The sequence below is a fragment of the Lactuca serriola genome, chromosome 4, assembly GCF_051521515.1.
Source record: "Lactuca serriola cultivar US96UC23 chromosome 4, Lser_US96UC23_V15, whole genome shotgun sequence".
Classification (NCBI taxonomy): Eukaryota; Viridiplantae; Streptophyta; class Magnoliopsida; order Asterales; family Asteraceae; genus Lactuca; species Lactuca serriola.
In genome coordinates, this window is record NC_136411.1 from 139,038,686 (window position 1) to 139,110,774 (window position 72,089).

The following is a 72,089-nucleotide window of genomic DNA, read 5'->3' on the forward strand; positions in this document are numbered from 1 at the left end:
CAACAAGCAAAAAGTTTTTCTGATTATCATCAAAATGGATACCTACGATATCAATAACAAGGTCAGAGCAGTTATTGTTTCAATAATCAAGATTCTTCCACGATTTAGCTCTCAAACTCGATTCCAGGTTCTGCTCATGATTTTTTACTGAACCATAATGGTAATTAACCATTTTTTACTTGATGGTAAGATATAGTGATGTATTTATTATTTATTTTTTCTGTTATTTTGCAAATAAATAAGTCGCCATCATTTTAATAATACATATTATTTGTGCAAACAAAGTTCCGTATGTTTGGAACTGTCATTTTTTTTGTCGTTACTGTAAATTGTTTTTCGAAGATAACGTCAAAGTATTTCTTGATTATAAGAAACAACTTAATTTCATTTGTTTGTTTATTATATCATTCTACTATCAAAGTGCAATGTTGTAATAGACACATATAAGAGTACAATGCTCTAATAAACAAATAAATAAAAGTAGGTTACTATTCGTTCATTTATTTCTTTTTAATAGCATTCTACCTTCATTCTAGTCATCCTCTTATTTCCATCTCATTTTTGTTATTATTAATCAAACAACATGGTACAAGTGGTTGAATCGATGTCATCCACCGATTCACAACAATTTTTTTTTTTTTTTTTTTTTTTTTTTTTTTTTTTTTTTTTTTTTTACGTTGTGGAACGACAACGACTTATGTTGGAATGGCTAACAAGACAATAATTATATAAAAACTATAAGATTGTGTCACCTCATCCTTACATTTTGGATAAGAATTTATCAAAATTTTGAACTACATGATGATAATCGATAATACATAAGAAATTGTTTCATATTAGCAAAACATGTTTTTTGTCATTTTTATTATGAAAATTTGAATTTAAAAATGGTTAAGGACATAAAAAAAAATATAAATGGTGGTTAAAACCACCTTTAAATTTATATTATCATAACACCTTTCAATGTAAACTTATTATCTTTAATTTATTACTAATACATTTAATTTCTAAAGTATATGTTTTTTTATTTTTATAAGTTAAAATCTGTTTTCGTAATTTCACATATTATTTTATGTTTTCCGCATGAACTTACTTGTCTATATATATATATATATATATATATATATATATATATATATATATATATATATATATATATATGGAAGAGTTATATGGAAAATGAATGATTAGGACAACACATATTTGAACCAATGAAAACATGACAACACATCACTTCCACAATACATTACTTGTAAAGAAAGAAATGGACACGTGTCATTTGATTATTGGTTCCGGTAGATGTTGCCCTAGTTATTTGTTTTCCAAAGAACTCATTCCTATATATATATATATATATATATATATATATATATATATATATATATATATATAGGTAGGTAGGTTCAAATGTTTCTCACATCTATTGTGTGCTATAATGCACCAATAAGAAATTAGTGTTAATTATATGCATATTAAATGCTATAGATACTTATAACTCATTTTTATGGAAACTAATTAAATTCATCATTAATGTCAATAATAATATTATTTCAGAATGAATTCGTATATAGAAGAATAAAAGTGTATTCTAGCAAAATGAGAGTGTATTCTACTATCGTTCTTCATATTCCATTCAAGTTTATTTATTTCATGTGAGTTAGTACTGAAACAAAAAACGAACTCATATATAAAACCTAGATGCGAATTCGTTCTGAAAGAATAATACTGCTGACATTAATGACAGATTTAATTAGTTTCCATAAAAAGAGAATTATAATTATGGATATCATTTAATATACATACAATTATGGAAATCATTTAATATCTATATTTGTTTAATTATTTAATTTACTAAATTCCTATTGGTGCATTCTAGCACACAATAAATGTAAAAAAACAAAATAACCAAACCATATATATATATATATATATATATATATATATATATATATATATATATATATATAAAGAAGTGACCCATGGTTCACCATGGGCTCACTTACTAGTTAAAAATTAAAAATCATAATAAAACAAAGACTAACCATAAAAATTACCTAAAATTATATATATATATATATATATATATATATATATATATATATATATAAAAGCATAAAGGGGTTAGGAGTAGTATATTTTGTATTATTCTAAGTTTCGTCACAAAAGTTTCATCATTTTATCAGTTTTGGTCCCTCTTCTACTTTTTACCACATTAGTTTGTTGGGCTGACACTTTTGGTCCACCGACATCGATATTCTCTTCTACTAGCCACAAAGGGTTCACGAGTTTTCCGCTTTTGATCTCTGACATTTACCAAATGTGACACCTCAAGTTTTTGTCACATTAGTTTGTGGAGTTGCCGCTTTTGGTCCCTTCCCCCTCCCCCCAAACCCCACCTTATATATATATATATATATATATATATATATATATATATATATATATATACATAAAAATTAATTAAAACTAGGAAAAGCTCGTGCGTTGCATGTGTCAATCTTTTTTTTGTTTATCCTCAACTTTTATTGGGTGTACACGATTGGTGTGTTACTACTGACTTCAGAAACAACAACCGATTCTATACCAGTTGAATGTTTTGTATTATGATAGTTTTTATTTAGATGACAGTCAGATAAGAAGTTTGTTTGAAAAAGTGTTTATTAGTAAAAGGTAGTGGAATCCAATGAGGCGGTGAAATTTGTGTGACAAAATTGAGAAACAATAAATAAAGGGTACTAAAACTACCAGAACTAGAAAATTATTATGTGGATAAACTCTAAAGCTAAAAACATTCCTGTTCAAAGAGTCCACCCTCAAATTTTGCTGGATGTACACGATTTGTGTGTTACTACTGACTTCATAAAAAACAGTCGATTCTATACCGGTTGAATTTATTTTTGTTTTATAACAGTTTTCACAGTCAGATAAGAAGTTTGTTTAAAAAAAATATTTTTTAATAACGACGGTGGAATCCAATGAGGCGGTGAAAATTATGTACAAAATTGAGAAACAATAAAGAAAGGGTACTAAGACTACCAAAACTTGAAAATTATCATGTGGCTAAACTCTAAAGCCAAAAAATCCTCTTCAATGAGTCCATCTTCAACTTTTTCCAGGTGTACACGAGTGGTGTGTTACTACTGACATAAAAAACAACAGACGATTCTATAGCAGTTGAATTTTTGGTATTATAAAAGTTTTTATTTAGATGATAGTTAGATAAGAAGTTTGTTTAAAAAAGTATTTATTAGTAAAAGACAGTGGAATCCAATGAGGCGATGAAAATTATGTGGCAAAATTGAGAAACAATAAAGAAAGGGTACTAAGACTACCAAAACTTAGAAAATTATTATGCGGCTAAACTCTAAAGCCAAAAAACATGTATGTTCAAAGAGTCCATGCTCTTATATATATATATATATATATATATATATATATATATATATATATATATATATATATATATATATATATATATATATATATAACCCGTGTCACCATAGTTATAAAATTAATTAAACTTTAATAGTAAATATTTAAATTTATTAATCAATTATTTCGAATAAATTATTTTACATAAATTATTAAATGAATGATATTTTTTAGTTATATAAAATTATAATCGTTCATTTAAATAAATACATGAAGTTATATCATCTTATAATATATATTAATTTTATTTTATTTTGTATTCTAATGTTATTAATTTAATGTAATTAGAGTAAGAAATTTAAATTTGAAATTTGAAATGAAGAATCAATCATTAATTTAATTTAATGTAATTAGAATAGAAAATTTAAAATTTAAAATGAAGAATTAATAGGTTGACATATGAATGACAGATTACATATAATATTAATGAGAATTTCTAATATTGTGACATTTGTCAATATAAAAATAAACTTATTTATTTATTAGATTAGTAAGATAAGAAGATTGATATAATTTACTCTTATATTTAATATATTGCGGCCTCCAATTTTCTTCCCAAATAGGTGTATTAGTATAAAAACAAACAAATAGAATATAATAAATATATTAAAATGTGTAATTATTTGATTTGTATCTTTTTATTGGTTCATTATGTTTGTAAATTATCAATATATTAACTAATTAAAATTAAAATTAAGATTAAGAGATATGGATGATGTCATAAAGCCCCCTATCTACCATAACAACAAACAAACAGAATCTAATAAATATATTAAAATTTGCAATTATTTGATTTGTATCTTATGATTGGTTCATTATGTTTGTAAATTATCAATCTATTAACTAATTAAAATTAAAGTTAAGATTAAAATTGAGTGTTATCGATGGTGTCATAAAGGCCCCACGTGGCCACATCCGAGCCCCCCCCCCCCCCCAATATATTAAATTTATTTTATTTTTTATTCTAATGTTATTAATTTAATGTAATTAGAGTATGAAATTTAAAATTTGAAATTTGAAACGAAGAATCAATTATTAATTTAATTTAATGTAATTAGAGTGGAAAATTTAAAATCGAGAATTAACAGTTTAACATATGACATGATATATGACATGTAATATTAATGAGGATTTCTAATATTGTGACATTTGTCAATACAAAAATAAACTTATTTATTTATTAGAATACAAAGATAAGAATATTGATATAATTTACTCTTATATTTAATATATTGTGGCCTCCAATTTTCTTCCCAAATAGGTATATTACTATAACAACAAACAAATAGAATATAATAACTATATTAAAATTTGCAATTATTTGATTTGTATCTTTTGATTGGATCATTATGTTTGTAAATTATCAATATATTAACTAATTAAAATTAAAATTAAGATTAAGATTAAGATTAAGAGTTATGGATGATGTCATAAAGGCCCCTACCTACCATAACATAAACAATCAGAATATAATAAATATATTAAAATTTGCAATTATTGTATTTGTATTTTTTATCGGTTCATTATGTTTGTAAATTATCAATATATTTAATAATTAAGATTAAGATTAAGATTGAGAGTATGGATGATGTCATAAGGGTCCCTACTTACCGTAACAACAAACAAACAAAATATAATAAATATATTAAAATTTGTGATTATTTGATCTGTATCTTGGTTCATTATGTTTGTAAACTATAAATATATTAAGTAATTAAAATTAAAATTAAGATTAAGATTGATTGTTATCGATGGTGTCATGAAGGCCCCACATTGCCACATCTGATCCCCCCTCCCCCCCCACACCCCTGAAATAAATCATCTCAAGATATAGATTCTTGGGACATTGTAGTTGATTTATTTTATTAATTTGTTTGTCATATTATTATATACACCATCGATATAATCAATTGTTTTTATAATGGATAAATAAAAGCAAAGACTAAGTGCTAACACATGAATAATATATGTACTTCTTAATGAATAATATACTATTTTTAAATAACTAAACATCACAATATTTCTTTGCTAAATTTTTTCAATTTAAATTGCATGTTTATTCTTTGTTATTGTAATGTTGCTCATGGTCTTAAATCTTACCCCACCAACGCCTTTTATAACAATGTTTGTTTAGTTAGTGTTCACATAAATTTAAATTACACTCTACAAACATTGAGATCAAAGTCATTTTGACAATATTAGACTAAATTTAAGTTCAACTTTACAATGTTAGTTAACTCGAGTTTAATCCAATAGTTTAAAAACTCTATTGATTCAAATACAAATAACTCAAAACATTTGTTAAAACTATGATTGATAAAAAGGATAGACTAATTTGAAAATATTATTTGATTAGAGCATGATAAATCCAAATTGAAATTTATGCATCTACATGTTTGTGTTGGCCACATGGATTTTTATGATTAGGAGATTTATTTGGTCTAAATGCTAAGTGTATATGGTGATGAACTTCGACCCGATACAACTAATCATCAACCTATTAGACATCATGATTAAAAAAAATACACTTTACGATCAACATTGATTGTATGAAGCTACAATGTGGTGGTTTTTCATCTTCGGTGCCGTCATCTGCTCCTACTCCAACTTCACATTGTGTTCCCATTACGCTAGTGGTTGCCATGGAAACCGAACCCTGTAACGCTGCTTATTTTCTCTTAGCGGTCGTCGGAGAAGGACAAAGATGAAGTTCGAGGTCGTCGTTGTCAGAGTTGGTGACGATAACCCTAATCGGAGTTGGATCTGCAATGGTGGTGCTAAATCGAGTGATAAATCGTATCCTCCGACGGCGGTGCCCGATTGTCGCCATCACGTGGATTATGTGACCTAGATTTATGGTTGCTTATGTGGTAGGATGAGAAATGTAGTGGTGATATGTAGATTAGAGACGAAGATATTGATGGAGTCCAAGACAAATTTGCCACCGCTCATTAGTGTATTTAGATTATTTACAAGTTTGCCAACGTGCGTTTTTTAAGCTCATTAAATGATTGGATGAGAATGATTCCCCCATTCTCAATTTTTTTTCTCAATTGAACTCTCCTTATATATATATATATATATATATATATATATATATATATATATATATATACTAGTTTATAACCCGTGTAAACCACAGTTAAAAAATTAATTAAACTTTAATAGTGAGAACTCAAAATTATTAATTAATTATTTTAAATAAATTATTAGTTAAGAGATATTTTGTTAGTTATATAAAATTATAATCATTAATTTAAATAAATATATGAAATTATATCACCTTATAATTTGTATTAATTTTATTTTAATTTTTATTCTAGTGTTATTAAATTAATGTAATCATAATGAAAAATTTAAATTTTAAAATTTAAAATTTAAAATTAATAGGTTGACAAGTGGCATGCATTAATTAGGAGGCCTAATAGGATGACACATGACAAAAGAATAATAAAATGTGCATTAATTAGGATGCCTAATAGGATGATACATGTTAAAAGGAGATTAAAACTATTCTTTTATTAGAATAGGGATATATATATATATATATATATATATATATATATATATATATATATATATATATATATATATATATATATATATATATATATATATATACACACACAAAAACACCACCCATTATACGTCTATATGAGAAAAAAAACTGTTACATTATTTTTGTTTGCTTAGAAAAAACACAACTCATTATATGTTTATATACAAAAAAAACATTAATATTCTCTTTTTTATTCCTAAACAACTCATTTTATTTTACTTCAAAAATATTTCAAATTAAAAGTTTTCGAATTAGGATTTGATGGGCTAAAAATATAACCTGGCATATACAACGGTGAACATATTTGTTTTTACCCATAATAAAAATTTAGCTTCTACATATAATTCGTACCATACTCATTGAATACCAACTAGTTTTGTAGATATAAATTGATCATGGTGTATATTATTATGACTTTACACTAACCGAACTTCTTGGTATTGATTTACCAAGTATACTTGGTATAGTATTAATAACCAAAATTATATCAACTATAATTGGTATAATATTTGATATGTAAAAACAAATAGTTTTCATACCATGTTCACCCATATATATGTCAGGTCATATTAAGTAGCAAAAATCCTTTGGTGACCCATAATTTTTGGTTTTTTAAATGGTAAATATAATAAGTTGACATTTCTTAAAAAAAATAATATAAGGTTTTCTAAATATAAACATATAACAAATTATGTTTTCTTAAACAAAAAATGATATATATATATATATATATATATATATATATATATATATATATATATATATATAAGGTTAGGATTAAATATGAATTACAATTATTGTGTGAATGTATGACTATTTCTTGTCCATTTGATTTAAAAAAGGTATGAGTGTGATTTCAGGTTACATATGATTAACATAGGATAGCATGTACTATATAATTACACTTATTTAATTATTTAATTATAATTGTATTTTAGTATATTAATGTATATTTAAAAAGGAAAGATTACTAATTAATTGCATAATTTAATGAGCTTTTTATTAAATACTTAGTTATATTATTTTATAAAAGTAAACATGGATAATTATTATTTAAAAAAAACGTAAGTCCATAAAACTATTTTCATACATGAAATAAATTTCATTCTTTAAGAATTTCATTCTTTAAGAATGATTCATGAATATTGTATATCATATTTTTGAAGCAAATACAATATTCTTTTACGCAGCCAATGTAATAACATCAAATGAGAATTCTTGAGGAATATAAAATAACTTGGATACACACAAAATTAATCGTGGTAAAACAAAATATATTCTTAAAAAATATGTTTAGTTTTACAGAAAATTAATTAAACATACAGTGTGTAGTAAAAATAAATATATTCTTAAAGAATGTGTTTGGTTAGACACAAAATCAATTGAAGCTACTGATAAGTAGTGATAATAAATAAATTTTGTAAGAATCATCTAATCCACTACAATTAACCTCCAACATCGGAACTATAGTCGTGTATGATTAACCTCACAAATCAAAACGTTAATTCATATTATAATGATTTTTTTTTATTAAATCAACATTCATTCTTTAAAGAATCAACATTAATTGTAAACATAAAAAAACCTTGATTCCTCTAATTTTTTAAACAATCAACGTCAAAATCCATGGAGGTTGAAAATTTCTTTTCCCATTCTATAGTTGATTATCTCTTTTTTTATTTTTTAAATTGTTATGGTGAGATTGTTATATAAGAATGAATGCGATGAATATTTGGAAACAATTGTTCAAACGGTAATTTTATTAATTCCATATATATTGCTTAGTAATTAATGAAAAATAAATAAACTAATTATAAGATTCCATAATTACCCTAGACTATTGATTGAACCAAAATTGGTCATACACTCATACAATATATATTGGTTATATATGATCCTAACTCTCTCTATCTATATCTATCTATCTATCTATATATATATATATATATATATATATATATATATATATATATATATATATATATATATATATATATATATATATATATAATGGTTTTTGCTTTTCCCAATAAAAATAATCTAAGAATTTTTCTATATATAAGTATAATGGGTGGTGATTTTTTGTATAATTTTAAGGAAATCTTTAGAAAAGTCTTTATATATATATATATATATATATATATATATATATATATATATATATATATATATTCATTTTATATAAAAAAATCCTAAATTTTATTTTGTTAACAAAAATGTCATGATTACCAGATAAAAATTTCAAATCAACCATTTTTTTACTGGTAAATTATTTTTTACACGGTTATCTTTAGAAAAAGTCTCATTATTTTGGCATAGTTTATGAAAAAGTCATATGTTTTAAATGGGCTAATGCCATAAAAACCCTCAAATTTTAGAGAAATGTTTGGTTATATCCTAAGTCCATTTTTATGTCCACAAAAACTGCACATTTAAGCAAAAACTGTTATAATTGCCCTTTTTCCGATTTTACCCTTCTATGACATTAGGGGGTGTTTGTTTACAAATCAACACATGTTAAAGGATGTTTGGCATTAGGGGATGTTTGGGAAAGAACCTATAGTGCTCGCTGCTTCAAAGAAATCACCGGAGAACAATTAGGTTTGCTAGCATTGGCCAATCTTGTAGCTCTTATTCTCTCTACTCAATCTCTGTATCTGTTGGTGAGCTTGATTAGGGTTTGATAGCCATATGAAAATCTGATTTCATTTGATTATTAAAGTTTTAGATTTGGGTTTTTTTCCTGGGTTTGTGTTGAAGCTGTATTTAATTTCAAATATGAGGAAATCCAAAATCGAAATTAAACGAAGGGCATTAGGAATCCTCTTTTCTTTGGTCAAGAGGATGATTTCAGGTGATGACCAGATAGATAAGAAGACCTGATGATCTTTAAAATGTCATGGTTGTTCTTGCACAGTGTTGACAAAAAAACATAACAGAGAGATGATGGTGGCTTGATAACTAATGAAGAAAATGCCCTAATCTTTTCACCCCTATTCCATTTCCTTGTATCCACGACTTTTTTGTGATTTCCTTGGGCTAACTGGAAATGCACACAATCATTGGATTTTAGTGTTTTTTACTTTTATGTTTGGTTTTGAGGTTTGATTTCAGATGAGCTTTTACTTTACTGTTTGAATTCATGTTTGAATATAATTTTAAGGTTAGATTTCAGATTTGAATACGAGTTTGAGGTGTGGTGGTTGAATCGGTTCTTTTAGAAGGAAGGAGGAGGAGGTGATCGTTAGGAGCACGATTCTTCTTCTTCTTCTTCTTCTTCTTCTTCTTCTTCTTCGAAGGAGGCAAGCACCAGAGGTGATTTCCCGATCCACCCGGTCGCTGCTTCATTTCCCCCTCGATTGGTGGTTGCCGACGACGAGAGAAGGACTACGAAGGGTCACTGGAAGTTGCAGGTCGCCAGATTATCCGTGATGCCAAACATCCCCTAACATGTGTCTATCTGTAACCAAACACCCCCTAATGCCATAGAAGGGTAAAATCGGAAAAGAGGGCAATTATCACAATTTTTTTTCCAAATGTGCGGTTTTCGTGGACATAAAAATGGACTTAGGATATAACTGAAAATTTCTTGAAAATTTAAGGGTTTTTATGAAATTAGCCATTTTAAAATTCAACTCCTTTTGCTTTTTCATTAAAATTTGGAAATTTCTAGGTTCAAATTATGAATAAGAATAAATGTCATTAAACTCCATAAAATTTAGGATCAAAGTCCTTTATAACTAATTAATTGCCACAAAATCATTTTGAACTCATTATCATCCAGATAATCTATTTTTCATACAAATTTATGTTACAAGTATTACAAGATATTCAAATTATGTGATGAAAACCTTATTATTATCTACCTAAAATTAGGTTAAAGAAAACCAACTGTTATGCTAAATGAATAAACCATTGACTGATTACAAACCAATCAACACAATAGAAAATATCTGACATGTGCTCATCTAGTGTGAAGTGGCATTCCAAATTCTTCTCAAGATAAGTCGTTAGTGTGATATAGACTTATCTAGTCTTATTCATATTCGTGAGTTACCTGGATTTTTGGATTCATTGCATATGTCCATGGCTCGTAAAGCAGTTCTCAAGGTGATCATAGTCACTGCATGGTGGATAAATTGGAATTTTAGAAAGAGATGTGTCTATGATACAAATAAACTGATAAATAATAGAATGTTTGATGACATAGTTTTGATTTCTTTTAGTTAGGTAGTTCATAGGAAGCATAAGTTCTAAGTTAAATGGAACGATTGGTTTCAAAATCCTCTTTTAAACTTGATGTAATCGGTTCATTTTTACTCTATGTCCTTGTTAGAGTATGGTTATTACCATTAAAGCCCTCATATTTTCATTAAGGGTGTGGTTACATCCTAAGTCCGTTTTTTATGTTCATTAATGCCCTATATTCATCTAGTTTTGTTCATTTTAACTTTTTAGTAGGTTTTAAACAAGTAGTCATATACTAGGATTTTTATGTAAAGATGAGGGCTACTTGAGTTGTAGTCGGTAACCTTGCCCATCCTAACCCTTCTTCCCCATACCCCTACCCATCTATTACCCCCAACCACCACCAAAACCCAACTCCCACCTTCGCTCCTTCTTGTTCATCACCACCCACTCTTACTAAGCTCCGATGACGGTGGCTTTAAACCCAGATACAAACACCGCTGACCTTCTTCTGCCATAATGGTTAGATTAGAGGCGGAGGTCTCCCCGGAGAAGACGACTTCCTCCTACCCCTGATTGTACACACTTCATTCTTGCAAAGAAAATTTAGATGTATGTGTTATATCGGGTTTGAAATGGAATCTTTATGTGAATAGGTGTGTGTTTGTATCGAATCATTGATGGAAGCAATTCATATGTATTTCTTCTCCTTCTTTGCTTTGTGACTAAAATTCATACACAACACATAGTGTATGTGTGAGTGATTCTATTTTTCTTCCAATCGTCCCTCCAAATCCTATTAATATGTGTATGGATTTGCTTCTATTTTGTGTATTTTGTGTTCCTCAGTATTTATTTGGATAAAAGGGGGGAAACACCCATTGGTAAATCTTATTAATAAAAAATAAAAAAGAGTACAATGCACAACGAGTACCAAAAGGAACCCGAGTCACAAGCCAAAGCTAAGGGACATGCCCCAAAGTAAAGACAAACAACAAAACAAAAGAACTAACTAGACAAAAGACCTAAAGTTGTCATCCTCGATCGACATAAGAAGAGGTACAGACACCATGAGAGGATTTCGGTTTAGTACCAGAAGTTGGGTGAGTATCTCTAGAATGGATGATAGGAGGGATATGGGAATCAATATTTACCAGAGGATGAATGGATTAAATATTGCAAGTGGTGATGATGGGGCTATCGATGTTTTATGGTGAAGATGGTGGCCAATGGTGGTGGTTTGTGTGTACATGTGCTATTTTCCTGGTGGTGGTGGTTTCTGTGTGTTTGTGTCGATTTGCTAATGGTGGTGAACAATGGTCTTGAAGGTGGTTATAGTGGTGGAAGGTGGTGGTGGTGATGGCAGAGGCTGGTGCTAGTAGATGATGTTATTGGTGGTAGAGGGTGGTAATGGCAGAGTGTGGTGGTAAGTGGGGGTGGTGGGTAGTGGTAGTGGAAAAACCATACATTTCATATAAATGTGAGGGCTTTTTTGACATGTTGATTAGTTAATAGGATGCAAAACCTACTAAAAAGTTAAAATGAGCAAAATTAGGAAAATGTGAAACATTAATGATGTAACGCCCGCAAGATAGGGTTGATGATTAAAGAATAATAGGACAATTAGTAGTCTTAACGTTAATTAGACATTATCAAAGAAGGATTATTTAGGGAAAATAATCTAAATGAAAGTCATAGTAGTCATTAAACCGAGAGCGTGTATATAGAGAATGTCAAAATCTGACTTTATTAGAGGAATTATGAGTTTTCAAAGTTTCAACGCAACGATATACGACTTAGAAACCAAAGTATAGATCGGTTGATTGTTAGGAAAAACAATCTAAACAAGAGTTAAAGATCTCGTCCATATGGTTTCGTCGATATAAAGACAGTCGAGAACGGATATCATATGAGAAAGTTATGAATTTTGAACGGACTTTAAAAGTCTAAGCCTGTTAAAACTATAACTTTAAAAATAAATTCAAAACTAGCCGACGGAATCTAACGAAAAGTTGTAGATCTCATCGAGAGCTTTTCAGGGATATAAAGAACGTCGAAAATGAAGATCGTATGAAAAAGTTACAGCATTTTGAAATTATGGAAATTTGCGCACCGATGACATGGCACTCTCTAGGCGACACGTGGCAGTTTCGGACGCCTCTCTCTTCCGAAGACAAGGTCATGTGGTCCATAGCAATGGCGACACATGACACCATGAAATGGTGACACGTGGCGGCTTCTTGAAGAAGGAGGCGTGGACGGATCAACATGCACATGTGGCACTAGTTGGGATGAGCCAGCAGAACAAGAGTGTGTAATGCGCCTCTTGTCTGTGCACATAGTGTCTCCTAAATCTCTATATATAGATGTCGATTTCCTTCTTATTTCCTCACCATTTCACTACCAATCACTCTCAAAATCCCTCTGCTTCTTAGGTCCGATTTTCTTGGGTTTCCTAAATGTTTTAGCTAGGATCTAGAGTAGCTAGGAGCCCAATATCATAGAGCTTAGTCTGTTGGGCTAACCTTCTTGGACTTTCACATAGGTTTAGTCAAACTCTAATCAACATGAGTCATGAGCCCAACTAGAAGTATTACTGATTTACTTAATCAGTCCCTATATCTTTAATTAGTTTCTTTTGATTACTAAATTAATATGAAATTAATTCTTCATCAATACTAATTAAATAATGTGATCCCTCAATTAATATATTATACTTATAATATATTAAGAAACCACAATAACCTCATCTTCAAGTATCCATCCTATCAAATTGTTCCAGAGTGTTAAAACCCAAATAGACCATGCTATTATCGGGTCATGTATATACCAATTATATTTATGGGCTTAGACATCTAATCCAACAGTCTCCCACTTGGATAAGTCTAATAACTATAATTTCCAATGTTCTTCAAAACCCGAGTAGCAGTCGTAGCTCTCTAAAAGAAAATGTCAAACCCTGATGCGCCATTTAGATAAGGGATCATATAATCCTTTCTTCTTCAAGATAAAATGCAGACAAATACATGGAACATAGTCATACTTATTGTCCAGCAGTTTGTTTCCCGATTTCTAATTTATTTGAGATAGAACTTAATTGAACACATCAATTTAGCTATGAATGGGCCCGACACATAAGTCAAAAGAAAATCATAGAGGGGCCGAAGATATCGCTTTTAATCCTCTTAGGATAAAAGGAACAAATAAACTTTGACTTACATGCTTGTACTAACTATTAGTTAAATCATACACAACAAGACGTTTTATAACATTGAGTTACTGATGCATTTCCACACTATCAATGTACAACCAACTGATGATTGCCAACTCATATATCTTGATTTGAAGATTAGACGATATTATCATCTCACAATCACTCGTGATAAATTCAATGAAGTGATTCATATGAGTATGGGTTGATCTTACTCAAATCTTATTTCAAGAGTACTCATTAATGTTGTAGCAAACTTTTTCAATGTCTAACTCCTTAGAGAATCTTACAAAACCCATTCATGACAGTCTACTTACATAACCTACTTCCAAAGTATGATAGACTGTGGATAGTTTGAATAATCTTATTATTCTGGAAGTCAAAACTTGCAAAATGAAACAATAGTAAATAATTGACACAAGATAGTAACTTTACTTATAAATAAAGCTCTTTTTATTCTATCATCAAATGTCAACCACATTTTAGCTATTACAAGTTTCTATATATCTATCTAATCATTAATACTAATATTGTCCTTCAGCCCAATGCTCCTTGCATGCAACAAGTGCTTATCCCTGCTGAGTCCCTTTGTAAGGGGATCTGCTGGGTTCTTCTCTGATGATATCCTCTTCACTACAAGTAGTCTTTCTTCTACTTGATGTCTTATAAAGTGATATTCTCTGTCAATATTCCTGGATCTTCCATGATCCCTTGGGTTCTTGGCTAAGGCAACTGCACTTTCATTGTCATAGAAAATATCCATAAGCTCCTTTACAACTAGTACAACTCCAAGGTCTCCAATGAAGTTCTTCAGCCATATTGCCTCCTTTTTTGCTTTTCTTGCTACTATGTACTCTGATTCGCATGTTGAATCAACCACAATTTCTTGTTTGGAGCTTTTCCACGTTATTGCTCTTCCATTAAGGGTAAATACCTAGCCCGAATAAGAGCAGGAATTATCTCTTTCGGTCTGAAAGTTGGCGTCACTGTACCCTGTCACTCTCAAGTCATCACTCCCACTATGGGTAAGGACCCAGTCCTTAGTCCTCTGCAGGTACTTAAGAATGTTCTTTACTGCAGTCCAGTGAGCTTTACCACGGTTCCCTTGATATCTGCTGACCATGCTTAAAGCAAAGGCTGCATCAGGTCGAGTACATGTCATAACATACATGATCGAGCCAACCGCGGAAGCATATGGTACTCGACTCATCTATTCTAACTTAGCCTCTGTACCCGGACTCTGATTCTTACTTAGTTTGGTATTGCTCTGGATTGGTAAGTCTCCTCTCTTGGAATTCTCCATGCTAAAACACTTCAACACCTTGTCCAAGTAGGTACTTTGACTAAGTCCTATTACTCATGTTTCTCAATATCCTTATCCCTAGAATGTAAACAGCTTCTCCGAGGTCCTTCATAGCGAAACACTTCCCAAGCTAGGACTTAACCTCCTGCAAGGTTGGAATGTCATTTCATATGAGCAGTATGTCATCCTCATACAACACGAGAAAGTTAACTATACTCCCAATAGCTTTGACATATATGCAGGACTCATCCTCACTTCTCAAAAATCCAAACTCTTTGAATTTCTCATCAAAACAAAGGTTCCATCTGTGAGATGCTTGTTTTAATCCATAAATGGATCTCTCAAGCTTACACACCCTATTAGGGTACTTTGCATTGACAAAACCCTCTGGCCGATTCATGTAAACATCTTCAGCCAACTTTGCATTAAGGAAAACAGTTTTGACATCCATTTTCCATATTTCATAATCATGAAATGCAGCAATGGCTAGCATAACCCTTATAGATTTAATATTAGCCACTGCTGAGAAGGTCTCATCATAATCAACTCCAAGAGTTTAAGTAATGCCCTTCGCAACCAATCGCGCCTTATTAGTGTGTAATTTCCCATCCATGTCGGTCTTCTTCTTGAAGATCCATTTGCATCTGACTATCTTACGGCCTGGTACGTTGTCAACTAAGTTCCAAACTTGATTTTCATACATGGACTGAATCTCGCTGTCCATCGCCTCTTTTCGTTTAGCAGACTCAGGGCCTACCATGGCTTCCTTGTAGCTGTTAGGCTCATCCAAATTTACCAGTGTACTATCATTGATAAATGTGTCACCTTCAGTAGTAATATGGAAACCATAAAACTCAGGTGCCTGTCTAACTCTACTAGAATGCCTTAGAGGTAAGGACTCGTCAATCGGTTCAATAAGAGTTTCCTCCTAGGCGTTAGTGCTAGTGTTTGAGGTTCCTTCATCACTTAACTCTTGAAGCTCTTCAAGGTCAATTTTCCTCCCACAGTCCTCTTGGCATATGATTTCTCTCTCTTGAAAGACTCCTTTCCTCGCAACGAAGACAACATTGATATCCAAAGGATTTCTGTGGGTAGCCGATGAAAATACATTGCTCATTACGAGGTTCAAGCTTGCCATGAGTTCCTTTTCTCATAAAAGCCTCGCAACCCTAAACCTTGATGTGGTATAACAAGGGAACCTTCCCTGTCCACATCTTGTGAGGTGTTGTGGAAACCTTTTTAGTTTGGGACTAGATTAAGGATATGGGCGGCAGTCTCTAAGGCATACCCCTAGAATGAGATAGGTAATGAAGCTCGACTAATCATGGAACGCACCATGTCCAACAAGGTTTTATTGCGCCTCTTAGCCATACCATTAAGCTATGGTGTCCTAGGTGGTGTCAATTGTGAAAAAATTCCACATTCCTTAAGATACTAATGGAAATCGATATTAAGATACTCTCCTCCATGTTCGGATCGAAGCCTGTTTATCTTACTTCCCGATTGATTCTCCACTTCTTGCTTAAACTCTTTGAACTTTTCAAAGGTTTCTGACTTATGCTTGATTAAGTAGACATACCATCTTCTATTATAATCATTAGTAAAAGTCACATAAAAGCGGTTATCATCCCTTGTCGTGGTTCTAAAGGGTCCACACACATTGTTGTTTATGAGATCCAACAGACCCTCACCCCATGCACAAGAACCAGTTAAGTGTGACTTGGTCATCTTTCCAAGCAAACAAGATTCACAAGTGTCATCTGAATTTAAGTCAAATGACTCCACAACTCCATCCTTTTGGAGTTGGGCTATGAGCTTCTTGTTGACATGTCCAAGACGACAATGCTATAAGGACGCTTTTTCCAAACCTTTGGACGAATCAATATGCAACACAATATTTCCTAATTTATCTACAACCATCTCAGTTTCATACATACCATTACAAGGCAATGCTTCAACATAAATTATATCATTAAAATAAGCCTTAAAACCACCAATTTCATTATTAAAAGAAAAGGAAAAACCTTGTTCATACAAACTGTGAAAGGAAATAATATTCCTTGCCATATCAGACGAGTAGCAACAATTATTCAAATATAATTTTAAACCCTTAATAATCAATAAAGAATAAACTCCAATCTTTGTGACATGCAAGTTTTTCCTATTCCCCATGATCAAGTTCATCTTCTCATGCTCCACATCCCTACTTTCTTTTAGACCCTACAAATCATAACAAATGTGAAAACCACATCTTGTGTCAAGGCCCCAAGAATTAGCATGTGATGAGTTATTAGAAAAAATAGTGTAAATACCTACAAAGGTAGGCTTGATCTTCCCATCCTTTATGTCCTGCAAGTATTTGGGGCGGCTTTGCTTCCAGTGCCCTTTTTCATGAAAATGGAAACACTCTGCTTCCTTTGGGTTTGAGGAGGGTGTAGTAGGACCACCTTTGGACCCACTAGGAGAGGATCCAACATGGGGCTTTCCCTTGTGACTCTTTGAGGAAGCTTTCCTCTTCTTTCCCTTCCCATGTTAAATTGCCAAGACATGGGCAGTAGCAGTAGTAGTGGAAACAACAAATTTTCCTTTAAGACTACTTTCATTAGTCCTTAAAAGGCCTTGAAACTTGCTTAGAGTGACCTCCTCCTTGTTCAAATGATAGGTCATACGAAAATGATCATAACAAGGAGGTGAAGAGTGTAGAATAATATCTATGGCCAAATCTTCATTGAAGTTGACATTCAACTTCAGAAAGCGGTCCACAAATCTTTGCATCTTCTGCAAGTGGGCCGTGATAGACTTTCCATCCTTCATTTTGGTTGTAATCATCGAGGCTATGATTTCATACCTTTCTTGCCTTGAACTTTGATGGTACCTTTCCATCAAGTCTTGGTGCATTTCATAAGGCCAGAAGTCCTTATAAGACTTCTGAAGCTCGACAATTGTCGTAGCAATCATAATACACGACACTTTGGTCGCATTCCTCTGATGGGCCTTATATTTCTGTTTGGGAGTAGTGGTAGATTCATCAATCTCCTTAAGCTCTTTATCTAGGAAATATTCTTTGTCCTCTTAGCAAATGGCCATTCGGATATTTCGAATCCAATCATTGAAGTTCAACCCATCAAATATGACCCTCCCACATAGGTTCATGAGGGAGAAAGAGCCTGAAGGGTTTAGGTTCGAAGCAGTGTTGGAAGACATCTGAAAAGAAAGACAAAGTTTAGATTAGATAATGATCCTTAATATAGCACCCAAATGAAATATTAAGGCTAGGATCCAACACAATATTTTACAATTTGGAGGGGGATGCCGTAATCCAGTTGTAAAATATTTGAAGGTAGGTAAATGATGATTTACCAACATCCACCATGAAAAACGAAATAGATTATTAAGTTTTAATTGCATTGAAATTCCTAGATTCTTTTGAGATTCATTGAAATCTTCAATGGCATGTTTAAATATCGATTATGCCCTTCAAGTTTGTGATTAGGATGCCGAAGATCACAAACAAGGTGTGAATAACCATGCAAATTAGCTTGGTACACTTAATGTTACAAATCACCCAATCAATGTGCCGGTTAACCTCACACGCTCCATTGATCCATGATTAACATCAATCTACCCTTTGTCACACATTGTCAGTCCGAATTTAGTGTGCCGGTTAACCACACACTCCACTAACGACTTAACAAGGTGCAAAGTGCAATTTCATGGAATAACACCATTTTCACATTTTTCCTAAAGTAACTAAGATTGGGAATTTATAAAAGTTTAGTTACTCTAATAATTATCACTTATTAATGAGAATTAGTGTCATATCTTACTCGTTTGGCTAACGACCCTCCACCAGTCAAGGAAGCGGTGGGTGAGAGTGGACACCCATTAAACCACCATTTTATATGCAGTAACCTTATACCCCCTTACATAACGGTTTCATGAATGAGGCCTACTAACGGTAAGATTGACTTGTCTTATACATATATATATATATATATATATATATATATATATATATATATATATATATATATATATAAGTATTAAACTTTAATATTATAGTAGTATAAAGGTTGAATTTTAAACTATTAAAATTCTAGGGTTTGGAATTAAAGTTTCATAAATGAGACTCTTCAAGTTCCAAAACTTGAGTGCAAGTTTTGTAACTTGTCAAGATTTTTGATTTCCATAACTTATGGATTTTAAAGTTCCATGAATGAGACCTTTCTAATTCCAAACATGAGGACAAGTTATGAAACCTTTTACGAATATTGAATTCTATAACTTACATGGGATAATAGTTTCATAAATAATGACTTTTCATACTCCATAGATTTAGGACAAGTTATGGAACTTTTCAAGAAACACATAGATCAAATTAAACTAATCTAATTATCATATAATTAATCATTTACCAATTTGACCTACTTTGATTCATACCACATGATAACTTCAAATTTTACAAATAACTAGTTTTTCACAAAATTAAGTAATTATCTTAATATTTGACAAACTTCATGTTTTGGATGAGGATAAACATTACCATATTAGTTAAATCAAATTTTATCAACCAAAAAAGTTTGTGGTAATGATCCTAATCCAAAACAGGCCAAAAACTTGAAAAATCTACCACTAAATGAGCCAACTCGTCGAGCCAGGCTTTGGACTCATTGAGTTCATGGCAAAAACTCATCCAACTCATCTAGTCCATATATGGACTCATTGAGTCCTTCAAACAGTGGCCAGAAAAGTCATTTTTCCAACTTTGAAAATCACACATTTGCATCAATATAATAGAAAACACCCTAGGCTCTAATACCACTGATGGTTCTTTTGTACTCTAACATTCCTATGGTGCACATACAAACCTAATGATTTGGATCTTAGTTTTCTTTAATTATAAATGCAATATTGTTTATGCAAAGCATAAAGCCTAAACTTGCATGCAAGGCAACATTTGAATCATAAAAACTGTTAGAAGATTACCTTGTGTAATAGCTTGCTCTTCATTGATCTTTAGGAGCCTAGCACCTCAAGTGTGATGCCTCAAATGTCTTATAACAAACCAAGAAGAATAGAATGGACTTGAGGGAGATCAAAATCGGCTAGCCACCAATATAATGTGCATGAGTGCTTATTTTAGGGGTTAGAGACTTCTTTTATAGCTTAGGATTACAACCATGCAAATACTAATGACTCTTCATATTTCTTACCCTTTTGGGCTAAACCTTCTTGGACTTTCACATAGGTTTAGTCCAACTCTAATCAACATGAGTCATGAGCCCAACTAGAAGTATTACTGATTTACTTAACAAGTTCCTATATCTTTAATTAGTTTCTTTTGATCACTAAATTAATATCAAATTAATTCTTGATCAATACTAATTAAATAATGTGATTCCTCAATTAATATATTATACTTATAATATATTAATAAACCACAATAACCTCTTCTTCAAGTATCCATCCTATCAAATTGTTCTAGAGTGTTACAACCCATATGGACCATGTTATTATCGGGTCAAGTACATACCAATTAATATTAATATAGGTTCTAAGCAGCAAATTATAAGCAAATTCCTATATTATACGACCTTTTAAGTATCTGTTAATACTAACTGCTATTTCCTGAAAAAATAATAAGCAAATTCTTATACTATAAGACATTTTGGGAATCACTTTCCTTTTTGAGTGTTGGCTGACTGCACGCATCACATTATTTCCTTTTTGTATTATCATTTTTAAGAAAAAATTGTTAATTACTCAGATCCTTAGTTTGTGTCTGAAATCACATGAGTGTTCGTCCAGTTCACTCAAACTAGGACTCTGATACCAACTTGTAACGTTCAGATTTTCATATAAAAAATTTCATTTTTATAAAACAATATTTATTTTTTCTTGTGACAAATGCCAATGTTTTATATTCAAAAGTCATTTATCTAAGTTCCTAGTATATGCAAAAACAAGTTTCCAATGCGTGTGTACATTCAAGCTTCACCCTTCTTAAATACTTGATGGAGTACCTGAAAACATTTAATGTCAACTAGGTAAGCGCTAGGATTAATGCGTTCCACAAGATACCATATACTACAATACATATAAATGTATACTAACAATGGCTTACAATCTACCATTAAGATATGTATCTTGGAATAGGTTCTCGACCTCTTAACCGTTCTACCATCATTCATTAACTAAGTCTACGTGTGCCTATAGGTTTCCGGCCTCATTAACCATTCCACTGTCAACCCCTACCTAAGTCTAATGTTACAATAATTATGTATACAAAGACTGCACTGTAGATTCTACTAGTATAAGCACATGTATACTTTCTACTTTACTAGCTTTTTATCCTAACATACATGGATATATATTGTACTACATGTTCTAGTGAGATAACTCACTTGGATAGTTTCTCAGAAGGTTAACAGCTTTCTGGAGGCATCCCACTGGTAGTTAGCACGCCTAACGAGTATTAACCTATAATCTTTTAACCTATTAATTTCTATTACGATCTAGTAATGAAACTAGATCTTTAACTAATCCAATGAATACCGAGTGTTCTATCAAATAAGGATCTGACAGGCCGGACAGTTGGGACGCAGGACCATTGCAACATATAGCCTTTGTAACATCCCAATTTCTAGGTATGAAATTTATTCCATAAAAGTAAAATTCTCATTAGAACTCGTCGAGTTGATGGCCTCAACTCGACGTGTTGAAGACTATTGGGCCGCGTATATTTTTGGACCAACTCGTCGAGTTGGTGAGGGAAAACTCAACGAGTTGGTGGCTGATTAAGAAACCGTAATTTTTAGGGTGTTGCACCCTATTTAAAGGCCTTACACCCTTTGGGAGGCCTCCTTACTCGTCCCTATGTACAAAAACCCTAGTCTCGTGTTTTCTCTCCCATATGTGAGTGTGCATGAGCTTGAAGAGTGTTTTCTTGGTGTTCTTTTGAAGAGCTTGTAGTTGGTGGTGCCTAGCTTGAAGGGGGAAGCATTAGATCCATAACCTCCTTGAGTTTAGCTACTCTTTTGAGGTGAAAAGTCAAAAACTTGCTCATCTATTGCTTAGATCTCTTCTTCGGAAGTTTATCGTCATTTTTGGCTCATTTTGGGATCATTCTTGGGTTTGGGCATTTCATGAAGTAATTACTTCAGATCTGGACGTTTTATGGCCTCATTGGACTTAAAGTTGCAAGCTTTATCAAGTTCTAGGCCTCCTTCATGCTTTAGGTCCCTTATTAAGACTTTCTTGAGTCTTGAAGCCTCTTTGTGGCATGTATGGATGTAAAGTTAGCAACTTTACGTGGTATTTCAGCTACTAGGAATCAGATCTATAGTTTGATGCATTAGATTCGATAAGAAGGGGTTGAATATGTTAAGACTAGGAAAACTCGACGAGTTGGCTCGGTTTTTCCCGTTTCTTTGGATACTACAGGAACACGATGAGTACTGTAGTAACTCGAAGAGTTGGTATGTGCACTCGGCGAGTTGGGTCAACATGGATGGTTGACTTTGACTTTGACCATGGTTGACCAAGTTTGACTTTGAGGGCAGTTTGGGTATTTCGGGGTTTTGATGGAAATGGTCGCATGGTGGTTGTAGGCTTTGGAGTCTGGAGCTGAGTTTTGGAGTTGGATTTTACCGGTTCAACACTACTTATGAGGTGATTTTTCCTCACTGTACTTATGGGTCTAAGGCACCAATGCCTACCCTTTTTGGATGGTTATCCTGGTAGATAAGATGTTTCTATGTTGTTATGATATGTTAGATTTATATCCTGGTAGATATGATGATGCTATGCTTATTGATCCTTATGATCTGTGCTTGCTTGTTAATTCACTATGTAGTTATGAGTTATGTATATGTCCACACGTGTGTGTGTGTGGTTGGGTTGAGGCGGTACTGCTTTATGATGTAGGCCAACAGACCTAGGGTGGTATAGAAAGACTGAAGGCCTGCAAGGTGGTCCAGTCAGGCCGAAGACCCAACGAGTGGTCCGGATAGGCTGTAGGCCATGCGAGGCGGTCCAGTCATGCCGAAGGCTCAGGAGCAGTCTAGTCAGGTTGAAGGCTTATTTATGCATGATGTTGTCTGTTATGTTTATATGGTGGTATTTTGGGGAAGACTCACTAAGCTTTGGGCTTACAATTTTTGGTTATGTTTCAGGTACCTCAGATTATCGCGGAAAGGTGAAGACTTGATCGTGCACCTCCTTGTATTTTATTTGTTCTGATTTATGGGAAAAACTATGATGTGAAACCTATTTTGAAAAAAATATGTAATAAATGATGGTTTTTGGATTTATGAAAAAGTTTTAAAATTTTCAAAATTTCATGGATGTTACAAGTTGATATCAGAGCCTTGGTTTGAGTGAATTGGAGGGACACTCGTGTGAATCCAGTCTCAAGCTAAGGAAAAGATTTTCAAAATGATTTTCAAACGGTTTTCAAAAGACTAAAAGTGGATGCTATGTGTACGATCAGCCGGAGCCAGTAATAGATTTCAAAATACCATGCTATTATTTGATACTTTGATATGTTAAGACAACATGGTAGTAATAGGCTTGGGATCTTCAGGAATTGCATGATAGAATTTCTTGATTATATGTTGCCTGATAGCGTAGGGCCTTTCTTTTATGAAATTGACATCATTACTATAGTTGCTTAGTGTATGCATTATGGTTATATATAACTAAGATCTTACAACATGAGAATGTTTGGTTTGGCCTTATTTCCTGTTCTTGTTTGATGAAGGGCTTAGGGTTGGATCATATATTCAAATGTCTATAGGGTCCAGTGTTAAGTATGGCTAGCATATTTGAGTGTTGTAGGGTTGGTGGAAGTTTCATGGATGAGTCGTGAGGGGTCAGTCCGCCAGTAGTGAGATGTTTAGCCTTTCCTATAGGAGTGAGGATTAAGTGTTCGTCTACACTTATGAGTATTACTAGGGCGATGTGATGATCCTTTAGACAAACACAGGTAGGTGTAGAAGGTAGTATGGGCCCGCACTACTGAAAGCACAAGACCCGTACGCGTAGCAAGAAAGTCACAACCCCTAACGCTTTGTTCGGAGTAGGTTCCCCGTTATTTCTGTGGATTACCTGATATCTTCCTGATGTTTTTTCAATATGGCGACTACGAGTCGAGTTGAGATTGGATCCGGGTCAGGAACAAGGATTGACAGTTAGATGAGATCATATGACTTGGATGCCAGGATCAGGAGGATCCTCCACGAAGAGGTTGTGGCCATCGTTAGGGATCAAATTCCGGATATTTTCGGGTCTATCAAGACCGCGATGATGGAGTTTTTTGACGATCGCTACGTAGCCATGTCTGAGACGGCTACTGCTGCAGCTAACGCAACTATGGCAGTTGCAGATGTTAGGACAAGGCGGGTCTTTCAGTATCGGGACTTCGATAATACGAAGACCCAAACTTTTAATGGATTCCAGGACCCGATTGTGGCCATGAGGTGGCTATCTGATGTGCAAGGGTGTCTTTTCATGTGTTCATTCCTGCTGACCCGATTTTGATTATGAGGATTTGCTATCATTGTGATCAGGTTATCCATGTGAAGTTCAACTGTCCGTTACTCGCTGCCAAGCCGGTGCAGGTTCTCGCACCAGCTACAATGAGGATCACTGACAGGAGTCAGGGTAGGGCGGAGCCGCCGAGGGCTCGAGGTCGCGCTTTCCAACTCACTGCTGAGATCGCGCTTTCTATCCCTTATCTTATTGATTATATTTGTTTTATGCTCATATGTTTGTACATCTGTTAGGTACGTTCGCAGCGAAGCCCTTGCATGCTTTAGTTTTGTTTGACTTAGGTGCAAGTCGGTCCTTTGTTTCTCGGTCCTTCAGTATGGAGTTTGTTTTGCCCATGGGGGAGTTGGAGTGTTCATTGCGAGTTTCTATCGACAATGAATGCGGGGTTTCTGCTTCTTATATTTATCAGGGTTGCATTCTATAGATTTTCGGGGTGTCCTTACCGATTGATTTGATTCGGATTCCTATGGAGGATGTCTTTTTGATCGTGGTTATGGACTGGCTATTCTATTTCGGTGCCATGAACGATTGCGAGGGCCAGCGAGTGGTAGTTCGAACCCCAAGTGGCGGAGAACTGGTTTATGGAGAGAGCACCAGGTTGAGTTGTAACACCGTAAATTTTCAAACATTTTTTTCATTTTAAATCACATAATTCTCCTCAAGATGTTTCAGAAAACCCCAAAGTGTCAAATTATCAAAATTACAAAACCGTAACTATTTGAATAAAATCCAGGATACTCAAAAACATAAACTCCATCTCGTTTGTACAATCAATTTGGCGCCCTCCCACCATCCTGAGAAGTACCTGAAACACATATCACATAATACGGTAAGCACGAAGGTTAGTGAGTTCCCCACAATATTGCACACATCTCATTTTCCTCTCATGGCTATATCTCAATAAAGACCCTCCCGTTAATGTGTCTCAGTAGAGACCCTCCGGTCCCACAACTCAAGTTGGACCCTCCGGTTCTAAATCAGAAAGACATAATGCACGATATTGCAATATTCAATGATAGCATACAAGACCCTTCGGTCACACAAAGTTACCACTCATGGTAAGTATAGTGAGAAGACTCACCTCGTAAGCAAGCAAGGAAATCTCGTACCCCTCGAACGGGCTAATCCCCGCCTACAAGGAAATCTCGTACCACAAATCTAAATAAATTCAGTTAACCTCTCTCTCTAACTCTTGGATTGGGTAAAAGACCATTTTACCCCTCCATGGTCTCAATAATCCGAGTCTTGACCAACCCTCAAAGTCAACAAAAATCAACACTTGAATCAACAGTCCCTGTTGACCCAACTCGTCGAGTGAATCTATGTGACTCGTCAAGCTCCCTCGTTTCCTCATAAATGTCGTGAAAATCCAACATAACTCGTCAATTTGTCTCATTAACTTGCCGAGTTACACATGTCCAAACTCGTTGGGGAAAACCCTAACCGACTCGTCGAGTCAGCTCACCGACTCGTCGAGTCCCTTCAGACCATATCCTCATTCAGACGTTTTAAGGAAGAAGTGATGTCTCATACTCTGGATCTAGCCTTTTAAGGCTCAATAATCATGTAAAGCTACAAGCTTTATGTTCATGCATGGCATCTACGACTTAAAATGCCAAAAACAAGCTCCATAAGAGGTCTCATGCATGGAAACTTGTCCAAAGCTTGATAAAGCTTGGATCTTTGGGCTCATGGGACCTCAATATGTCGAGATCTGGATTCTCAACTCCATGACAAGATCATAACACTCTAGAGCTCAAAGAAAGATGGGAAAAAGGCCCTAAACTCCCTAAAACGAGATCTAACTAAATAATGAGCAAGATAGTGATTTTTTACCTTCAAACAGAAGCTAAGAATGAGTGAACACCGGATCCAGAAGCTCCTTCTTGTCCAAGGTCTCTTGCTCTTCAACTCTCCTCCAAGAATGCACTAAAACCCACAATATTAGCCTCTCTTTCTCTCAGACAAGGTTACATATCGATTAGGGTTTCTCAAGGTGTAGTAGGGTGACAAGGGCGGCGGAAATGAGTGCTTAAGGTCCTTTAAATAGGACATAAACCCGGAAAAATCAGGCTTTCCTTACACAACTCCTACCCGTCATGTCGGGGTCCTCCGACTCGTCGAGTAGACTCTAAAAAATCTCGCGGCCATAATAGTCTCTACTCGGCGAGTTGGTGCTCCCCAACTCGTCGACTTGCCCAGACAAAAGAAATAAAACAATTAAATATCATACCTAGGAGTCGGGATATTATAATTCTCCCCCACTAGAATCAGACTTCGCCCTCGAAGTCATCCTCTGGAAATAACTTGGGGTACTGCTCTCGCATCTCGGACTCCAACTCCCAAGTACACTCGGATCCCTTCCGATGCTGCCACTGAACCTGAACTAAGGGAAACTCTTTATTCCTTAGGACCTTCACCTTCCGATCCAAGATCACTATTGGTCTCTCAATTTAGTTCAGGCTCGCATCCACCTGAATTTCCTATAAAGGGACAATTTCCGTCTCATTGGCTACACACTTCCTTAGCTGGGACACATGGAAGGTGTTATGAATCTGGATCAACTCTGCAGGCAGCTTTAACCGATAAGCTACCTTCCCTACTCGAGCAGTCACTCTGAAAGGACCGATATATCTCAGACCCAACTTTCCCTGCTTCCTGAATTAGATCACCCTTTCTACGGAGATACTTTCAGGATGACAAAATCTCCAACCTAGAACTCTAGCTCGGATCGTCACCGGTCTGTGTAACTCTTCTGACGACTCTGGGCCATCAATAACCGCTGTCTGACCTGCTGAAATGGGAGTCCGACATCTCCTCCCATATAAGAGCTCGAAGGGAGGCATACTGATACTAGAATGGTGGCTGTTGTTGTATGAAAACTCAGCCAGGGGCAAATAAGTCTCCCAACTCCCACCAAAGTCCATAACACATGCGCGAAGAATATCCTCAAGCGTCTGAAGCGTCCGCTCACTCTGCCCATCTGTTTGTGGGTGGTAGGTTGTACTGAAATGCAGTCGGGTACCCAACTCCTCATGAAACTTCTTCCAGGACCTGGAAGTAAATCGCATGTCCCGATTTGACACTATCGATGTTGGCACCCCGTGGCATGCCACCACCTCTTGAATGTAGATCTCGGTCAATTTCTCAGCAGAAGAGCTCTCAATGATTGCTAGAAAGTGAGCACTCTTCGTCAACTGGTCCACAATAGCCCATCTTACGTCCACACGCAGTCCTCGGTAACTTGGTGATAAAATCCATGGAAGTCTGTTCCCACTTCCACTAGGGAATCTCTAAGGGCTGCAACGGGCCATGCAGACGATGGTGCTCTGCCTTGACTTGACGACAAGTCAAGCACCTCTTGACTACCCACGCCACATCTCTCTTCATATAGGGCCATCAATAATCCCTCTTCAAATCCAAATACATCTTAGTGGCCCCCGGATGGATCGAGAATCTCGATATATGTGCCTCCTCCATCAATATACGTCAAGCTCCACCTGTATATGGCATCCATATCCGCCTACGGAAGGTCATAAGCCCCCGACTATCAGTCCCAAACTCAGAAATCTACCCAATCACCCGCTCCCGCTTACGGTTCTCTGGTCTCATGGCCTATACTTGGGCCTCTCGAATGGTATCTAAGAATGGATTCATCACCGTCATCCTCATGCACATGTCTCAGATCGGAGCACTCACTGCTCTGCGACTCAGGGCATCGGCTACCACATTAGCCTTCCTAGGGTGATTCAAAATCTCACAGTCGTAGTCTTTCACCACATCCAACGATCTCATCTGTCTCATATTCAGATTGGGCTGATCCATAAGGTACATTAGTCTCTTATGGTCCGTATATATGGTACACCGGACACCATAAAGATAGTGGCGCTAGATCATGAGGGCGAACACCACCGCCCCAACTCCAAATCATGGGTGGGATACCTCGTCTCGTGAGGTTTCAACTGCCTTGATGTATATGCTATTATGTTCCCCCTTTGCATCAATACCGCACCCACCCCTGATATAGATGCATCATAGTAAACTATGAAGTCTTCCACTCCCTCGGGAAGGGCTAACACTGGAGCTTCGCACAATCTATGGCCAATAGTCTTGAATGAGGCCTGCTGATCGGCCCCCCCAGACAAAAGTAATACCCTTCCTGGTCAATCTGGTAAGAGGAACGGCAATCTTGGAGAAATCCCTGATAAATCTTTGATAGTAGCATGCCAAGACAATAAAACTCCTGATCTCAGATGGGGACCTCGACACTTCCCATCGCATAACTACCTCAATCTTGGTCGGGTCGACCAAGATCCCATTATGATTAACAAGGTATCCTAAGAACTGGACCTCTCGTAACCAGAAATCACACTTAAAGAATTTGGCATAAAGCATCTCCGCCCTCAATACCCCAAGAATCTCCCGAAGATGCTCCTCGTGCTGCTCTCTGGACCTCGAGTACACCCAAATGTCATCGATGAACACAATCACCGACCTGTCCAACATAGGCCTGCACACCCGCTTTGTGAGATCCACGAATCATGCTGTTGCATTGGTGAGCCCGAAGGGCATCACCACAAACTCGTAGTGCCCATAACTAGTCCTAAAGGCCGTCTTCTGAATATCCTCCTCGTAAACTCTCATCTGATGATACCCATATCTCAAATCAATCTTGGAAAACCAAGACGCCCTATGCAACTGATCGAATAAATCATCGATCCTCAGTAGTGGATAACGGTACTTGACCGTTAGTTTGTTCAACTCCCGGTAGTCAATACACATCTGGTGTGAACTGTCCTTCTTCTTGACAAAAAGGATCGACGCTCCCCACGGTGAGCTACTTGGTATGATAAACCCTTCCCCAGCATCTCCTGGAGTTGCGAGGATAACTCCTGCATATCAGGTGGCGCAAGGCGATAAAGTGACTAGCAATAGGTGTTGCACCCGGAACCAAATCAATCCGGAAGTCCACCTGCCTCTCAGGAGGCACACCTGACAATTCCTCAGGGGAAACATTTGGGAACTCGCACACTATCGGAACCGCAGAGATAGAACTCGGCCTCTCCATGGCAACTCACATATCCGTCATACATAGTATGTAATCCCCCACTAGGGTCTCGTATGGTCACTAACTAACACTCGCAGTCAATCACAGCTCCAAAACAGCTCAACCAATCCATGACCACTATTACACAGACATCACCCATTGCTATCGACACCAGATCTATAGGAAACTCAACACCGAAAATCTCTAAAACACATCCCCGAAACACATTAGTGGAAAAAAACCACATGCTCGTCGGCTATAGAAACCTCAGAGTTCGACTAAACACCTCACGTCTGACACGAATGTGATGACTAAAGGATAAAGAAACAAAAGATCAACTCGCACCTGAGTCAAATAACACCAAAGTAGGCACATAACTCACAAGAAAAGTACCTATATACAACAAGGCAGCGGGAATGCTCTCCCACTAGCTGTCGGGGTCTCGGCCTTTGCCAGCCGGCTATCAGTAATATGCAAGGCAGCGGGAGCGGAAGCCTGAACTGATCTTTGAGTAAGTTGAGGACACTCGGCCTTTTCAGTGGCCTATATGGTTGCAATTAAAACATACCGATAATCCCTTGGGACAGTCCTTCGCCATATGCCCCTCCTTGCCACATTTGAAGCAAATCCCCGCTCAACAAGACCTCTCTGACTCTTGCCGCACTTGCCACAAGTGCGACCCTTCTGGCCTCCCACTCTCGCATCAGCGAGCTTAGCCCGATTTTTTACAGGTTGTGACTGCACTGGTCTCCGGTCTCTCCCTTGAGACTCTCCCTCCTCCCTAGCCTATTACTGTAGCTCAATCTCCCTTCGCTTGGCATTAGTCTGAAGCCCAGCCAATGTATGGTATGATGAGTTCGCCATGAACTCTCGTATAGACCTCCTCAGTATGCTTCGATATCGGCTCGCACATTCCTGCTCCGAAGACACATGCTCAGGGAAAAACAAATTCCTCTCATGGAACATCCTCATGATCTCGGTCACAGTTTATGACTTCTTCTTGAGAGACAAAAATCATGGGCTAACCATTCCCTCTCCACCTGGGGAACATATTCATCTCGGAACAACTGTGTAAACCTCTCCCATGTCACTGCAGCATGATCCGCAGGAGTAAAGCTAGTAGTCACGAACTTCCACCAATACTTTGCACCCAAGCGAAGCTGGTTCATCAGAAATCGAATCTCAGGTGATTTGGGCATGAACACGTATAGAAACATCCCTCAATGTTAGAGATCCATCTCTTGGCAGCAATCGGATCCTGTGTCCCGTCAAACTTTGATGGCTTCGTGTTGCTGAACTCTCGGAATAACAATGAGTCACCTCCCTGTGGCCTAGCAACAACTACGGCTGCGATGGCAGCAGCAGCAGCAGCCTCCGTAACATCAACATAGCGCTCATCAAATGTCTCAATCAACATGGTTTTAATAGACCCAAACATCTCCAGTATAGCCTCCATGATGGCTATGATCACCTCCTCATGAATGATCCTGCATATCTCCTCGTCACTGACACTGCTGCTCTCGGGGTTGTGGCGTGTACCCACCATAATGTCTCTGAAACAACAACACAAAAATCATCAGAGACTCGTTCGAGCATATGCACACTCAATTCCCGTCCCTACATGCTCCTTAGTATCCTAAGGATTCTTACTTGGGTCGCATACATATCCGATGCTTTTAGTAGTACGAGCCCAATACTACCTTTCACACCAACCTGTAGTCACCCCAAGTCCTCCTCCTAGGATCGTAATTCAAAGGTACTCTATGTCCTGTGAGTATCAAACTACTCTCTCAATAGGCTCCTCATATGCTTATCTAGGTATCTTTCCTAGATTATCCCTCGTCTCAAACTTTTTCTAAGAGATTCCCGCTAGATACTCCTACTCAGCCTAGACTCAGGGCAAATAATAGATAGCAACATCTCCTAGGCTAAGGCATTATAAATCAGGCAACACTTTTCCGTAAAATATTAAATACCTAGCCTATCCTCTAGCATGCATCCCTAATATCTCATAATATAACAGATAAGGGTACTTTGGGAAATCACCATTCGGGCTCTGGCTGATTGAACCCACTGCTCTGTCTCGTTTTCTCTTTAAAAACTCTTACTTGTTTTAGAAAAATCATTTCTATTTGATTTTTTTTCTCAAATCCTCAATTTGAGTTCAAACACACCCAAAGGTACATTCGAATCCCTCAAATCAAGGCTCTGATACCAACTTCTAACACCGTAAATTTTAAAACAAAATTTTCATTTTAATATCACATAATTCTCCTCAAGATATTTCACAAACCCCAAAGTGTCAAATTATCAAAATAAAAAACCATAATTGTTTGAATAAAATTCAGGATCCTCGAAAACATAAACTCAATGTCATTTGCACAATCAAGCCGACTCTTTCCTGCGATTTTGAGAAGTACCTGAAACACATATCACATAACACGGTAAGCACGAAGGTTAGTGAGTTCCCTAAAATACCACACAAATCTCATTAGCCTTTCATGGCTATATCTTAATAAAGACCCTCTGGTCATCGTGTCTTAGTGGAGACCCTCCGGTCCCACAACTCGGGTTATACCCTCTGGTCCTAACTCAATGAAGCTAAGAATAACACACAACATAAATCACAAAGAAATAATGTAGGATATCAAAATGCTCAATAATAGCATACAAGACCCTCCGGTCACACAAAGTTACCACTCATGGTAAGTATAGTGAGAAGACTCACCTCGTAAGCAAGAAAGTAAACCTCGTACCCCTTGAATGGTTTAATCCCCACCTATATGTCATAATCAACTTTAATGAACACTTATAACCACAAGTCTAAATAAATTTGGTCAACCTCTCTCTCTCTCTCTCTCTAACTTTTGGAATGGGTAAAAGACCATTTTACCCCCTCCATGGTTTCCATAATCAAAGTCTTGACAAACCCTAAAAGTCAAGAAAAGTCAACACTTGAGTCAACATTCCCTGTTGACCCAACTCGTCTAGTGCATCTATGTGACTCGTCAAGTTCCATCGTTTCCTCAGAAATGTCATGAAAATGTCGGGGAAAACCCTAACTAGCTCGTTTAGGTAGCTCACTAACTCGTTGAGTCCCTTCATACCATTTCCTCATTTAGACATTTTTAGGCAGAATTGATGTCTCATACTCTGGATCTAGCCTTCTAAGGCTCACTTATCACGTAAAGTTGCAAGCTTTACGTTCATGCATGGCATCTATGGCTCAAAATGCAAAAACAAACTCCATAAAGCTTGGATCTTTGGGCTCATGGGACCTCAATATGTCCATATTTGGAGTCTCAACTCCATGACAAGCTCATAACACTATAGAGCTCAAAGAAGGATGGGAAAAAGGCCCTAAACTCCCTAAAACAAGATCTTACTAAACAATGAGCAAGATAGTGACTTTTTACCTTCAAACATAAGCTAAGAATGAGTGAACATCGGATCCATAAGCACCTTCTCGTCCAAGGTCTCTTTCTCTTCAACATTCCTCCAAGAATGCATTGAAACCCACAACATTAGCCTCTCTTTCTCTCACACAAGGTTACAGTCCGATTAGGGTTTCTCACAGTGTAGTAGTGTTAGGTAATAAATTGTGGTTTATACTATGCTTTTCATAAGCCTTTGGAGTTTTCAGTCTAGGGCCGAAATCCCCTTGAGTTCCTTGTAATTGGACCGAAATCGTGTGTGATTTGGTTAGGCTTTGTATTGTTTTTTTTTAGGTTTTTGGCTTGGGCTTGGTTATTAGGCCTAGGTAGATATATGGTTATTTAGGCATGAAAATGAGTAAGATTAGAGTGTGGGACATTCTAAGGGTTGCCATCTTGCCTAGAACACGTTTTGGAGAGAACCAAGATAGAACAATGTGTAATCAACATCTTATGTACCCGACTATTAAATATAATAGTGTGCATTGAAGATTAATCTTTTGTTCTTATTTTACATTTGATCTTGCATCATTCACTTGATTGGGATTCCGCACCATCAAGTGAATCTGATTAATACACCATAGTAATTTCGGGACTTACAAGTGGTATCAGAGCTTGGATCGGTATCAATCGGGTCATTGCAAGTGGTTTTTCTTGGAGTTTCTAGGTGTTTTTGATTTATATTTTATGAATTTTTAGCCATTCTTCTTCATGTTATTCATATTTTTTGAGCTTAGATTGAGTTTAGCATTAAAAATTTGAAAATCCCCTATTTTGGCAAGTTTTGAGCATTTTAGGTCAATTTTTGTGAGATATAGGCGACTACCTTCGCATCCGGTCAAACCCTAGGCGGCTAGCAACAAGATCTTCAGTCTTGGTTACTGTTCCTCGAAAATCTCAGACGCGTCTGTGAAGGTTCTCGGTCAGGAAGTTCATGGTCTTGCATGTTTGCGCTTCGCATTTCCGGTCAACAGCCTTGTGTTTACGGTCCAGCTGTTCTCGGATTTCGCCCCTTTTTCTCGCATTTTCGCCCAGCAGTTTCAACCTACGTATGCGGTCACTAGCAAATATACAAAAAGTTCTGGGTGGAGCAAGTATCGAACTCGGATCTCTTGCATACACAACCCACCATCTTACCACTTGGTCTAGTATGCCACATGTTTAACATTTTCCCGGTTTAGTTCAAATAGCTTCGCATTCCTGGCCCTATTTTCGGATTTCTGACATTTTTGGACCAAAAAAACCATTTTTTCGAATTTTTAAATTGCGTTTTCGACACGAAACTTTGACTTTTAATTTTTTATTATCATTTTTGACTTTTGTCCTTAAAAATTGACTTTGACTTTAAACTTTGACTTTCTTGTTTAACTTTCAAGTTTTCACAATTAGCTTTTCGGTTTGACTTTTTAAATTTGACTTTTAAGGTGGACTTTGAAGGTTTGAAGTCAAAGGGTATTTTTGGTAAACAATGAGTTCTTCAAACACCAAGATCGATGAAACTCCATGTTCTCAATCTTGTGAAGATACAATTAAATTTCTTCGTGATCAATATGATATATTACTTAGAGAAAATGAGGACCTTAAATATGAACGATATACTATCAGAATGGTCCAAAAACCCTTAAAAAATCAATTGAAGGCCAAAACCAAGGACTTTAGAAAACTTCAAGCATAATATAGCGACAAATGTGAACATTATCATTATGCTAAAGCAAAAATTGCCGAATTAACTGTCGAACTTGATGCATTAAAAGCTAAATATAAAGATGGTGAATTTAAATTTAAGAAATTTGATGTGTCAAGTGAGGTAGTTGTGTCCATGATAGAAAAACAATTAAAATTTAAAGATAGTCAGAATAAGGGTCTAGGGTATGATAGTGTTCCACCTTCGTTCATTGACAACTATACCCCACCCCTTGAGACTAATGAGGTAGAGATACCTACTCAGTATGGCCAAACCCCTGCACCAGCTTCAGTTAAGACTGAATAATCTGGCCCAACTGAGAACATTGAGGTGACTGATACTAATGTTTCTACCTCATGTGTAGAGCATGTCATAACGCAAGATGGGCATGAGCAAAAGACAAATAACTCTTATTCTACTGAAAATGATTCAAAGACTTGTGATGAGGTGAACAATTCTAGTGCTTCTACTTCATGTGCAGATAAAGAAGAAATGCAAGATAGGAGTGAGAAGATCAAAAACAATTCTGAGTCTGCTGAAAGTGTTTCAAAGTCTTGTGATGGTGATACTCCCACTGTGGAAAGACCCAAGCCACAAAAGTCTGTCAAGCAGTCGAACAAATGTTCTTGTGGTTGTGCTTGTGGAAGTTCTTCGAAACAAACTTCTATTCGACAAGGAACAAGTCACAACCTTATCTATATGAAAAGACAGACTTGGTTTAATTATGGAACTCCCGGTCACATTGCCAGAAATTGCCCACATCGTTTGTATGTTCCTTACTACATACAAGGTTGGAAGAACGTGGCAAGAGGGAGATCTTCCAAAAGAAATCCTTCGAGGTCATGTTCAAGCAGTGATGATTGGAATTCTAAAAAGGCTAAAAGTCAAACTCCCAAGGACCAAAAGGGCCTGTTGGACAAGAAGTCTAATTCGAGAGATGGTTTAGCCAAACCGAAATCGGTAAGGTCGAATTCATCTAAAGGATCGTCTTCTAGCTCACACTTGAGATCCAAATCAAAATCAAAAGGTAGTTCAAGTTCAAAATCAAGTGTTGAAGCACATATTAGGTTAAGTATTAACAAGCCTAAACCTAATTACCAATAGGTTCCCAAGGGTCAAATTTTTAAATCGTCCAAAATTCCAGTGACTTCTTTATGTTTCTTATCTGATAAACAAGATATGTCATGGGAAAGAGTATCTAATGTAGATGGTGACGGTAAATCTAGTTTCAAAATGGAATGGGTTCTAAAGACCAACTAATCCCACACTTTGTGTTGGAGTTTCTATGGAGGAATATCATTAGACTTTGGTTTGTTGATAGTGGTTGTTCCAGGCATATGATAGTAGACATCTGTCAACTACACAACATTCATTAATTTAAGTGTAGGTATGTGTCCTTTGCAGGAAAGGAAGAAGGAAAGTATCACAAATGGCGATAGTACTTAACGACGTGAAGAAATTTTGAGTTTGGTTACTTCGTTCCAGAATTGAAACACAACTAAGGATGAATTTGTTGCTGCATATGCTTGCCGTTATCAAGTCATCTGAATGCATATTCAATTGTTGAAATACGGTTTGAATTCTTTTGATACTCCTGAGTTTTATCTAAATGATTCATTTCAAAGACTAATTTTATTTTTATGTGTTTAAATTTGCGCATTTATTTTCATTCTTCCCCATGCACAAATATAGGGGGAGAAATTAAAAAAAGATGTTTTCATTTGTAATTTTTGGAAGTGATATGAGATTTAGTGATCAAGGGCAAGTCAAATTGCTTGACAACTTTGATCCTAAAAGTTTTCGTTTTGTTTTTTTCGTTAAATTTGTTCATATTTTCTTATATGCACAAATTTAGGGGGAGAATTATAAATTAACAAAAACATTAAAATTCAAAAATCAAAAATATGTTTATTCCTTCTTATTTCTTCTCGAGAAAAATCAAAAATCCTAAAATATCTTCATTGTTTTGAGTGTGTTTTAATTTTAATTTTTATTCTTAGTTTCTTTTTCTGTGTGCTAAGTTTAGTTTTCTTTTGTTTTTATCTCAAAATTCAGTTTGTCTTGAAATGTGAATTCTTAAAAAGAAGAGAATAAAGGAGGTTGTATCGGAATATTCTGAGCAAGGAGAAGGGACTTGAAAAGGAATTGACGGTCATTTCATTTCATACTACTTTCACAAGGAGTTGATGGAAAATTCAAATGTGAGTGATAGACTCTTCCTTATTGAGACATATACCAGTCTTAATAGGAGTCTTCGCATTAAATGTTAATGATCAAAGGTCATTTTGACCATGATAAATGTGAAACACCCAACCATTCTTCACCCGTATCTTAAATTTTCTCCATCAAATCATTTCCACGCACCGGTACCCCTTGAGGTTCGAATATAAAACAACTCGGCTGACGGTTGCCAAAAAGTCTGTGTTTATGGTCTTAGATGTTGTTTTCACCCTAACTCTAAGTGAAACCTGTCACACCCCAAAACCGGAACGGAAGAAACGTTTTGGGGCGGAGGATGTCATGTACAGTATCACAACACATAATAATAGTAAACAAGCAAACAACATCATCCATTGCATTAATAATGTATTTTAATACAAGTGTGTTCTGTACAGTTTATAAGACACCAAAAATATGAATCAAAATAAAAGATGAGTCTTGAAATATGGTCCATCTTCTCAAAAGCTGGCCTCGGTACCTGTCTATTGATGACCTGAGAATACAAGTTATTTTGAAAGAGTTTATCAGCTTTAAAGCTGGTGAGTTCATAAGCATTTTAGTGTCATTGTTTGTATGAAAATGTTTGTAAGTGTTTGAATGTATGAGTTTGTAAATGTTTGTAGTAATTGTTTGCATCCCTTAGAAAATCCTATATTTTCTACTAAAACTAGCCTTCTACCAAGGCATCAAGTGTGTTGTGTGTTTGTTCATTGTAAGAGTGAGTGTTCCTCCCAAATGTGACTATCATTAATAAAATATAGTTTGTACATTAATGTTTATGTGAAGATCACAAAGTAAATGTAATGGGGAAATAACGAAGTACTGTAGTATTATGATATAGTAACTACTGCTGTACTTATTATCTTAAACCAATTGTTAATTAAGGTATAATGTTATATAATTGTAACCGTACTAATTGACTAGGGAAATCACGACACTGTAATACGTCGAACAGTAATAACATTTGTCACCCGAAGATCTGTAGATCCCATTGTAGCTAGCAGTAAGGTGTAGGATTGTTAATCCAGTATAGATCTATACACAAGTTCATGCTCTCCCTCCAAGAGATTTTGGATACAAATCGAGCCATGGCAGGTGATGCCATGCCACGAAACAGTGGTTCACATTTACATTATAGTATGTACTAGTGTAGTGTATGTCCTCCCTGATTCTCATCATAGTATGTTCTTTAGTATAGTATTTAGTGTGTATGAATAATATGTAATAGTGTATGTTCTCTCTTTCTAGTGTGTAGTATGTTCCCTCTGAATCTCATTATAGTATGCTCAGTTGTATAGTGTAGTGAATGTATTGTTTACAATATGTATTGACCCATGTATGAACTGACTCTTTGCATGTTTCATAGTATTAGAAATAGTAAGTAGTATACTTCCAAAATAAACCTATTATAGTTTACTAGTAATGTTGTATAAATGACTTTGTATATACACCTTTGCTACCCAAAGTTTTGGAACTAAAGTAAAAGGTTAAAATCTACACATATATACATGATATATAACTAAGGATCAAACGATACACGCACAAACAACAGGGTACTGTAAGTCCATAACCAAACAAGGAACAAGAAATAAAGTGAGTTATCAGTCCTAAGTCCTTCAAACCTTACTTATATAACTATATATGCATTAGACATGATTTGGCAATATATAAGTTTAAAGAATTGAAAGTAAGATTTGGTAACTAAAACTAAGTTTTATATATCGTTTGACATGTAAAAGTGTTTGATAATCATTCTGAAGTAGTTTTTTTGACAAAGCAGTTAAAAGTATAGTAAATCCATTTGTTTGCAAGTTATAACTCACATGTGATTGATATTATAACTAGTTTGATTCAACTTGTATCCCCCCATAAAAGCATTTAAAAAAATTTAAAAGGTTGATTAAGGGGTATGAACTCATTGGTAGTGAGTGGTTTGGATGGAAGTGTTGGACAAGGTGCTAGGTGTCAACTGCAGACTTGAACACACACAATGATCCTATTTAACATATAAAGATATATATATATATATATATATATATATATATATATGTATGTATGTATCTAATTAGTTATTATAACACCAATTAAGAAAGTATAAACATCCTAAAACGTGGAAAACACTTTGGTTTAAGTGTTACAGGGTCATAGGGTTGCACAAAAGGGGTGTAAGGCGTTGCTTTAGAGTTTACGGCCCAAGGACCAACTCCCATGGAGTTTACGGCCACGAGTTTACAGCGCTAGTGGGTTTACGGCCGTAAACCCATGGTAACTCCTACCATTTCGTAGTTTATAGTCCTTAGCGCAGGTATGAAGGGTTCTAGTCCAATATCCAAGCCCTAGGAAGTAATGGTGGCACATATGCACTATCTAATGGTGTTTACGGCCCAAGGAGATTGCCTTGGCCGTAAAACCATGTGTTCTTGGGCATTCTTGGAGATTTTCAATGGTTTAGCAAGTAATCTAAGCATATAACTAGATAGGAGGAGTGTACTTACTTATAGGAAGCTTGTAAGAGTTTTTAAGGTCCAAGAACACTAGTGTGTGTTCTTGGTGTTCTGAAGAACACTTAAAGATCTATGAATAAGAGAAGATTTCATGGATGAAATCATGTATAACTACTAGATGAAGTGTTATAACAACAAATCAAGTGAAGAAACACTTACATTTTTGGAAGATTGGAAGGAAGATCTTATCATACTTGAGAGAGAATGTTTATGTTCTTGAACTAGGAAGGTAAGAAATGAAGGAGGAAAGGACTAAACTCATGCTTATAGCATGAGTTCACGGCCTAAGTGGAGTTTACGGCCCAAACTCCCAAAGTTTGGCCGTAAACACCATGTTATGGTGGTAAATGTTTTATTGATGCTCCTTAAACCCTAGATGGTACTTCCTTTCATTTGTTCTTTTGGTGAATTAAGATTAAAACAACCAAACAGACTCTAAACCGAGTTAAAAATTAGCAGAAATGAGTTTGAATCTTCATTGAAGTGTTTGACTGTAGGTTTTGTACAAATAGAAATTTTGGGTTGTCACAAAACCCAAAATCCAAAACCATTTATTAATGAATTGACGGTGAACATTTTATATGTTCGAGATTTCACCAATGAATTGACGGATAATGGCTCATACCTGGTGTGACATTATACAAAATGCCAGTCATGCATTTTCTTTTAAGAAATGTCGTATTTAAGGAATTAGAAGTCTGAAACTATACGGATTGTCAAATTGGTCTTGTCAGCTTTCTTTACCTAAGAAATGTCATGACACCAGGGTGATTCACCCAATAGGGAAACAAATATAGCTGAACGTCTCTCCAAGGTCCAAGTCAACTAGTTAACTTGAAAAACTGTATTGAGTTCTTTGATCTTGAATATACAGGGGCTAATATCAAAACTAGCCATGAGTAGTTCTACGATACTCAACAAATCGCAGTGCGTTCCTCCGAGTTCACATAGATACTACGGGTAGTCTCCATCTGAGCAAAGGCTGGGTCCTTGAAAAACTGTGGTGAGAAGGGTTTTTATAACTCTGTGATCCACAGGGTTTTTTAGTCAATGGTTACTATTCAAGATGCATCAGTGATCGTTAAATAGAATTCGTTCGAAGGAAGAAGAAGTGAAGATCATCTTTCAACACTAAACCTTTCAACCCCAGTAGCATGGTGAAGTTGTTTTTGAAGATTATGTAACAAGTTGCATTGAAGCCACCTCAATCAATTTGCTGCTATCTATGAACCTGCTGAAGTGATCCAAAAGAATTGGTCTCTCTGTTATTTTCTCTGAAGATTCTCAAAGCTGAAATTGCTAATTTTCAAGAATCTTTACAAGAAGCCTTATAGCCTAATGTGCTTTCAAATTCAGATCTTAAACGAACTCCAACTACTAAAGATGAAGTTATTCATGAAGATTCATAACCTCATCTTGATGTTATGAAGAATTTAAAGATAAAATTTGAAGCCAAGAACAAAGTGATGATTGAAAAGAAAAAGAAAGCTACAATCCCAAGGGGAGTTTGTTAGGTCATAAGAAAAGAAAGCTTTAAACTGAGGGGGAGATTGTTAGGTCATAAATTGTGGTTTATACTTTCCTTTTCATAAGCCTTTATAGTTATTAGTCTAGGGACGAAATCCCCTTGAGTTTCTTGTAATTGGACCGAAATTGTGTGTGATTTGGTTAGGCTTTGTATTGTTTTGTTTAGGTTTTGGGCTTGGGCTTGGTTATTAGGCCTAGGTAGATATAGGGTTATTTAGGCTTTAAAATGAGTAAGATTAGAGTGTGGGACGTTCTACGGGTTGCCATATTTCCTAGAACACATTTTAGAGAGAACCAAGATAGAACAGTGTGTAATCAACATCTTATATACCCGACTATTAAATATAATAGTGTGCATTGAAGATTAATCTTTTGTTCTTATTTAACATTTGATCTTGCATCATTCACTTAACTAGGATTCCGCACCATCAAGTGAATCCAATTGATACACCATAGAAATTTCGAGACTTACAAGTAGAGTGACAAGGGTGGCGGAAATGAGGCATTAAGGTCCTTTTAATAAGACACAAACCCGAAAAAATTAGGGTTTCCTTACATAGCTCCTACTCGTCGAGTCGGGATCCTCCAACTCATCGAGTAGACTCTAAAAAATCATGGGGCCATAATAGTCTTTATGCGGTGGGTTGGTGCTCCCCAACTCGTCGAGTTTCCCTGACAAAAGAAGTAAAATAATTAAATATCATACATGGGATTTGGGATGTTACTTGAGTTCAGGATTTTATTCAGCAGCCAAGGCTTGACGGTATATTTAGCTTGGGTGAGCTGGTTATTTGGCTTATGTGGTGGATACACGAGTTGGGTTCAGGTGTCAGTTGCTGATGTTCCAATTTTCAGGGTGTTCACTGATGTATTCCCCGAGGAGTTACCCGGTGTGCCTCCTCAGAGGCAGGTTGAGTTCAGGATCGACCTTGTGCCAGTTGTGGCCCCTATTGCCAAGGTGCCATACCGATTGGCACCGCCTGAGATGTAGGAGCTATCATCTCAGCTGCAGGAGCAGCTAGGCAAGCAGTTCATCCGTCCGAGCAGTTCTCAAAGGGGAGCGCCAATTCATTTTTTCAAAAAAAAGATGGTTCACACCTGATGTGCATCGATTATAGGGAGCTGAACAAGTTGGCGGTGAAGCACCGTTATCCCCTTCCGCAGAGTGATGATCTCTTTTATAAGTTGCAGGGCGCATCTTGGTTCTCCATGATAGATCTGAGGTCTGGGTACCATCAAGTAAAGGTGAGGGAGGAGGTCATGGAGAAGACCGCGTTCTCGACTCGTTATGGGAATTACAAGTTCGTGGTGATGTCATTCGGGCTCACCAATACACCTGTGATATTTATGGATTTGATGAATCAGGTATGCAGGTCGATGCTCGATCGCTCGATTATCATGTTTATAGATGATATCTTGGTGTATTCCAAGACCAGAGAGCAACATGAGGAGCATCTTCGCAAGCTTCTCGGGGTTTTGAGGACCATCTTTGCAAGCTTCTAAGTTCTAGAAGTGCGATTTTTAGTTAAGAGAGTTTCAGTTCCTTGGATACCTCGTTAACCAAGATGGGATTTTGGTCGATCCGACCAAAATCGAGGCGGTGATGCAATGGGAGGTTCTGAAGTTTCCCTTGGACATCAGGAGTTTTTTTGGGTTTGGCAGGGTACAACCAGTGATTTATTAAGGATTTCTCCAAGATTGCAGTACTTGTCACTCGTCTGAAGAGGAAGGGGTGGATTTCCGATAGGGTCTTGAGCAGCAGTCAGCATTTGAGACCCTTCAACAGAGACTTTGCGAGGCCCCAGTCTTGACCCTCCCAGAGGGAATTGAGGATTTTGTGGTTTTCTGTGATGCATCCATCACCGGCTTGGAAGCAGTCCTCATGCAGAGGGGACGAGTGATAGCTTATGCTTCGCGGCAGCTAAGGCCGCATGAGACGATGTATCCCACGCATGATCTTGAGTTGGGAGTGGTGGTTTTCGCTCTCAAGATTTGGAGGCATTACCTTTATGGGGTCCGCTGTACTATCTATGCGGATCATAAGAGTTTGAGGCATATTATGAATCAGTCGAACTTAAACATGAGGCAGCGTAGGTGGCTGTACATAGTCAAGGATTATGACTACGAGATCCTTTACCATCCCAGTAAAGCGAACGTGGTGGCGGATGCCCTAAGCCGTAAGTCGGCTAGACCTTCTGTTAAGGAGACATGTATGAGGATATCTATGGATTCTCCACTTGTAGGTTTGATTAGGGAGGCTCAGGCAAAGGGTGTTTGAGAGGAGAATTAGAAGATTGAAAGGATCAGGGGTAAGATCACCAGATTTGTGCCGGACAGTCGTGGTTTATTGACCCGTTGCCGGCCAATCGTGGTTTATTGACCCGTTGCCGGACAGTCGTGATTTTTTGACCCGTTGCCACCAATGTATATCGGGATCTGAGATTGCGTTGTTGGTTGCTGTCACACCACTAAACCAGGATGGCAGAAATGTTCGCATACGGAGGACGTCATGTACAATATCTGAAAGGGCATTATTTTGTGGTTTGAGCTAGGAAATCATTTGTATAAATCATGTTAGGTTTTTGGTCAAGTTTAGTGTGTTTTTTTATGTTTACGACCAGCAGTATGTGTACGACCGTAAACAGGTTCATGGCTGTAAACCTGTTTACGACCAACTGTTCCCTATATATAGGGTGTGTCAGTATTGTGTCAGGGTTGTTGGCGAATCAGAGAGTCCATAGAGTGTACGATTCCCAAGGTGTATCAGAAGTTTATTTGATTAATATAACGTGTGCATGATTGGATTGTTTTTGTTCTTCTACTACATTCTTACATGATTGATTGGTATTTGTTTGATAACTGTTGGATTCACTGTTTTGGGACTTACAATTGGTATCAGAGCCAACTGGTGTAAAAAACAAACCTCAATTGTGCATTTGGTTATTCGATTTCCTAAACACTCAAGGTGTGATTATAAGTTTCCATTGCAAAAGGGAGGTCAATTTGCTGAAAATATTGCATTTTGGAAGCCTTCGGTATCATCGTTGACCGTGAACTGCTTAAACTGAAACTTAAGTCTACGACCGTAAACCCAGTGTACGGCCGTAAACCTTATGTCCGGCTGTAAACCTTGTGTCCGGCTGTTAACGACGTGTCTGGCCGTAATCTCTGTGTCCGACCGTAATCTTTGTGTCAATCTTTGTGTCTGGCCGTAATCTGTGTATGACCGCAAACTCCCAACCGTAACCAGTCATTAAATTTCAAAATTTAATTTAATTAATCAGAAAATAAAAACTGGATTTGCAAAACTCTCATCATGAGCTTGACTATGTCATGGGCACTACCACTCGTATACCCCATCTACTGTCTGCTGAGGGGTTTCCTGAATGGAAATATTGTATGGAGAAATACAATAGAAACCAATCAAGGATCTGATACCACTGATGGGTTTTGGTCCTAAGAACATCCTATGTGCTCATACAAATCCTAATGCTTGGATATAGGTTTCTCTATTGTACATGGAAGTTATCCAAGACTATAAACCCTAATTCTAACATTCAAGTAATCATATTAACATGAAAATAGGTTTAAGATGTTACCTTGATTGTTATGTAGCAATAACAATCCCAAATCTCCTTGTATTGACTTTAGAAAGCTTAGAGTCACAATTGTCACTCCTCTAATGGTTCACAAACACCATAAGCAAGAGGATGAAGAGGAGAGAGGATGGAGGCTTCCCAAAAACGTCTACAAACCCTAGAGGAGTGTTAGCCACGTTTTTGGGTCATAAGAGATCCATATATATAGGAGGCTATTAGGGTTATCTAACAAGGAAACCCTAATTTGGATGCTTAAGCCTTAAGAAACCCATATATTCCTTTCCTTAAGGCCTTGGACGATTTCCTTATGGGCTTTCCCGTAGAATTCATCCACTCCTTAATATAAGGCAATCCATGGCCCAAATTGCAATTATCTTATAATTACAATTTCAGTCCCTTAAGTTTAATTAATCTCTTTTAGTCACAAAACTAATTATCAATTAATTACTGACTAATATTAATTAAACAATATGATTTCTCCTTTAATATATATTATTCCCATAATATATTAATAAATCATATTTAATCCTTTCTCTTCATAATTCATCCTATCAATTTGCTTTGGTGAAGGCAACCCAAAAGGACCATGCACCATCGGGTCAAGTACATACCAAAATAGTTGTGGACTTAGACACTAATCCAACGGTCTCCCACTTGGATAAGTCTAATAACTATTATGCGTATGACTTCAGATCCTGATCTGCAATCATAGCTTTCCAAAGCCGTTTTCAACTCTGATCATATCAGATACGCGCGTCCTTAGATAAGGGATCATATATTCCTCCATTCTAGATATCGTATGAGACATGATTTCAAACCATTCTCTTTGTACTATTTCTCGAATTCCGATTTATGACGACTGACTAATTGAACAAATCAAATTAGCCCTAGCCCGACCGAGCATTTAGGTTTGTCATCACAAAGTCATCGAGGGGCCCAAAGATATCGCTTTTATCCTTCTTTGGATAAAAGGAACGGATAAACTTTGATTCAATGCTTGCTTGCACTCACTCACCAAATCACACAGAATAATATGTTTTATAACACCAAGTTACTAGTGCATTTACATATTATCAATGCGCAACCGATTTGCAAGATACAACTCACACATCTCGGTTTCAAGAATATAAGATGTTATCGTCTCATCAATCACTCGTGATACAATTCATGGAGTGATCCAAGTGAGCATGAGTTTAATCCAATGCTCAAATCATATTCATAAGCACTCATGAACGTTGCAGCAAACATTTGCTTATGTCTAATACTCTTTTAGACAATCCACACACCAATTCACGACAGTCTTCATTCATATCTACTTCCAACATATGAATGACTGTGGCCCGTTCGAATAATTTGATTATTCTTAATAAATTCAATTATTCTGGAAGTCAAAACATGCAAAGTGAAACACAAGAATAATACTAATCCCATATGGCCTCAAACCTTTGAGTATAAATAAAACTCCTTTTATTTATCACCATATCGATTACTCATTATTTGTCGTTTCGGGTAATCAAATTCTTACTTGAATTATTACACTTGTCCCGTGCTCCTAGCATGCACACAATGTTTACCTATGGTTCTTACTTTTGTGAAATAGATTAAATGAACACATTTCCAATCATTCTCATTTCACAACTCCAAATCCTTTTTCATAAGTGAAAGAATATCAAATTCTTGCCACTTATAGAATATGTTAGATTCTAACATTTTACGCAATGATCCTTTCGTAATGTCACTGCACCAAAGTCACAAAGACTATTGCCAATGATATTACAAAGTTCTCTATTGGAGATTGTTACAAGACAATTCCTTAGATATGATGTCTCTCACTCAAAGTACATTCCTTTGAACATCCTTTGCATAAAAGTTTCTAATCTAGACATAGATTTTCAATATCCAATTCTCAATATGGACACGTTTCCATATTTTCCATATGACAACTCATTCTTAATAGAATCTTATCTATTCATAATAATGTCGATATGGTCCATCCAATATGGAAACATTTCCATATTTTCCAATACTATAATTCTAACTACTCATAAGCGACCAATCCTCGGCGAACTTTGGATTGTCCTTTGATAGTTGTTTATTTTAGCCAAAACCGATTCTTGTCCCTTTTTCCCTCTAAATGCGCTAGACATTTGGAAAATTTTAGAATGGTCAAATATTATAGAATTTGCAATCGATCCTATACCCGAAGCATATGGGACACGATGCATAATGTCTTACATAAAGATTTGATACTTTATCAATCTTCTGCCATAATATTTTATTTGCTATGTTCTCAAAATTCGAATTGTGAAGAGGAATGTCGTAATCATAATTGAAATTTTAAGAACACACTATGTACCTTTGACTAAATATATTAACATTCCACAACCTAAGCCTTTAGATTTGAAATGAAGCATAATATTCTCTCCCTTAATTATAGCACAACAACCTTTCAACTCTTACAACTTTGCAAAGTATGACTCTTGTTTTCTATAATTAATATTGCTAACTTGCAATACGTGCCTTAATAATCATACAATCATAACATTTATGCTCCCACTATCATGATGATTATTATAAACATAACACTAATGCTCCCACTAGCTTTGACATGTATTCAGAAACATTTTAGCTTTCAGAAAAACAATGCTTATTGAATTTCTTAAGTTCATGTTTCTAATACTTAGTGCTTTGATAATCTTTTATCAAAGCTTCTTGAACTTATACACCTTTGCCTTAGATAGTTCATATGTGTGACTAAACAATTGCCAAACCTCACAATTCAAATCATGGAAAGGGATACCGTAACCATGGTCGAATTCGAGAATGCAATTTTACAATCACTATCTTCTTAAAATCTTTCTTAGTGAGAGTATTTCCTCACAATCATTTTCATGAAGGAGGAAATCTTATGACACTTAGATTTAAACGGTGTATTTGTTCCTATCCATCGAACTTTCTTAATCTCGATTTCTTGCCTTATGGTAGCACAACTGCCCACCATATCTTCCAAGTAGTTAAGCAACTCACCTTTTCCTATCAATGTACTTTTCATTGATCAAGGTCCTTGCCTTTTATGAATTTAAATGAGAACTCATAGAACTCACATGCATAATTAACTTAATTGGAACGGCACAGAAACAAAATAATGTCAACACGATAGGTTGTAAACCTCAACTCGTGTGCTAGTGATAATTGATAATGTTTATTTGATTTGTTCTTGAAACCTTTCAAGACCATTAACACTCCCACTGACTCCTTGACATATAATATTCTCTTGTCAATAACCATTTCTTGACAAATAGATATTCAAGAGTTAGTGTAGCTTTTATCAAAACACTTCATAAATTTTTCCTAGTTGGTCTTTGTCTTATCCAAGACATCACAACTTTTCCACATTTGATGAATGCTATAAACCTTCTTAATACTTATCACTCAATGTCGCAATCTTAACTCTAAGACTTGTTTTGGAACAAAGTATGATTGACTTTTTGATTTAACCATATCTTCAATTCTTGATTCCTCTTCCTAGACATACAATTGTACTAAGACTCACTTAGAGGATCAATTGAGATGTGGTTCTTAATCATTAAGACCTATCATAAAGCATAAAAGGTACTCTCCCTTCTTCTTAGAATGGAGAAACTTTTATCTTTCTGCCTACTTGATTGTTCTTATTCGTTCTACTATTGATTTAAACCTTTTCAATCAATTCATAATTACACTTAATCTTGTAAGTATAATCATATTTACTAAACCTTTAGTAAATCATGACGAAAATCATTGTTACTCTTATGGTGGACTTGATCAACACGCAATTTTGTGCGCTTGATCTCCTAGTCCTTCACTTGACACTTTGTCAATGAATTAGTCTAATTTCCAAAATATGAAATTTCTCGTTCATCGTACAACCAAGTTGCATGATTCCAAGTTTCTATCCAATTGAGACTTGAGCGATGAGAAACTCTGCCTATTTGGTAAATTCTCGACATTTCCATAAATAACATAATAAGAACCAAATCCATTATTGCTAATATTCAAACATCAATTTTTCATATACCCCATTGCAAGGATAAATAAATAATATAAAATCAAAATTTATTTTATTGCGGAAAAATTTATCCTTACAATGCAATTCATTGAAAAACTATGCTAATACATCTTTCTTAGCAATCTAATTCTAACTCTAAGTAGTAGCTCAAGAATCTAATCTTCGAGAAATGCGATCGAAATCCATTCCTTCACGGTTAGATTCTGCTCACTTCTTCCCTTAAGCTTCCTTTATTTTCTTCGATCCTACAAAACATCAATTGTAATCTTATCACATTATGTATTAAGAATCTAGAATAGAAGCTTAAAAGAGTTAGTTAATGGATTTTACCTATATTGGAGCCATACGTTTCGACTCTCCCATCTCTTAGATCTCTTAGGTAAATGGGGCAGCTTCGTCTCCAATGCCCTTTCTCTTGGCAATAAAAGAAAATTGACTCTTTTGGAACATGACATGGAACTACTTCAGATGTTGCCTTTCTCTTATGATCAAACTTTTTGATCATAACATGTCTTTCGTTGCCATTGTCTATATCCATAGAGGTCTCGAAGGCAGATTCACCAATCAACTTTGCTTTTCTATTGCGCTAAACCATTGCTGATTCAGCAGCAATAAACATATAGGTGAGATCTATAAGGGTCACGTCGCGGTTCATCATATAGTACTCTCTTACGAACTCACTATATGAGTTAGGAAGTAACTGAAGAACCCAATCAACATCCATCTCCTCACAGACAACGGATCCCAACATTCTTAACCTATCAATGTGTGACTTCATCCCTAGGACGTGTGCACACACCGACTTTCCTTCTTTATGTTTACTTGCCAAAAGGGCTTGAGTGATCTTGAACTTTTCAAGCCTTCGAACTTGTGGGTTAGGGAGAATAATTGGAGGAGGTGGAGGAAATGAAGCATGATTTCTTGTTCCTTGATCGAATCGTGGAATATCATCTTCATGTGGAAAGCTTGTTCCATGGGATTTGGAAAGACCATAGTTGTCGAACTTTGACATCTACAAAACGGGAGAAAACAAATTCAAGTTAGTTGATTGATTGAGTCCTTAGTAAATCACCCAAATGAGATACTAAGGCTAGGACCCAACACAATATTCTACAACTCGGGAGAGGGACGCCGTAACCCAAATTGCAGAACATTTGAAGGTAAGTGAATGACGATTCACTAATTTCCACCATGAAAAACGAAAAATAAATTTAAGTTTTAAATCTATGAAAACTCCTAGATCCTTTGAGATTCACTGAACATTTTGATGGCATGTTTAAATCTCGATATGCCCCTCTTTTTTGTGACTGGGATGCCGAGGATCACAAAGCGGGTGTGAATAACCATGCAAACTTTACATGGTGCCCTCACATGTTACAGTCACCTATTCGATGTGTCGGTAAACCACACACGCTCCACCGAACTATGACCAACATTGAGTCACCCTTTGCTACCTTTGCTTAGAACCATTTAGTGTGCCGGTAAACCACACAAGCTCCACTAACGTCTTTGCAAGGGCACAAAGTGTAATTTAATGGAATTGCATCAATTCACTTTGCCTAAGTAACTAAGATTGGGAATTTGTAAAACATTTAGTTACTTTTGTACTTCATTATACTTATAATAGAAGGTTTTGTCCTATCCTACCCGTTCGGCTAACGACCCTCCACTAGTCAAGAGTGCGGTGGGTAAGAGTGGATACCCATTCAATCGCCATTTTATAGGCAATTTCCTTAAACACCCCTTATAGATCAGCTTCGTGAATGAGGCCTACTAACGGTAAGAATGACTTTTACTCATACATATATATAATGTTAGACTTTTAATGTTATATATAGTATATGGTATATTTTACACTTTTAAAATACTAGGTGGTCAAATTTAATAATTATACCTTTAATTAAATTGTAAACCAAAACTTTTATGGATTTATTAAACCTCTTTAAATTATACACCTTAATTTATTAATAAAACCATAAGGGTGTAATTTGAACTTTTTCAAAACAATACTAGGGTTTTAGAATTTAACATTCCTAATTAAACTTTTAATTAACTTTTAAATTCCAAAACTTGAGGGCAAGTTTTGAAACATTTCAAACATTAGGGTTTGGAATTTAAATACCCATCAAAATTAAACAATTAATCAAAATTTAAATTCCAAATCTTGAGGGCAAGTTTTGAAACCTTTTTTCAAAACATTATGGTTTTAACTATTTAAATTTCAAAAAAACAAAATATTTGGGTTCAAATTTAAACTATAAAACCTAAAGGGATTAATATGAAACTATTCCAAACTTTGTCAAGAATATTCTAGATCACATAATTCAAATAAGGTAATTAACTATAATTGGTGGTTATCTAATTAGATCTATTTCAAATTCTTGCAAGATAATGATCAAATAATTTCCATAACTTAACATATATCAAATAAGGTAACAATTATCTAATTAGATGACCAAAATCTTTTATTTTGACTAGGATAATCATAAGGGATTAACAAAATTCGAATTTTATTAAGTTTAAACAATTATGGCAATTATCCTATGTCAAAATAGGTAAAAATCCCGAAAATCCACCTGTCTGACAGCTAAACTCGTCGAGTCCCCTTATGGACTCGCCGAGTAGGGGCCTACTCGCCGAGTCCACAATGGAACTCGCCGAGTACATCAGGCAGGAGGCATAAACCGATTTTTTCAAGCATGAACAAATTAACAAGGCATCAATACAATAGAAACCAATCAAGGCTCTGATACCACTAATGAGTTTTGGTCCTAAGAACATCCTATGTGCTCATACAAACCCTAATGCTTGGATCTAGGTTTCTCTATTGTACATGCAAGTTATCCAAGACTATAAACCCTAATTATAACATTCAAGTAATCATATTAACATGAAAATAGGTTTAAGATGTTACCTTGATTGTTATGTAGCAATAACAATCCCAAATCTCCTTGTATTGACTTTAGAAAGCTTAGAGTCACAATTGTCACTCCTCTAATGGTTCACAAACACCATAAGCAAGAGGATGAAGAGGAGAGAGGATGGAGGCTTCCCAAAAACGTCTACAAACCCTAGAGGAGTGTTAGCCACGTTTTTGGGTCATAAGGGATCCATATATATAGGAGGCTATTAGGGTTATCTAACAAGGAAACCCTAATTTGGATGCTTAAGCCTTAAGAAACCCATATATTCCTTTCCTTAAGGCCTTGGACGATTTCCTTATGGGCTTTCCCGTAGAATTCATCCACTCCTTAATATAAGGCAATCCATGGCCCAAATTGCAATTATCTTATAATTACAATTTCAGTCCCTTAAGTTTAATTAATCTCTTTTAGTCACAAAACTAATTATCAATTAATTACTGACTAATATTAATTAAACAATATGATTTCTCCTTTAATATATTATTCCCATAATATATTAATAAATCATATTTAATCCTTTCTCTTCATAATTCATCCTATTAATTTGCTTTGGTGAAGGCAACCCAAAAGGACCATGCACCATCGGGTCAAGTACATACCAAAATAGTTGTGGACTTAGACACTAATCCAACAAAAAGTTCAACATGTTTAATCACATCTTGGGGGAAACTCTGGAAGCTCAGCTTCAACGTTTCATCACGCTTACCACTGAAACGAGCTCAGCTGGTGTATTCGTGTCAAGGTCTAAGATGAACAAGAAGCTACTCAACTCTCTGCCAAAAAACTTGGAATATGAATGTAGCAGTCATCAAGAAAACTAAGGATCTCAATATACTTAGCTTGGCTGAAATTATGGCCATCATTAAAGCTTGTGATCTTGATGACAAACAGAGAGAGATCAATCACATCAACTCTTACTCTACCACAAATCGTGGGATTCAATCAAACAATGCTTTTTCATCTTATTCCAATCCGCAAGTGCCACCCTTTACTGTTCCTCAATCATCTTGTACTCACTCTCAGTCATCCATCGCTGCTCAACCCTCATTTGATGCTCCACAACCTTGCTTCCAAACTGCTTCTCCAAAGATGAATGTTCCATCTCCTGTTCAAGTTCCAGTCCCCATAGAAAATGAAGAGAACTTAGCCCTAGCAACTGGGTTGGTTAATTGTTATATTGATTTTGTGGCAGGTGAACTACCACCTCAACTGTCTTTTGCTGATTTGGATCCGATTCATCCTAAAGACGTGGAGGAAATGGACATCACCTGGAAAATTTCTATGGCGGTATTCCGTGCTAAACAATTCTCCAAGAATACGGGAAAGAATAACTGGGGTATGAATGCGGAGAAGAAAGTGGGATTCAGCAAGTCTAAGCTTTGTTGTTATAATTGTCCTGAACCGGGTCATTTTGCTAGAGACTGCCTAAAGCCTGATCGAAAAGAAAATCATGAAAGAACATTAGTGTTAGTCGGCAGCAACAAGGGAGCTTCCATCAGCAATGAAACTGCAAATCTTCCTGTGGTGTAAAATCTCCAGTTTGCATTCATGGTTTAGAATTCTCTAGAATCTGAAAAACCTAAGGTTAGCGAAGTTTCTTGTTCTCCTGAGTGCATTAAAACTATAATTATTTTACGTGAACAGGCTGAACTAATGCATAGAGAAATTGCGGAAATTAAAAATGAGGGATATCAGTTAAGAAAAGGCCAAAAATCTTTAAAAAACCAATTCGAGGCCAAAACAAATGACTATAAGAAATTGCAGTCTGATTATAGCGACAAGTGTGTTCATTATAGATATCTTAAAAGGGATTTTGATGCGGTGACTGTTGAACTCGAGACATTGAAAACACGTTTTGTAAATGATGATTTTCATTTTAAAAATTACAATGTCTCGAGTGAAAGGGTTGCATCTATAATTGAACATCAAATGAGATGTAAGGACCAGAAACAGGTAGGATTAGGTTATGAGAGTGTCCCTCCCCCTTTCAATCATAATTATACTACTTCTCCATTGACTCAAGTTGAGATTGATCGTGAACCTTTTATGGTTTATGGTAAATCCACTACTGAGCAGGCAACAAACTGTAGTGCTAGGAATTTAGATACTAACGTTTCTACTTCCAATGCAGATTCATCAGTAAGCCAGGAAAAGCAGGGAAATGGATGAACTGAATCTAATAATAATTGTGTATCGAAATTTGGAGTTCCTTTTTCAAAAGATGATGAAACTGTTTTAGATATTAAGATTGATATTTTGATTGATGAGAATGTGGTGTAAAATTTAAAACTTATGATCATTATGATGTTATTTCTATGAACTCTATTGAATCTAAATCTGTCTCTAGCACCTCTACTTCATCCACGTCTGTTTCACAACTTGAATTATGCACATCTTTTTGTGGAAATAATCGGAAAATCAATAAGAGCATAAAAAATGTTACAGGCAGTACCAAATCTTTTGAAAATAATAAAATTCGTTTTAATTGTGGTACTGCCGGTCATATAGCTCGAAATTGTTCCAATCGAATGTTTGTGCATTTTTCAACAAAGAGGAGAGAAAATGAATCTCGAGGAAGGTCTTTAACTAGAAAGTCCTCGAGATCTCGTTCTCGTAAAGATGATTGGAACATTGTCAATTCTTGAAAAGGGAAAACCCTAAACCGAACAAATAGGTTTTTTATAAAGTAGTTATAGGTGCTTTGCCAAAATTGACCATGGGTAAGCCGAGGTCAGTTTCGTCAAAGATTAAGTCTGGATCTTCGACTACCTCTAGCCGAAAATCTAAACATTCAAAGAAGAAAAAAATATTTCTAATTCACCTATAAACATTTTAAGACCTAACTATAAATGGGTGCCCTAATCTGTAATTGTCCAATCATCGTCCTTTTCTGTAAATATATCTGATGTAAAGTTACAAAAGGATAACTCTATGAATATTAAAGATAGTCCCGGGACTGGAATGAACTGGGTTCCCAAATCTAAATAAATCTCACTCATTGTGCATGAACAGCTATAGAGGAATGTCGCAAGACCCTGGTATGTCGAAAACGGTTGTTCCAGGCGCATGACAGGAGACATCTCCCAACTTCACAACATTCAGAATTTTAATGGGGGTTATGTTTACTTTGCGGGAGGAGAAGGCGGGAAAATCACTCAAAAAGGAACTATATCTAATGGAGTGCTGAGTTTCAAAAATGTCAATTAAGCACCAGAATTAAAGCATAGCTTGTTAAGTGTGTCGCAGATCTGTGATAACGGATATTCAACACATTTCACAGATAAAGAATGTCTGATTCTAAAGATAGGCATTGTGATTCCTGATGAATGGATCCTTGTCAAATGAAAACGAGATGGAAATGCATACATTATTGACATGAACAATAATCTTCCTGAAGAAGTCACTTGCAAAGAATGAAATAGTGCGTGGACTTCCTATCAAAGATTTCATAACATTCGAAAAATGTGTGGCTTGCGCTCAAGGAAAACATCACAGAAAGCCACATCTACCCAAACAGGTTAATTCAATCAGCCAGGTGCTCCAATTGTTACACATAGACTTATTTGGTTCGGTTAATGTTCTCAACATCAACATAAATTCTTATTGTCTGGTTCGACAACTTTTCATGATTTTACGTGGGTTTTCTTTCTATCCAACAAATTTGGGGTGGCTGATTTGATTAAGAAGTTTATTGTAATGATAGAGTACCAAACCAACAAATGGGTGAAGGCGCTCAGGACTAACAATGGGATAGAGTTCAAAAATGCAGTCCTTCATCATTTTTATGCAGATAAAGGGATTGTGCGTCAATAAAGTGCCGCTTACACACCGTAACAAAATGGTGTTGCTGAACGGAGAAATCGAACGTTAAAAGTCGCTGCAAGAACCATGTTATGTGACTCCAAACTTCCAGTTGTCTTTTGGGCTGAGGCGATTAATACAACATGTTATGTCCAAAATCGAGTACCAATCAACAAAACTCAGATGAAGACGCCGTACGGAATTCTTTACGATCACAAACCATCCGTTAGTCATTTTCAGGTATTTGGTTGTCCTTCCACCCTTCTTCATCTGGATTCCAACCCAAAATTCAATTCCAAAGATGATGATTGTTTTTTCTTGGGGTATGCTGCTCGTACTACATCTACGGTCTATAACAAGAAGACAAAGAAAATTATGGAATCCTACGACGTGCGCTGTTTAGAAGAGAATGAGACAGATGCTAGAATACGTCTGGACTGGCCGTTTGATTATAGATCTTTTTTAGATCACTCAATGTGTCTTCAGATAATCTATCCGGTTCATGCTCTGACTCAAAGACTGTGATTGAAGATGAGGACGAACAAGTTATTTACAAACCACCGGTGGTGTCCTCTAAGACTCCTTCAGTGGATTCACCTGTTCCTATTAATTCCTCTGACACACAGAGTAAAGAAAATAATCCAGATGCTGATTCTACTCCCCTTACTCCTGATGAAAGATAGGTTATGTCTAGAGATGCTTTCGCTGATACTCAACCATTTATGAAACTTTTCTTTCCCGATCCGATTGCTAACGAGTTCGTGGCGAGTTCCTCTTATGATCCTAGACCTTCTAAAGTGGATCAATCAGCAGATGATGGATTTGTCAATATGCACAATCTTCCTGTCTCGATCAATGACATCAGCCAGGAGCTACCTTCAATAATTCAACGAGATCATCCAATTGAAAATGTCATTGGCCAGCTGGGTGATGGTGTTAGAACGCGAAGTCGGAGTGGAAATGTAAATACATGTCTCTACTCTTGTTTCATATCTCAAATAGAGCCGAAGAACATTCAAATGGCTTTCAATGAGCCCAGCTGGGTGGATGATGTGCATGAAGAATTAAATCAGTTTGAGAAGCTTGGGCTTTGGAAGTAGGTTAAATTACCTAAGGGCAAGAAGTCCCTCGACACGCGATGAGTATATCACAACAAGCAAGATGATTCAGGGGTTATTGTATGAAATAAGGGCCGATTAGTTGTTCGTGGATTTCGTCAGATTGAGGGTCTTGACTACACCGAAGTTTTTGCTCCGGTAGCTCGCCTGGAAGCTATTCGCATCTTCCTTGCATATGCTTCCTACAAGAACTTCACTGTTTACTAGATAAATGTTAAGACTGTCTTCTTATATGGTGCGGTGAAAGAAGAGATCTACATTGATCAACCTCCAAGATTTGTCAATTCAAAAGTTCTGAATCACGTCTCCAAGTTGGACAAAGCTTTATATGGGTTACACTAAGCTCCTAGGGCGTGGAATGCTACTCTTACAAAGCATTTGCTCGAGCATGGCTATTTGTGGGGGACAATTGATCAAACCTTGTTCATTAAGCATGTTGGTTCTAATCAAATTCTTGTTCAAATCTATGTCGATGATATCATCTACGGGTCGACGAGTTCAAAACTGCGCAAAGAGTTCGAAAATGTTATGAAGAAGAGGTTTGAGATGAGCTCCTTGGGGGAGATGACCATGTTTTTGGGGCTTCAGGTCAAATAAGAATCAACTTGGATCCTACTACATCAGGAAAGTATGTTGAAGATATGTTAGAGAAGTTTGGGTTTCGAGACACAAAACCTGCCCTGACAACAATGGCTGAGAGACCTTTGCTAACTCCAGATATTAAAGGCGAATCCATAGATCAAACCGACTGCAGATCTACGATCGGATCACTGATGTATTTAACCACAAGCAGGCCATCCATCATGTTTGCGGTTTGTCAATGCACACGATATCAGGCTAATCTAAAACTTTCTCACCTTATTGCTGTCAAAAGAATCTTTCGGTACCTCAAAGGTGTAACATCGTAAATTTCAAAACAATTTTTTGCATTTTATAAAAGCATAATTCATTTAGTATTCATAAAAACATCAGTGTTTGAACTTGAATCCATAACATATAAAAATTCCGTGTGTGTACTGATCAGGCCGGCACCTTCCCGCGGTCATCACTAGTACTTGAAACAAATAACACCAAACACTCTAAGCACAAAGCTTAGTAAGTTCCCCAAAATACCACACATAGCACATATTAGCCACTCGAGGCTATAATTCTGTGGGTCCGTGGACCCTACTCTGTGAACCCTCTGGTTCTAACTCTGTGAACCTTCCGGTTCCAACTCTATAAACATGCACAACATAAATCACATAGAAATAATGCAGTACAACACATAACATACGTATAGCATACAAATACTCTGTCACATAACTCTGATTACCTACTCAAGGTAAAGTATAGTGAGAAGACTCACCTCGCGTATCTCGATAACTCGCAAATCCCTGAAATCACTAGTGCTCGATCTCCCGAGCTATAGTCCTCCTATAACACAATACATCTCTAATTAACACTTTCCCAACTAAGGTTGACTAACCCTATCAAGTCAACACTGGTCAACTATGGTCAACGGTCAACAGTCAACTCAACTCGTCGAGTCTGGCATGGACTCGCCGAGTCTCTACGGGGACCCGATTCCTCTGAGTCCCTTCCGACTCACCGAGTCACTCACCCGACTCGGTTACTCAAACCCTGGTTCGAAATCACTGAACAACCCGCACCAACTAGTCGAGTCTGGAAATGGACTCGGCGAGTGGATTCCATGCACAACCCCAAACAACCTTCTGAGGTCAGATCTGCTTCACTAACTCATAGATCCAGTCCTTCCAAGCTTATTCATTATTAAAGTTCATGTCTTGGCGCTCGTAACACACCTAATAACTCATAAATGGTGTTTTGTCCTCAAGCACAAAGACCCCAATCCAAAACCTCCATGGATTCATAAAAAGCTTGGACAAAGGGACACTCTGGACCTCCAAGGGTCCAGATCCAGAACCTAACTCGCTTAAGGGACCAAGGAAGCACTAGATCTAGCCACAAAAGGGCTCAATAAGCCCTAAATCAACATGAACATCACCATAACAGAGAATGGTTCGAAAAATAGTACCTCAAACGTGATGTTCTGGACCTCATATCTTCAGGAAGTTCATCCTCTTGTTTCCCCTTGGCTATTGCCTCCTTTCCCTTGCTAGATAACACCTCCAAGCTCAACAATGGCTCCTTATCTCACTCCCAACGCTCAAGCTCACTAGGGTTTCACTCTGGGGACTGGTGAGCACAAATGACGGACATAAGGCCCTTTAAATAGGCCCCAAACCCGAGAAATTAGGGTTTCATTAAACAGCATAGACTCGCCGAGTCCACCAATGTGACTCGTCGAGTCCGGTCATTAATCCGGGTGAGAAATCGCGTCTCAACTCGGCGAGTCTTCGCACCAACTCGCCGAGTTCTTCCACAAAACTCAAAATAAAATGAATAAATATAATACCTGAAATTCCGGATGTTACAAAAGGCACCCTAAAATTGGGTCTTTGGAATCCAAAAAATTTTGAATTTGATTTATATGCTTTTGCTGATAGTAATTATAGAGGTTGTGAGCTTGACAGGAAATCAACTTCTGGAGGATGTCAATTTCTCGGTGACAGACTGGTATCATGGCAGTGCAAGAAACAACATATTGTCTCAACTTCAACAACAGAGGTGGAATACGTAGCTGTTTCAGCCTGCTGTTCTCAAGTTATCTGGATACAACATCAACTTCTAGATTATGGTTTGAATTTTCTAGAAACCCCTATTTTTGTGACAATGAGGCGACTATTCAAATTGCTAAAAATCCTGTCCAACACTTAAAAACTAAGCACATTGACATCAAAGTGCATTTTATCGGAGATTGTTATGAGCGCTCGCTCATCCGGTTGGAACAAATTCCCACTACTAATAATGTGGCAGATTTGTTCAAAAAACCTTTTAACAAAGCTCGATTCAATGTGCTTGTTAGATTTTTGAAGATGACATGTTTTGAGGACTTGTTTGTCTTTAGGTTATTTTAAATTTGCGCATTTAGTTTTCGTTCTCTCCCATGCACAACTTTAGGGGGAGAAATAATTAAAAACAATAAAAAATCAAACAAAAATCAGAAAATTATCAAAAATCCAAAAATATTTTCTTGTGTTTTGTTTTTTTCTTCATTAAAAAATTGAAAAGTCAAAGTTATTATGTGTCTTCCTTGCTCTTTGATATTGTGTTGGTAAGTGATATAATTTCTATGATAACAGGTAGTTTGAATCTATGCAAGGTATCAAGGTTGAATTATCTAGGCTCTGTGTTCGTTGCGCTGGTAGGCACGAGAGTTTTAATTTGGACTTGACTAGGCATATATGAAATTAAGATAAAAATGACTTGACAGATCTTGACCTAGAAAGATCCATTTAGCCTGACAACATGACGCTTGGATAGGTTAAGCAGGGAGATATACATGGAAATCTAAATATTAAAATTAATTAATATCTATCTAGAATCGTGGCTTAACTTTTCCTCGGTGTATGGACTCTATCCTTAAATTTCAATTTTGATGGGACGGCCGCGTAAATTCCGATAAAATAGGTATGCAGAAGATTGTTTTCTTGCTTTCTTTCTATTAGATATATGTTGCCTCCTCTGCGTGATCGGAAGATCCAACCTGGACTGTCACATATGCAACTCTGCTTCTAGGCATATCTCTCTATGCTATTCTTTCTATCTGTTAGCCTTATGTTGTCTCCTCTGTATGACTGATAATCCGACCTGGTACACAGCATATGCACCATTCTACTTCTCAATTCCTCTGACTCTGGTTAGACATATATTTCATCCTCTGCGTGATCGGAAGATCCGACCTGGATGTTCAACATATGCACTCTAAATTTGTCTTCTCCCATAATAATAGTCTGCTCACCTAAAGTAAGGAGTTCCTTTGAAGTTCCTGATTGTTGAGGTATATCAGGAAGTGGGAAACATGTTCTAATACAACTAAAATCAATCAATAAATGGGTTGTCTGTAGATATCGCTGCTTAATTTAGGTTAACAACAATATCCCTGGTCATTGTCAGATGAATGGTCATTAGTAATTTAGTTTGAACTGCAAAGTCACAATGCCTTCTCACTTGCAGTATGTCCTAATTTTGACACAAAATTTTCGTGTTTAAGTGGACCACAATATCAGTGATCGACCAGATCTATTCATGAAATAGAAGGTACTGATAAACGAATTCAGGCTGTCTAAGAACTTTGATCCCAAAATTCAACATACTATCAGTTTTGGTAAAAGAAACCAGTGTTAATTTATTGTTTATTTTATTTTTTATTTTTTATTTTTATTTTGCTAAAAAATTATTAATTAAAAATTAAAATTAAAATTGATTTTATTTTTAGTTTAGTTTAAAATTTCTTAGATTTTATTTTATTTTATTTTTTATTATTATTTTTTATTACTCAAAATGTATTATTTTTAAACATTTTTGTTGTATTGAACTTAATATTGAAGAAGGCAGCCCATGAGCATTGGTCCAGGTATAAATACCCAGGTATACGGATGTAAAACTTTCTGTGTGTGTTTTTCTTTTTACGGCCGTACACATACCTGTTTGCTCTCGATTTCACTGTTCATCATAAAATTTTATTGTGATAATTCTTGAAATTGATTGTTCAAAACTATAGGTATGTGCATTCTGATTCTCACAGAAGTAATCCTTCAAGAAAAGATGTTTGATCAAAGTAGAAATCAAAAACTGATGTTTTCGGTGTTTACGGCCCATGAAGGGTTTACGGCCGTAAATCTGTTTACAACTGTGAACCCCTTTTGAGCCAAAAACCAAATTTTGATTTAAAATTTAAATTAAAGTCGAAATCATTTTGTTGCACAAATATCTGTATCATTTTTGTTTTCTCACTTGATTCCATTCATGCAGACTGAAATGGAAGAACTAAAATTTGCGGAAGGTTACAATCAGGAAATCGTGTTGGCTGATCCTCCTGCTGTCCACAGTGAATTTAAGTCCATGATTCACGGCTTAAAGGAGTACTGTTTGGCTACAACCCTGATCCTAAATCTAGAAATCTATCAAGGTCTAATTAAAGAATTCTGGAAATTTGCAGCAGTCAAGAGAGGAGAAAGTGCTTTTGTATTCCTTGAAGCTATCGTAAATGGATGCAAGATTATCGTCATACAACAGATAGCAGAGATGCTCTGAAGATTGACGATCAGTCCAGCTTTCCTACTGAAATAGAAATGGAGAAAGCACAAGAGATTCTGAGCAGAATGGGATATGAAGGCGTATTTCCTCCTACCTTGACGAAGCTTTTAGTGCCTTATTGGAGGTTTTTAGCTCATGTTTTTGTGAGCTGTATCTCAGGGAGAAAATTAGGCGCTGACGAGATTTCACTACGAAATACAGGAGCTATTGCTGCCCTTGCGCTGGAATTGATTTTAATTTCTCAATGTTTCTGGATGAGCTGGTTGTGAATCTCAAGGAAAAGACGAGAGATAAATTTCTGATGTATCCGAGGTTTCTTCAAATCATCATCAACGAGCAATTCCCGGAGATTCCTAAAGATGGTGAGACATTGGACATCAAGTCTCTTGGGCCAAATTCTATTAGATTGATCAAGCAAAACCGCAAGGGCAAATATACCTTTGAAGGAAAGTACCCTTTGGTAAAATTTGGTATGTTTGTAGAATCCAGTGAAGCCTATGCTTCTCATGAGCCATCTTACCATATGACTGTAGATGAGGACGTGATCATAGTGTCAGATCATGATGAAGACAGGGTTCCTCCGGTTGCAACTGTAGTCGAGGAGCATGCGTTAACCTCTGTTCAAGTTCAGAGTGATTATAGCAGAAGTGTAGCTGCTGAAAATAATGACGAAGATTCTGAAGATGCTGATTCTCTTTTTGGAGGTAATTTGTCTCCTCATTGTAATGACAATCTGGATATGAGTTTTAACGACAGTGTGTACTCGAATCATGAAGATATGGAAACAATCTATAAGATTTTTGGTGATGAAGTTCAAGAAACAATACCTCCAGTACTAAATCAGACTGCCAATTCTTCAAATCCTATTGATACAATTTCAGGGCTTCCTCCCCCGAATGTTGTCATTCCTACAACCTTGGCGTCTGCGAGTGATTCTCTTAAGGCTCACATCTTTATGCCTGTGATTAATATAAGAAAATTAGATCCAAGGCCATGGGTACTGATTCAGGACTTAGTTCAACCCATTCAACCTGAGCTGACCACCTCAACTACAACTCCAACAACTACTGCTGAACCTGATCTTGACCAACCTAGAACAACTTTTGAAGCTGGAAGTTCTTCAGTTTGTGAGCGTGTATCCCCTACAAGGCCTAAGCATGATATTGCCTCAAAAAGGCTTGCTAGGTTCTTGGCTGAAAACGAAGCAGATCTTCCTTCTCGCGGTAAAGGTGTATCTATAGGGGAAGGCAACTTGAAGGGGGATGATTCTTCTAATCCCGAGCTCCGGAAGGAAATTACTGTTCTCAAACAACAAAATATAGAAAATGATCTTCTAATTGAAGATCATGATGCTCGACTCTTCGAGCTCGAAGCTGAAAATTCTCTAAAAACTGATCAAATCTCTGCGCTTCAACAAGAAAATGCTCAGAAAACCAAACAAATTTCGGATCTTCAAATTAATCTTGGTTCTCTTTCGTCTGGCTACTTTTATATGAAGAATATACTTATTGCTGGATTTGGAGATAAGTTTCAATCAGCAGCTAAAGGACCAAGTGTTTCTCAAGTTCCCACAACTGATCCAACCACTTAACCAACCTTTGAACAGACTAACAACAAGCCAGTTAGAACCACAACAATTGTTGATTGCTTTGAGACAGAACCAGTTTAAGCTCCACCCTGAATCACTATTAAGCGAGGAGGGAGAACGGTTACTTCTCAGAAAAGGGGAGGTATGCTCTTGATGAAAAATACTGATCAAAATGTTCGTGGTGATCATCCTCAATTAACCATGACTGACCTTGAAAAGAAAAAGTCCCAACACAAATATGGAGATAGGCCAGGAGTCCGTGTGTGGGGTTATCACGATAAAATAAATTGTTGGCTGGTCTAGAGCAAAAGCAACATAGTGGAGTACTACAAACATCAAAATGACTTATCTTCGTTTACCAAGGTGGATCTAATAGAGTTTTCTGTTGCTCCGTTCTACAATTCCTCAAATAATTCACTGGCAACGACGTTCAAGCGTTTTTTGGAAAATGAGGTGAAAAGAGGATTTGATGGTATGAAGACTGCTGAATCTATACAAAGCAGTTGACAAAGATTCCTATCATTAAAAACTTATGTGATGGATCTTTGTACAACATGCTATACTAGGTTTATGATGAAGCAACGGCCTCAGCAGTCATCAAGTTCGAAAAAAGGCGCGTTCCGTTTAATTGATATGAAGGACCTTTTGCAATTTGGTAAGGAGGACATTCACATGTTGGCTAGTCATCAAATCATTTGTGAGCAAGAAGTTTTGGAGCCTGCTGCTAAAGAGTTTACAAGCATGATCTCTGAGATAATCAACAAGAGTATGTGGCTGGGTGCTATGGGGAGATCAGATGTGTTGGTTATTGAGAAGATTTGAAATTATGCTAGCTTCAAACCAAGGGGGAGATTGAACGGACATTATTTTGTGGTCTGAGCTAGAAAATCATTTGTATACGTCGTGTTAGGTTTTTGGTCAAGTTTAGTGTGTTTTGTTAGTGTTTACGGCCAGCAGTATGTGTACGGCGGTAAACCTGTTTACGGCCAACTGTTCCGTATATATAGGGTGTGTCAGTATTTTGTCAGGGTTGTTGGCGAATCAGAGAGTCCATAGAGTGTACGGTTCCCAAGGTGTATCAGAAGTTTATTTGATTAATATAATGTGTGCATGCTTGGATTGTTTCTGTTCTTCTACTAGATTCTTACTTGATTGATTGGTGTTTGTTTGATAACTATTGGATTCACTATTTTGGGACTTACAGTATCATAACAATTGCATAATAGTAAAATAATCAACAACATCCATTGTATTGAAAATATAGTTAACACATGTGTCTTCTTAGAATTGATTGTATGACACCAAAAATGTATAGCAAAATAAAAGAAGAGTCTTGAACAGGCTCTGTCTTCTCAAAAACTTGGGTGAGTGTACCTGTCTACTGATTCCCTGGGAATACAAGTTATTTTGAAAAGAGAATATCAACATTTAAGTTGGTGAGTTCATAAGCATTTCGTATTAGAAATATGTCTTTGTTTCATGAAAGTGTTAGTGTATCTCCCCAGAAAATCCAATATTTTTTCTATTTAAATGAAACGTAGTCTTAGGCCTTAAGACCAAAATGTTTGTATGTTATTGTACTCTAAAATAGTGTAAGTGTATGTCTTCCATAAATGTATGTTTTCTTTGATAGAAAATAGTGTACTGCACTTGTATGAAATCTATATTGAATTCGAACCGGAAAATGATGATAGGTAGTCCTATTACTTAGAATAAAACTGCTGAAGTATTGTTTTTTTTGTAAACCTAAATGTTTAGTTAATGCTTAGTGTGAAAGAGATTATAACCATACTGAACTGACTAGTGACCTACACGACGTTCTTCAGGCGTCAGAATGTTCTAACATTTGTCACCCCTAGACCTGCGGTCCAACTGTAGCTAATAGTCGAGGTGCGAGATTATCAGTCTTGTATAGATCTATACACAAATTCATGCTCCCCCTCAAGGACACTCTGGTTATAAAATAGGACTTAGCATGTACTATAGCAGGTACCATGAAGTAGTGGCTCACATTCTAATATTTACTCATTTACGTATAGTGTGTATATGTTTTATTGTTCTTGTAAATGAATAACGTACTTGTAATGAAAAGTAATTTGTACTTATGTGTTAGTTCATGTAATGTATTATTGAACTAGAAAATAGTGTGAATGAGTCTCAAAACTATACCTATTATAGTTTACAAGTGTTATGTTTGTACTGAAAATGATTAAAGGAAAATACCCCTTTTGCTCGGTATGTACAAAAGGATTAACAATGTTATTGAAATAAGTTTAATACTCATATATATATATATATATATATATATATATATATATATATATATATATATATATATATATATATATATATATATTTGGCATGTATAATTAAGGTTTAACTGACAGTCAGACAGGTGATCCTATCCTAAGCCCACAACCAAACACGGAGCTAGAGTTAAGACAAGAGCAATAGTCGTAAGTCTGTTAAATCCTAATTATACACACACACATACACACATATATATATATATATATATATATATATATATATATATATATATACACACACACACACACACACACACATATATATATATATATATATATATATATATAGTTTGATAAAAACAGTAATTTAAGAGGTTTGAAAAACAGTTTAAAATGGTTTGATAAGTTTATAAAAGTATTTAATATCTTAAATTGATTTGTAATCATATGTAAGTGTTAACACAACTATCCTATGTTTTGCTTGTATTCTCCCCCTAAAATCATTTAAAAATGGTAAAACATAGAGGTATGAACTCAACTTATGTGAGTGTTCGAGTGAAGATACGGTGTAGTAGTAATGATTCTCTAGTTTAGAACTCGTACGAGAAGTCGTATCCTAGATAATGATTATAGCCGATATAGAACTAAAGTTAGTAAGTTAACAATCTAAGTGATAAACAACACAAGGATTATGTAAGAAACACTTATGATTCGATCACCTAGAGGTTTTTGCTTGCTTGATGATTCGAAGAGTGTTCTTGGTGTCTTTTTGGTGAAACTAAAGAGATTGTGGGTTTTCGGTTGGAACTAAGGTGATTGGATGATGATTTCGAAAGATATTAAGAACAATTGATGATTCCCACAAGATCCTAAGAAGATTCAAGTGATATTTCGCCTGATTTTTGAGAGAAAAAAATAGTGATGTTAGTTGTGTTCTTGAGACGAAAGTGGTGATATTTCGGTGTGAATGTGTGAAAAAAATGAGGTTGAGTTATCGGCCTTAAATATTTATAGTAGGGTAAATTCAGGTCACATTTGCATTGGAACATGTACCTTATCTTCAAAAAATGCGAGCCCAAGGGATAGAACCGAGAGATTTCGGTTTAAGGTCCATACGAGTTTGCGGTCAGGAGACGGCCAAGATGTTTGCGGCCGAAGACTCATTTCCGGTCCAAACGTTCTTGGCCGTAAACGGTTCTCGGTGCGAGGTAAGATGGCTAGTCTGAGGGTTTTTGGTGGAGTCTAGATGCAAGATTTCGATTTGAGTGTTTTTACAACACTTTTAATAAAAGGTTTATACATATCAAGATTATTAATTTAATTTTAATAATTTAACAAAACAACAAATTTGATTATTATTTGACATGGTTGACTTTTGTTGACCTTGGTTGACTTTTGTTAACTTTTTACAAATTTGAAAATAACAGGTAGTCATAGTGGCCGTGCACGAAGAGAGAGATCGCTTGGTATGTTGAGAGGTGCTTGACCTGTATCATGGTCAAGGCCGAGCATTAGAGGATGTAACATTCCAAACTAGGTATTACCTTTGAAGCTCTTCAAATTTTAAATATTGCCTAATAAGTCCCTTAAGTACGTTGGGCGTACTTCATAAGTACGCTTAGCGTACCATGCATGGATGTTCGTGGAGGGCCAACACGTACGCTGGACGTACCTAAGGCTACGTGGGGCACACATGAAGGATGTTCAGACCCTAATTTCTAGACTTAAGACCTCTATAAGCATCCTTATCTCATATGAGCTTCACCCTAACCAGCCTCCTTCACATTCAAACGTCCCTAAAAACCCTAAAATCATTAGAGAGTGTGTTCTTGAGCTTTTGAGTGGTTAAACATCATCCTTGTTGTGTGTTAGAGACAAAGAAGAAGATGAAACAAGCTTAAACGAGGAGGAGCTTCTGGATCTTGCATTTTGAGAAATCTAGGAAGCTAAAGAAGGTAAAAAGCTTTCACCTTGGATATCATTTCCATTTCTAGGGCTAGGGTTTTCTCCTTAGTCCCTTTTTTTGTACTTTAACCAGCTCTTGAGAGTTTGAGCTGTTGGAATAGTGTCTAAGGCTGCAACTATATTAGGCAAGTAATTGACCCAGTTGTGCATGGTCCTTTTGGGTTGCGTTCACCATAGCAACTTGATAGGATGATTTATTAAGAGAGAGTAAATATTATTAGTATATTATGAGAATAATATAAAGAATAATATGTTGTTATTTGATTAATATAAGTCATAGAATTAATTGGAATTAATTCGGTGACTTAAAGAGATTAATTAAATAAGAGGGTATAAACTGTCAATTGTTTGATAGTTAAACTTTAGACTGTAAATCCATATAGATATGGATTGGATGGATTCTAGAAGCTAAAGGATAGCTTGAATCGTCCATTGCTTATCTAAGGAATGGATTTGGATAGCCTTAAGAGAAGATTATCCAATTAGGGTTTAGGTTGTAACCCTTAAGGAGTCTACAAGTATAAATAGACCCTATGGCAAAGGGAAATCGGCACTTCATCTAAAGTAAGAGAACCCTGGCCGATTTCCTCCCCTCTCCTCTCTCCCAAATCATCCTCCTTGCTATTTGGTGTTTGTAAGCCATTAGAGGAGTGACAATTGTGACTCTAGAAGCTCCAAGACAACAAGATCAACAAGGAATTCAAAGGTATGATTCTAGATCTGTTCCAATATTGTTATTACACCTAAATAGTCATTAGAAGTCTTGGATTCAAAGCATGTTTAATTTGAAAGCCTAGATCCAAGCATTAGGTTTTTGCATGCGCACATAGGAAAGTTCTTATGGCTAAAACCCATCAGTGGTATCAGAGCCTAGCTTGGTTTTCATTAAATTGTTGCTTAATTGTCTGAAACTAAACTGCAAAATTTGATTTTTGTGTTTCTGAGTCATGGACTCGGCGAGTTCCATAGTGGAATCGGCGAGTTGGCCTGACTCAACGAGTCCCTTGGTGCACTCGGCGAGTCCAAGCGTCAGGAATGGCCAGATTCGGGATTTCTTCATGATTATCTTATGGAAACTTACCTTAATCATATTAGATCAACCCTAATCCGATTTTTTGATATATATGACTATAATCTTGATCTAATTAAATATATTTATCAACTAATAAAATATTTAATTTCCTTATATGATAATTAATTAACTATTTTGATTATTTTGGTAATTATCTTGCAAGAAATCTTGAATAAATCAAATATATATAATTAGGAAATTAATTGTTAATTGAAATTATTTGTTATTTGATCCTCCATGTTTTAAATGTTTAAAACTTGTCCTCAAGTTTTGAAATTTATATTTTGTAATTAAAAGTTTTAATTTAGACAATTTAAATTTCAAACCCTAGATTTTAAAATGTTTAAAATACAACCCTATACTAATATAATATTACAAGATTAATATATATATATATATATATATATATATATATATATATATATGTATGTATAACTAAAATGCTAGTCTTACCGTTAGTAGGCCTCATTCACGAAGCCGATCTATAAGGTGGGTATAAGGTTGCGGCCTATAAAATGGCGCTTAATGGGTGTACACTCACACCCACCGCTTGCTTGATCGGTGGAGGGTCGTTAGCTGAACGGGTAGGATTGGGCAACCTCTTCCTCTCATTAAAAGTATAATAGGAAATACAAAGTAACTACACATATTTTAAAATTTCCCAATCTTAGTTAATTTAGGAAAAGTGAATTGATGCAATCCCATGAAATTACACCTTGCACCCATGCTAAGACGTTAGTGGAGCGTGTGTGGTTTACCGGCACACTAATTGGTTCTAAGAAAAGGTGGCAAAGGGTGATTCATTGTTTATCATAGTTCGATGGAGCGTGTGTGGTTTACCGGCACATCGAATAGGTGATCGTTACAATGAAGGCACCATGTGAATTTGCATGATAATTCACACCCGCTTTGTGATCCTCGGTATCCCAGTCACAAACTAGAGGGGCATATCGAGATTTAAAAATGCCATTCAATAGTTTCAATGAATCTCATCCGAACCTAGGAATTCTCAATACATTTAGAACTAATAGTTAGGTTTTATGGTGGAGAATTAGTGAATCGTCATTCACTTACCTTCAATTTATTTGCATGTTAGATTACGACATCCCTTTTCTCATATGTAAATGTTATTGTTGGATCCTAGCCCTAATTTTTCTTATTGGATGATAATTAGGGATTCATATTCTAATCCATCTTTGTCCTTTCTATTTGTAGATGTCGAACGGAAACAACGCTGCTGCTAGTTCTGTCACGTTGATGAGCCTTTGCCAAAAGGTCACCTTCGATGGAACGAATTTTAGCGAATGGATAAGATACATTCGCACCATTGCTCGCTATGAGGATAAGGAGTATGTCCTCGATGAGAAGCTCGAGAAGATCAACCCTGAAATCGCTACTCCGGCTGAGATTGCCGCTTTTGAAACTCATGAGCGAGATGCAACGAAGGTACATTGCATCATGATAGCCACCATGAACTCCGAATTCCAAAAGTCCTACGAGGACATGTACCCGTACCAGATGCATCAAGACTTATTGGAGAGATACCACCAAAACGCGAGACAAGAGCGTTATGAGATTTTCACTAACATGATTTCCGCTAAGATGGGTCATGGAGAATCTCTTACCGTGCACCTGCAAAAGATGCAAAGGTATGTCGACTGCCTTCGCAAGTTAAATGTTGACTTTGGGGAAAACTTGGCGATCGACATGGTGCTTCACTCTTTGCCTTCGATGTACAATCAATTTAGGATGACCTACCACATGAAAAAAGAGGAGGTCACCCTAAGCAAACTCCAAGGTCACTTGAGGGTCGCTGAGAGCAACTTCAAAGACGAGTCTGTTGCACCAACTCCCAATCCACCCGCTGCTCCTGTCTTGGCTATTGGTCAAGGAAAGGGAAAGAAGAGGAAGGCTTCGTCTAAGAACTATCGCAAGGTTAAAGCCCGAGATGGTGCCTCTTCTAGTGGGACCAAAGTTGATCCCGCTAAGCCCTGCCCTAACCCGAAGGAGGCAGAGTGCCACCACTGCCACAAGATATGACATTGGAAGAGAAGCTGCCCGGAATACCTGCAAGCCATCAAGGAAGGAAAGATCAAGCCATCTTTCTCCGGTATATATACAATCAAATCTAACGATTCTAATCATGCTATTTCTTGGGTTCTTGATACCGGTTGTGGTTATCACATTTGTTCTAATGTGCAGGGACTAAGAAGAAGTAGGGATGTGGAGCAAGGAAGAATCAATCTAATCATGGGGAACAGAAGATCGTCGCTTGTGACCAAGATTGGAGTGTATTCTTTAGTGCTTAGGAATAATTTATGTTTAGATTTGAACAATTTTTGCTATTCGCCAGAAATGGCTAGAAACATCATTTCATTTCATGGTTTATATAGACAAGGTTTTATATTTTCTTTTAATAATGAGAATGGTTCTATTTTGGCTTATCTAAATGGTGTCTTTTACTTTGAAGCTATACCATGTAATGGAATTTATGAAACTGTTATGATTGTTGATAACTTAGGAAATGATGTTTTGAATATAGATTCTTCCACCAGTATGGATAAAGCATCCTTGTGGCATTGTCGTCTTGGACATGTCAACAAGAAACGCATAGCCCAACTCCAAAAGGATGGAGTGTTGGAGTCATTCGACCTTAGGGAAGATGACACGTGTGAGTCTTGTTTACTTGGAAAGATGACTAAATCACCCTTCACGAGTACGTGTGAAAGGGGTGAGGGTCTATTGGACCTAATACATACCGTTGTATGTGGACCGTTTAGATCAACCACGAAGGATGGGAACCGCTTCTACGTGACTTTTATCGATGATTATAGTAGATATGGGTATATCTATTTAATCAAACAAAAGTCAGAAACTTTTGAAAAGTTTAAAGAGTTCAAG